The sequence below is a fragment of the Bubalus bubalis genome, chromosome 23, assembly GCF_019923935.1.
Source record: "Bubalus bubalis isolate 160015118507 breed Murrah chromosome 23, NDDB_SH_1, whole genome shotgun sequence".
NCBI classification, from domain to species: Eukaryota; Metazoa; Chordata; class Mammalia; order Artiodactyla; family Bovidae; genus Bubalus; species Bubalus bubalis.
In genome coordinates this window covers 51,513,066-51,574,013 of record NC_059179.1, presented here as the reverse complement: position 1 = coordinate 51,574,013, position 60,948 = coordinate 51,513,066, and the positions used below count along the sequence as shown (strand labels likewise).

The 60,948-nt window shown below is 62.6% G+C and overlaps 1 protein-coding gene across 2 annotated transcripts; it reads right to left on the bottom strand.

Annotated features, from left to right (window-relative positions):
- Window positions 1-297: 297 nt before the first annotated feature.
- Window positions 298-35,948, bottom strand: ADGRA1 (adhesion G protein-coupled receptor A1). Of its 2 annotated transcripts, none has more exons than XM_025273971.3 (7): window positions 35,496-35,948; window positions 34,626-34,811; window positions 27,291-27,381; window positions 26,179-26,302; window positions 21,798-21,943; window positions 2,866-2,964; window positions 298-2,171 (listed from the first exon to the last, which is right to left on the bottom strand). In XM_025273971.3, exons 3-7 carry the CDS (start codon window positions 27,338-27,340, stop codon window positions 962-964), a joined length of 1,629 nt encoding a protein of 542 aa, XP_025129756.2. In that variant the 5' UTR covers window positions 27,341-27,381; window positions 34,626-34,811; window positions 35,496-35,948; the 3' UTR covers window positions 298-961. The 2 variants fall into 2 exon arrangements, with proteins under 2 accessions (XP_025129756.2, XP_006071060.2); XM_006070998.4 differs by having other exon boundaries at window positions 27,291-27,418; window positions 35,496-35,947.
- Between the last annotated feature and the right edge of the window lie 25,000 nt (window positions 35,949-60,948).

Here is a 60,948-nt window from a genome sequence, read left to right as displayed (position 1 = left end):
TGTGTGTGCCCATGGTGTACTGTGCACACGTGTGGCGTGTGCATGTGGCAGTGCACACATGTATGGCACGTGCACCAACACACACGTGTGGGTGTGGGTGTGGGTTCACACATGCACAGACCCGGGGGGAGGGATCCAGGCTGCAGAGGCGCACACACTCTCCCCTCGGGCTGTCTGGGCTTCTGCCTCTGCAGGGACCCAGAGCCCCTCCCGTGGGACACGCAGCTGCCATCGCAGAAGGACTTCGGTCATTGACGCCTGTCCTCTGAGTTGGGGCTTTGTGCCCACATGTTCATGGAAATGCCAGACCCTCTCTCTTTGTGGCAGGGACTTTATTGTTCCCAAACGCCATGGTGGGCAGGCCCCGGTCCCAACGGTGCCCGGCCTCAGAAGCCGAGTGGACATTAGAGGATGTGTGGTGGGAGTTTCCAGGACACTGACCCCTCAGAGACCCTGCCGGCCCTGGGGGAGGCTGAGGGTCCCCAGAATGAGGCAGCTGCACAGGGGCCTGTGATGCTCTCCGGCTCGGGGTGAACAGAGAGCCGGCCTGGGCCAAGGAGTGGGCTGAGTCCTCTGATGCTCCAGACCGACAGGCAGGCTGCCCGCCTCTAAGAACAAACCTTAACAGAATGCACACGTGAGCCACTGGGAGACGTTGGTGGTGCCTCCTGCCGCGGCCAGGGCCATCGAGGCAGCAGGGATCAGATGGGTGCACGTGGGCACGCAGGGCGGGTCCTCCACCTGGCTGCCGGGGACGGGGCGCTGTGGGTTTGAAGCAGATGACTGTGGGCAGGTCTTGCTCCTGAGCGTGGGCTCCGTGGAGGCAATCGTGTCCCAGAGCACCTTCCCTCTCACGTCCTTCCTGGGCAGGGGTGAGTGGTGTGTCTGCCAAGGCTGGGTTGAGAGGTGACCCCCACCCACCCCAGGGGCAGAGGGCTCTGCTTTGGGGTAGTCCCGGCCGCTACACCGTTGTCTCGTTCCTCCAGGGCCCCGTGCGGATGTTGCCTGTGCTGTCTGAGCCGAAGGGGGCGGCATCCCGCACATCGCCCTTGAGCAGCCCGTTCTGGCCAGGGCCACCAAAGGGCAGCGACTGTGTCCGGCGGAGCATCTCCAGGCGCGCCGGGCCGCGGGCCGCCTCCCTGCTGGGCCTTGGCGGACAGCTGTAGAGCACGGGGCTGGGGGCGCTGCCCTCGGGCTGGCTGACCAGGGGGAAGGGGTCGCCCTGGGCACAGCAGGCCAGCGCGTGAGGGCCCACGGGGCCCTCGAGCGAGCTGGGCGGGCTTTCCGAGCGCGAGCTGTGTGGGCTGCCATCCAGGCTGGACGGGATGTGGTAGGCGTACTCCTGCTCGGCCGCGGCTGCCCGGTGCCGGCTGAAGTAGTGCGGCTTAGTTCTGCCCTGGACGCACGTGTGCAGGTGTGTGTCGTGCTCGAAGGCGTCCCCCTCGTGCACGTGGGCTGCATCCTCCATGAGCTGCTCGCAGTGCATCTGGGCACAGCAGGGCGTGGCTGGTGACAGGCAGCTGACGTGGCCTTGGGTGGCCTGCAGGTTGGTCATCTTGCAGTGGCTGGCGGATGGGTGGCCGAAGCCCAACGCCTTACCGGGACATGGTGAGTCCTGCAGGCAGGCCACCTGGCCCAGCGCGTCCCCGTTGGCATCGAGGGCGGGGCGGGCGCTGAGCTTCGCAGGGTGGGGGTCCCGGCGGGCAGGGCAGCAAGACCACCAGCAGTGCCACACGTCGTCGCGCTTGGCACAGTGGTGGATGAGCACGAAGAGCCCCAGGGTCACGCAGAAGGCGCCGTACAGGCAGCTGAAGACCATGTCCAGGACGTGGCCCTGCGACACAGCCAGCGCCCCGAAGGCCCACGTGGCCACGAACAGGAGGAGCGTGAAGGCGGCCGCCCGCAGCTGGGCCTTGAACGAGTGCTCGTTCTGCAGCAGCGAGGCGGCCAGGCCGTCGGGGGCGGCTGGTGTGCCCCCCGGGGTCCCAGGGCCGCCCTCTGGGCCCGCCAGCCGCTGCTGCTCCTCCGTCCGCTCCCTGAGCTCGTACCTGCGCTCCGGGTGGCGCCGGAGCTGGATGTAGGTGCCAAGGAAGTACACGCAGGTGACCAGGGCAATGAAGGCCACCGGCCCATAGAAGGCGCCCAGGCTGGGCTCCCAGGCCATCCAGCAGCTGCAGGGGAGAGGGGGGTCAGCAAGGGGTCGCTCCGGGCAGCCTGCTGGGTTGAGTAGGGCTCACTGCCTCCCTGGGGTCACGTGATAAGGAGACGCCCGACCTGAGACAGCATGGCTGGGCTGGGGCGGGGGGCGCAGGCAGGACAGAGTGGGGCCCCAGGGAGGTCCCAGGAGGCGCTGGGCCCCGAGCAGGACTTGGGGCTTCGCCTCCCAGGGCAGCTGTGGGAGGAGCACGGGGGTCGGGGGCGTGCTGGCTCCCCAGGAGGCTCTGCTGAGGAGAGCGGAGGGACTGCTGGGGCAGCCCAGGGGACCAGCCCCACAGCCTTCGACCCACAGAGGTCACCGCCGGGTGGAGCTGACAGGCGGCCCCACAGTGCAAGGCCACCGAGGCGAAGGGCCCCACCCCGCCCGCCGGCCAGAGGAGCCTCGGGCGGGCCGGGGGCGCTGGAGGGGGCGGGAGTAGGGGAGGGGCAGATAGCCGGCGCGGAGGGCAGCTCTGTCGGCCATCTGGGCCCCGGAACGCGGCTGGGACCGCTCAGCCGTCCTGGGCCGTCCTTTGCGCCCCTCCAGGCCCTCCCTGTGCGGCCAAACCAGTCCGTAGCGCGGGCGGGGTTGTGGGGGCGCCCGAGCTGGGGAAGGCGGCTCTGGGCCCCTGCGAGGCGCGCGGGGGACTGGGGGCGCCCGGTACTCACTACGCGGCATCCTCGGCCTCCATCCCGTAGTTCCTGATGTTCGTGGCGGCCGTGACGCCGCAGATGACCAGAGGGGCCCCGCCGCCGACGAGGTAGAACCTGCAGGGGAGGGGGCGCTCACTGCCCTCGGGGCCCCCGCACCCCAGCGCAGCCCCGTAGCCCCGCTCCCTGCGCCGCCCGCGGGCAAGGCAGGGGGAGGCCCTGCTGTCCGCTGCCCATGCGCAGCAGCCCGACCTGACTGAAGAGCGCTGCCGGTGTCCTGCCGGACCTGGCCTCCCCCGCGCCCCAGCCCCTACATCCCCACCCCAGGTTCCCCATGCCCCCTCCCCCACGCCCCTCCCCCATTCCCCACGCCCCTCCCCCATGTCCCCATGTCCCCTCCCCACGCCCCTCCCCCACCCCATGTCCCCACTCCCCTCCGCCATGTCTCCACGCCCCTCATGTCCCCCATGTCCCCTCCCCACGCCCCTCCCCCACCCCATGCCCCTCCCCATGTCCCCTATGTCCCCTCCCCACGCCCCTCCCCCATGTCCCTCCCCCACCCCATGCCCCTCCCCATGTCCCCCATGTCCCCTCCCCACGCCCCTCCCCCACCCCACGCCCCTCCCCATGTCCCCCATGTCCCCTCCCCACGCCCCTCCCCCACGTTCCCCATGCCCCCACGCCCCTCCCCCACCCCACGCCCCTCCCCCATGTCCCCCATGTCCCCCATATCCCCTCCCCCGTGCCCCCGCTTTTCCCACACACCCCGTCCACGTGTCCTCCCCTCGCCTCTCTGCCTGCACAGAGATGACCCTGGCCGGGCCCAGCGCGTGTGTCTGGGGGCGGGCGGCGCCTTGGTTCAGGAAGAACAGAACGAGGTGAAGGCCCTGGGCGGGGGTGGGCCGCGGTGGGCGGGGCGGGGCCCGCTGTGGACACGGCGGGGCCGCGCACCCCCAGGGGACAGCCTGGCGCTGCGGTGGGTGCCTGCTCAGCCGCCCCGCCTCGGGCGCAGGTGTTGCTGGGCGGCGCTGGAGGCTCTCAGCAGGTGCCCGCCGAGTCGCCCTCAGGGGGGCCCAGGCCACACCTGTTGGCGGTGTCAGTGACTGACCGGTGCCTGCGCGGGCCGGACGCCTGGGTGGGGGAAGCGCTCAGAGCTGCAGTTCCTTGAGCCTGGCAGCCGAGTTTTCCGTGGCCTGGGGCAGGTTCTGGCGTGTGACCCTCCTGGAGGCAGGGACTCATCCGGGTGGGGTCGGCTCGACCCCCAGACGGAGCTGACTCTCCCGTCTGCGGGCCTTGGCCAACAGCTCCACCCAAGGGTGCTGCCCCACGTGGGATCCTGGGGGTGTGAGCGTGGGCGCCTGGCCACAAGCACGTGACTGTCACACACGCGGAGGCGGCAGCCTTGGGGGATCCAGCGCGGGACGACCCCCACAGGAAGATGTCATTCTCAGGATGCCACAAGCAACCACATCACTTCGACGGCGCCAGGCCCCCAGTGACAGGAACGATTCCAGGTCCACGGGGAAGAGCCGGGAGACCTGCACGCAGTTACCCCAGTGACGGCCGGGGCCTCTGCGCCCCCAAAAGTCTACCAGAAGGAAGGTCAAAGGAAAACACGTCCCAGACAAAGATGAAGCCCGGAAGGGTCCTTGTCAGCTGACCTACGCTTCAGGAAATGCCAGATGAAAGCTTTCAGGCTGAAGGTGTACTGCACAAATAGAAACTTGGAGGAATGAAGACCATAAGAAGCCCTGAATATTTGGGTAAAGAGAAAACATTCTGTTTCCTCTTAGTTTCTTTACAATATATATTACTGATTAAAGAAAGAATTTAACACTGCCCTATGGAGTTTGCAGGACTTCTCTGATGGCTCAGATGGTAAAGCATCTGCCTACAATGCTGGAGACCAGGGTTCAATCCCTGGGTGGGGAAGATCCCTTGGAGGAGGAAATGGCAACCCAAGTATTCTTGCCTGGAAAATCCCATGAACAGAGAAGCCTGACAGGCTACAGTCCATGGGATGGCAAAGAGTTGGTCACGACTGAGCAACTTCACTTTCACTTGTGGAATTTATAATATATATGGGGCAACATTGACGTCTGTAGTGGAAAGAGAGGGGGGGCACAGGGTCGCAAAGTTTCTAATTCTAATGGTTTTTACATGGAATAGTGTGACTTTCAAACTAAAGAGATGTGAAAAGGCTGTGGATTTTAACCCCTAAAGCAGCCATGAAAAGTAATAAGCAAAAAACTAATAGATAAATTAAAAAGAAATATTAAAATAACTCAAAAGAAGAAAATAAAAAAGGAAAGGAGGAATAGAAGAAAACAAGGAGAAAAAAGTAAAAACAGAAAACAGAGAAATGGAGACAAAATCAAAATGCCACTAAATTTTAATGGATTAAGCATTTCAGATCAAAGGCAGAGATCATCAGAATACATCAATAACAGCAAAAAAGCAAGACCCTGTTTTATGCTGTATACAATAGGAGAAAACATTTTAAATAAAAAGATATACAGTGGTTGAAAATTAATGGATGGATAAAGCTATCCACATGAACTGAGTCTAAGAGGCCAGAGTGGCTGCATTAATACAGGACAAAATAAACTTTAAGAAAAGAGAGAAAGAAGGGCATTTCGTAATGATATCCATGTTAGTTCGTGGGAAGACATTTAAACTGTAAATGTGAGGGGGCCAGAGGGAAGATTCAAAATACGTGAAGCAAAAATGGACAGAAATAATTAAAGGGAGAAATAATTCCAAAATCACAGCTGGTGTTTTGAACTCCCCTCTCTTAGCAACTGATGGGATAAGCAGGCAAAAAGTTAATAAACAGAAGATCTGAACAATAACATTAGTCATGTTTCCCTAATGTTCTTTCTAGAAAATCACACCCAATAATTGCACAGCACGAATTCTTTTCAAGTGCACACGATCTATTAATCATTGCAGATGATAAAACAAGTGCTTCATAAAACAAGTGCTGATAAGTTTAAAAGCATTTAAATCACACAGAGTATATTCTCTGAGATCAAAATGAGACTAAATTAGAAATTAATAGCAATAAGATAATTAGGAAAATCACACATATCTGAAAAATGAAATGATATACTGCTAAATAATTCATGGATGAAAGAAGAAATTATAAGGAAATCTGGAAAATATTTTAACCAAAGTGAGAAAGAAAATTCAGTATAATATTTCTGGGATGCAGCTAAAGCTGGGCTTAGAGGGACACTCGTAGCTGTGTACTTCCATGAGAAAAAAAGAAAGGTTTAAAGTTCAATGACCAAAGATTCCACCTCAACAGGGCAGAAAAATAAAACAGCAAAGTGAACTCAGAGTAACCAGGAGGAAGGAGATGACAAAAACAGGGGCAGAAATAAATGAAAAAAGAAAAAAAAAAAGTCCAACAAGAACCTCCTGCATAGCACAGGAAGCTGCTCAGTGTGGTGTGGCAGCCTGGGTGGGAGAGGAGTTTGGGGGAGGATGGATACGTGTGTGTGCAGACAGTGTCAAAAATCAAGGTCAGCTGGACGTGGTCAAGCAGGAGATGGCACGAGTGAATATCGGCCTTTTAGGAATCAGTGAACTAAAATGGACGAGAATGGGTGAATTTAATTCAGATGACCACTCTCGAGGGGCTTCCCAGGCGGCGCTAGTGGTAAGGAACCTGCCTGTCAAAGCAGGAGATGCAAGAGATGTGGGTTTGATCCCTGGGTGGGGAAGACCTTCTGGAGTAGGAAATGGCAACCCACTCTAGTATTCTTGCCTGCAGAATCTCATGGCCAGAGGAACCTAGGGGCTACAGTCCATAGGGTCACAAAGAGTCGGACACACTGAAGTGACTTAGCACTCTCTGTGGGCAAGAATCCCTTAGAAGAAATGGAATAGCCCTCATAGTCAACAAAAGGGTCCAAAATACAATACTTCAGTGCAATCTCAAAAACAACAGAATGATCTCTGTTCGTTTCCAAGGCAAACCATTCAGCATCACAGTGATCCAAGTCTATGCCTCAACCACTAACGCAGAAGAAGCTGAAGTTGAACGGTTCTGTGAAGACCTACAAGACCTTCTAGAGCTAACACCAAAAAAAACCCCACAAAGATGTAATTTTCATCATAGGAGGTTGGAATGCAAAAGTAGGAAGTAACAGGCAAGTTTGGCCTTGGAGTACAGAATGAAGCAGGGCAAAGGCTAAGAGAGTTTTGCCAAGAGAATGCACTGGTCATAGCAAACACCCTCTTCCAACAACACAAGAGAAGACTCTACACATGGACATCACCAGATGGTCAACACCGAAATCAGATTGATTATATTCTTTGCAGCTGAAGATGGAAAAGCTCTATACAGTCATTAGAAACAGTAGAAACAAGACTGGGAGCTGACTGTGGCTGAGATCATGAATTCCTTATTGCCAAAGTCAGACTTATATTGAAGAAAGTAGGGAAAACCACTAGACCATTCAGGTATGACCTAAATCAAATCCCTTATGATTATACATGCTTATACAGTGAAGGTGACAAATAGGTTCAGGGATTAGATCTGTGTAGACAACGTGCCTGAAGAACTATGGACACAGGTTTGTGAAATTGTGTAGCAGACGGTGACCAAGACCACCCCAAAGAAAAAGAAATTCAAGAAGGTAAGTGGTTGTCTGAGGAGACCTTACACATGCCTGAGAAAAGAAGAGAAGCGAAAGGCAAGGGAGAAAGGGAAACTGCACGCAGAGTTCCAGAGAATAGCAAGGAGAGACAAGAAAGCCTTCTTAAGTGAACAATGCAAAGAAATAGAGGAAAACAGTAGAATGGGAAAGACTAGAGATATCTTCAAGAAAATTAGAGATACCAAGGGAACATTTCATGCAAAGATGGGCTCAATAAAGGACAGAAATGGTGTGGACCTAACAGAAGCAGAAAATACTAAGAAGAGGTGGCCAGAATACAGCAAAGAACTGTTCAAGAAAGGTCTTAATGACCCGGATAACTGCAATGGTGTGACCACTCACCTAGAGCCAGACATCCTGGAATGTGAAGTCAAGTGGGTCTTAGGAAGCATCACTATAAACAAAGCTAGTGGAAGTGATGGAATTCCAGTTGAGCTATTTCAAATCCTAAAAGATGCTGTAGTTAAAGTGCTGCACTCAATATGCCAGCAAATTTGAAAAACTCAGCAGTGGCCACAGGACTGGAAAAGGTGTTTTCATCCCAGTCCCAAACAAAGGCAATGCCAAAAAATGTTCAAAGTGAAAGTGAAGTCGCTCAGTCGTGTCCGACTCTTTGCAACCCCATGGACTGTAGCCTATGAGGCTCCTCCATCCATGAAATTTTCTAGGCAAGAGTACTGGAGTGAGTTGTCATTTCCTTCTCCAAAAGGACATTCAAACTACTGTACAATTACACTCATTCCATATGTTAGCAAGATTACGCTCAAAATCCTTCAAGCTAGGCTTCAACAGTATATGAACTGAGAACTTTCTGATGTACAAGCTGGATTTAGAAAATGAACCTGTATGCAGGTCAAGAAACAACAGTTAGAACTGGACAGGGAACAAAGCACTAGTTCAAAATCTGGAAAACAGGGTGTCAAAGCTCCACATTATCACCTGCTGATTTAATTACATGCAGCACATGCTATGCAAAACGCTGGGCTGGAGGAAGCACAAGCTGGAATCAGTACTGCAGGGAGAAACATTGACAGCCTGAGATACGCGGACGGCACCACTCTAATGGCAGAAAGTGAAGAGGCACTAAAGAGCCTCTTGATGAGGGTGAAAGAAGAGGGTGAACAAGTTGGCTTAAAACTCAATACAAAAAACTAAGATCATGGCATCTGGTCCCAACTGTGGTGTTGGAGAATACTCTTGAGAATCCCTTGGACTGCACGGAGATCAAACCAGTCAATCCTAAAGGAAATCAGTCCTGAATATTCATTGGAAGGACTGATGCTGAAGAAGCTCTAATCCTTTGTCTACCTGATGCAAAGAACTGACTCATTGGAAAAGACCCTGATGCTGGGAAAGATTGAAGGCGGGAGGAGAAGAGGGCGACAGAGGATGAGATGGTTGGATGGCATCACCGACTCAATGGACACATTGCTGTTCAGTCACTCAGTCCTGTCTGACTCTTTGCAACCTCTTGGACTGCTGCATTCCAGGCTTACCTGTCCTTCACTATCTCCTGGAGTTTGCTCAGACAATGGACATGAGTTTGAGCAAACTCTGGGCTTTCCTGGTGGCTCAGATGTAAAGAATCTGTCTGCAATGAGGGAGACCCAGCTTCGATCCCTGGGTCAGGAAGATCCCCTGGAGAAGGGCATGACTACCCACTCCTGTATTCTTGCCTGGAGAATCCCATGGACAGAGGAGCCTGGCGGGCTACAGTCCATGGGGTCGCAGAGTCAGACGTGACTGAGTGACTGAACAACAAGAAGCCCGTGTGTCCCCGGATGGTGAGGTGGGGAAGGCCCCCCAGGTTCAGGCAGGGGCAAGGTGACCGTGCCTCTGGTCCCTCTGAGCATCTCCTGGATGCCGGCACCGTGACGAGGCAGCAGAGAAGCAAAGGTACCAGTGAGAATGGAGTCGATGCCCTTCCGTCTGCAGGTGCCCCGACCAGTTCCCTGAAAAACGCTGTGGCGGCTCCAAGACTTCTGCTGGGAATAAGGGGCGGGTCTAGATGGCTGGCAGCTTATCGCACAGAGATCAGTCACCAGCTTATCACAGAGATCAGTCACCAGCTTATCACAGAGATCAGTCACCAGCTTATCGCAGAGATCAGTCACCAGCTTATCGCAGAGATCAGCTACCAGCTTATCGCAGAGATCAGCTACCAGCTTATCGCAGAGATCAGTCACCAGCTTATCACACAGATCAGTCACCAGCTTATCGCAGAGATCAGCTACCAGCTTATCACAGAGATCAGTCACTAGCTTATCGCAGAGATCAGCTACCAGCTTATCACAGAGATCAGCTACCAGCTTATCACAGAGATCAGTCACCAGCTTATCGCAGAGATCAGCTACCAGCTTATCGCAGAGATCAGTCACCAGCTTATCGCAGAGATCAGTCACCAGCTTATCGCAGAGATCAGCTACCAGCTTATCGCAGAGATCAGTCACCAGCTTATCGCAGAGATCAGTCACCAGCTTATCGCAGAGATCAGTCACCAGCTTATCGCAGAGATCAGCTACCAGCTTATCGCAGAGATCAGCTACCAGCTTATCGCAGAGATCAGTCACCAGCTTATCACAGTCACGCTTCATACACTGCACGGGGAAAGCACGCGGAGACAAAAGTGCTGTTTGCAGTGACATCAGGTCAAAACCCTGGAGGCCCTTTTTTCTAAATTGAAAATTTATATGGGGGCTTCCCTGGTGGTCTAGTGGGTAAGAGTCTGCCTGTCAATGCAGGGGACATGTGTTCAGTACCTGGTCTGGACGATCCCGTGTGCTGCAGAGCAAAGAAGCCCCCACACGGCGGCTGAGCCTGCCCGCCTGGAGCCCACACCCCGCAACAAGAGGTCACTGCACCTGCCCGCCCGCCACAGCTAGGGAAAGGCTGTGTGCACAGTGGTGAAGACCCACTGGAGCCAAAAATACGATAAAATAAAAAATAAATAAATTTTAAAAATAACTTATATGGAAACATTAAGGGCCTGGGCTATCTGAAAAGCAGGCAGTGTACCACGCCCCCGACTGCAGGGACGGACCCTGATGCCCAGCATCGGGCCGGGAGGGAAGGCTGACAGCAGGCAGGGCTGCTCAGCTCCGCCCCATCAGGCTGGCGAGGGGTCTCCCGTGGAGACAGCAGTTGAGCGCAGCCCCTCTGCTGGGAGCCTCCCTTCCTGGGGCGAGGCTGGGGCTCCTTATGAGAAGACAGACCACCTGGCAGGGGCCTGTGGAGGCAGCACTTTCGGCCTGGTGACAAGCAGTGACGGGAGATGAGCCCCCCAGCCCCGGCCTGGACTGGGCCCCCCATCGTTGCCTATAGCCCCTCCGGGCCTGCTCCCACGTGGACGTCCCCCTGTTCCTCTCCCGAGCATGGGCCCTCCCGTTGCTCTGTTGCCTGCAGCTCCAGGTTCAGCCTCACCCCTTCCCGCTGTAGCTCAGTACCTGCCTCACCATCGCGTGGTGCCCCCCAAACCGCTGCCTGCCTGGCACGACTGTGTGCCATCTGCAGGTGAAGGTGCCGCGGTGGGGCAGGGCCCACTCTGGCCCAAGCTCCTCCGGCCATGAGCTCCGAGGGCTTCCTCTGGGGCCCTGGGTGTGAGCACGGGCCATGAGACCAGCCTGGAGGGAAGGGAAAGGCAGCGACGGGCCCTGAACAGGCTGGATTCGCAGGATTTGCTGCAGGCCACCGGGGCCCAGGCGAATGGGTGGGGCTGCGCAAAGGAGGGGCCTCTGCAGACCCCTCGGGTACAGCGAACAGCCTCCAGGGCTCCAGCTCGGCACCCACAGAGGCCACGCCAGGCCAGACGGAGCTCCAGGGACAACGGGTGGGCGGCCTCAGGGCATGGGGAGACCTCGGGAGCCAGTTCTGCTCTGGGCTCACAGCAAGGGGACCCGCCTCCTGGACCCCCACCCCCTCCCATGCCCCCCGCCACGCCCCCCGATGCCACACTGGGCCCACCACGCTGACAGGTCCAAGGAGAGAAGCCCTGGGCTTCGATCAAGAGGCTCCTTCAGCACGTGGTGAGGTGGCGTGGCAAGCGGGCAAGGGGCCTCTGCTCAGGTCTGCAACCCGCGGCGGGCGCAGGACCCAGAGCCCCTCAGAGGCACCCAGCCACCCAGGGACAGCTCACCAGGAGATCCTGCTGCCGGCCTCACCCTGGGCAGGTAGGTGACCCCTCCTTTTCTTTCCCCGGCACTGCCCATGGGTCCAGATGGGTCCCCCAGCCCGCCCAGGAGGAGACCCAACCCAGCGGGGGTCCGGAGCGCTGGGTGGGCTCAGCCCCCGCTTCCCCCAAGGCGGACAGTCCCCCCAGCCCCCTGGGAGGGGCTGCCGCCTGGGCCAGACTGTGCCCTCGCCCTGGAGTCCTGTAGGTGGGCTCTGACGGCCTCTCCGCCGCGCCTGGTCGGGCCCCTGCAGCCCGCCGCCTCCCCCTCTGCGGGGAGCCTCGCCCTCCTCCGGCCGTTCGGCTCCGCGTCCAGCACCTGCGGGACCGCGGCCGGCAGAGGGCGCTGGAGGCCCGGGGCGCTGTCTGCGCGGCAGCCGCAGGGCGACCGGGCCCGTGCGAGGCCGTCCAGAGCCCTGCCCGGCCCCCGCCGCCCCCGTGGACCCTCCTGCTCAGCGTCAGCTCCCACCCGCAGCGGACCCCCGCCACGGCCGCTCCAGTGAGGTCGTGACCCCAGTGCCGAGGCGGCCGCTGCAAGAAGCGGGAGCGTGGAAGCCCCGGTCAACCCTGGGGGCTCCGGAAGGGCCCGCCCCGCGCGCCTGGGTTAGCCCGCGGCCTGGTTTCGGATTCCAGCGCCAGGACTGTGTATGATAAATTTGCTTGCTGCTAAGTTGCTCCGTCGTGTCTGACTCTTTGCGAGCCCACCGACAGCAGCCCGCCAGGCTCCTCTGTCCACGGGATTCTCCAGGCAAGAATACTGCCATGCCCTCCTCCAGGGCATCTTCCTGAGCAGGGGTCAAACCCGAGTCTCTTCTCCTGTGTTGGTAGGGGGAGTTCTTAACCACCAGCACCACCCGGGAAGCCCCGACGATAAATTCATGTAGTTTTAATTTATTCCAATAGGAGCAGGAAACTAACCTGGTCCCCAAGCTCACACTACCCAGAAAGTCACATCCCAGCAGAAAGCACAGAACTGTAAGTGAATCGCAGAGCTGAACCTGCGAGGCCTGTCACCGAGAAGGGTGGGTTTGTAAGGGGGTGCAGCGTTGGTGCCCAGGCTCCTGCTTCCGGCTGGGGGAGTCGGAAAGACACCGGTGACAGATGCGGGGGACGTGCCTACCTAGTCCTACAGCAGCGGAAGGATGGACGGATGGACAGACGGCCCAGAGGGGGACGGGAGGAGGCTGGGTGCTCAGCAGGGAGTGCAGATGGGACCCCAGAGCCCCCGCTCCCAGGAAAGATGAGCAAAACCTGGGGGGATGGTGGGCTCACAGACACCCCCCCTCCACCAGGAGCAGCGTGACTACAGAGGCTGGCCACTCATCCGCATCTCGCGGCCAGATGGTGACACAGTTTCAGACACGGGTCTGGAAAGCACGCTGGGCAGTGAAATAAACCTGGTAAAAATATAAAATGAGCGAGTCCATGTGTATACGGCTCAAAATCAGTGCAGACAAATTTGGGTGGTAAAACTATAAAAAAAGGCGATAAAAGTCATGAGTCAGGATGGGGGTGGGGCATGGCCGAGTTTCCTGCAGAGGAGGCTCCTGTTTCTTCCTTTGAAGGGCACAGGACTGTTTCATAAACCTGCATTGATGTTTTAGGCTTTTTGGGGGTATAAATGTTCTATTTCTTAAAAAATAAAAAAGTTTTTTAAAAACGAGGAAGGACCAGCCCTCCCCCCAGAGCCTGGGGTGCCTCCGAGTGGAGGGTGAAGGTTCCGGCAGCTCTGACCCCGGCTGACCCTGCTGCCTGCCCACCCACCCAGGCACTTGCCCGTCCTCTGTCCTGTCTTCAGGGCCTGGGACCTGTTTTGCACACTCCCCTGGCTGCTGACTGGAGCCCACGTGCAGTCAGAGTACACCATTCCCAGGACAGGGAGCCCTGGTCGGTGGGCGCAAGGCCCAGGTGAAGGGTGTTGTCCCTGCTGAGGCCCATGGGCCCTGCGTGGGCACGCGTGGTGCCCGCTGGGGAGTCTGGCTGGCTCCACGAGCCCCAGCTGCCCTGGAGGCCTTGCAGAGGGGCTCCAGCGACTGTTTGGCAGACAGTGACCTCAGAGTGCTGGAGTTTTCTGACTCTGACCCACGGACCCCTTCTGCTCCAGCTTCAGTGTTCAAGTGGGGCGTCTGTTTACCGACCCCGCGTCCTGAGTTTAGGGGCCCTGGGAAACCTGACTTGTAAATCCCAGCAACCGCCCCCGGTGCTTGTCTTCCGTCAGCTGAGCCAGGCAGGCCCTCTTTCCAGGTCACGGGGCCCACGCTTCCCTGAGTGTCCGAGGGGCCGCAGGAGAGGACAGAGGACTGCAGAGGCCAGATTCTCCCGCCACGGCCCAGCGACCGGAAGGGACCAGCAGGGGAAGAGGCCCGCAGCAAGGACGAGGGAGGAGCAGCCGCGTCAGGCCGTGAGGAAGGCCTGAGGGCCTGCCGGCCGCTCCGTGCACTGTCCAGGGGCAGGCCGCCCCCAGGAGGCCCGAGGGCCTGCCGGCCGCTCCGTCCACTGTACAGGGGCAGGCCGCCCCCAGGCCCCCCGAGGAGCTGCCACCAGCTGAGGCACCGGCTGGCCCATGCCCTTGTGGGTCCTGGGTCTCTGTGGATGAGATCCGCTGACATGAACAGAGGGGTCACTGCTCCTGGGCCCCCCATATCCTCGAGGAAGGGGGGTGCACTTAGAGGAGGGGTGGGCTGGAGACCTGGAGCAGCCCAGGGCAGTGGGCAGCAGCTGGAGTCCAGATGAGGATGAGCGCCCGGGCGCAGGCCTTCAGCCCAGAGTCTGTCGGAGGGGCACCCCCCTCCAGGTCCAGTTAGCGCTCCTGGTGTCGGTCAGGACTTCGAAACCCGAGAGATCAAGTCAGTGATTTCAGCGCGGATGAAAGAGCCACCCATGTACAGCGCCCGAGGGTGCGGCTTTGAGAGCCACCGACGTTGCCTCTGAGATGCAGATCCTCACGTCCAGCTCGCATTGACCGGCGGTGGGCAGAGGAGGGTGAAACCCTCAGGAACTTGACGCCTGGAGAAGAGCTGGTGGATGAAGGCCTGGGGCCATGTGAGGCGCGGAGGACGCCTGCCCGAGCCCCGACCATGCCGTGAAGGTGCTCCAGGACAGGCTCCTGTTCAGAACGTGGTACTGACTTAGTCGCTCAGTTGTGTCCGAATGACTCTTGGGAGCGCAGTCTGCCAGGCTCCTCTGTCCGTGGGACTTCCCAGGCAAGAACACCGGAGTGTGAACACTGCAGTGTGAACACCAGAGTGGTCTCCTATGGAGACCAGGAGGCACGGAAACCCAGCAGCCCGGCGTGTCCTGATTCTTGGGGGTAGGTCCCAGCACGCAAGGCTGTCCGCTCGCGTTTAGCTGACAAAAGCCCCCGTGTTCCTGGGCCAGGCCTGTGAGCCGGGCCGGGGTCCCAGGTGCGGCCTCACAGGGTCCTGCTCGGCTCTGAGCCCAGAGTCCTCTGCTCCCAAGGCCGCACACGGGGCTGTGTGGCTCCACCCGGCCCGGCGCTGGGTCAAGCACGTCCCAAGCTCCCAGCCGGCTTCAGCCTCTGCCCTGAGAAGGGGTCCCGGGCAGCGGGAGCCCCAGGGACCCCTCCCTCCCCTGGGCAGGGCCATCCAGAGTCTGGGCCGACTGCCTGCGGACCATGGATGAACCAGGCTGTGGGCACCACCAAGTGGGCTTTTCAGACCTTGAGACAGAAAACTACTTGGGGGCGCTGTATCGGGAGGCAGGGCAGGCTGCAGAGTCAGGACGTGGCTGCACGCAGCTGAATCAGTCCAGAACGCCAGCGGCCCCAGCCAGAAGGTATCTGATGCTGAGGTTTCGGTGGAGGCCCTGGGCCCGGGATCCCCTATCAAACGCTCCCCCCGCCGAGATGGCGGTCTCGGGAGGAGGTCTTGGTTGTAGGGTGGAGCCCTCCGGAAGCGCTTTTCCAGAGATCGCGGAGAGCCTCCTCGCCCCTGTGCTGTGTGAGAACACAGCCAGAGATGGGCCTTGAGGCCCAGGAGGCCGGTCCCGCCTCGTCTGCAGCTGGTTCCCACTGCTCGGTTGCTCTCAGATCTAGTTTCCAAAGGTCCCTGTGCGATGCCCTTGAGTGCGCCCCTGCCCTGCCAGGCCCCCCACGTGCGGCCCGCACGGCCCCCTTGTGAGTGCGTCTGCATTTCCTCCCGGGCTGTGCCGACCACTCACCCGGCAGCATCTGCACTCCTGGGACCCCTTCCCCTCCTTGCGAGCCTGCACAGACTGTCCCAGACTCAGCCTGAGGGTCTCCTCCCCCTGCGGCCCCCAGAGGTCCTCCTGCAGAGCCAGCCACCACCTCCGCGCTGAGCACTGGGATGGGGGGGACCCTGGGGTCCTGTGACAACAGCTGAGCCTGGGGTCCACAGCCATACAACTACCGCCTCTATGCTGAGCAGTGGGGCGGATGGGGTGGCCCGGGGGGCCCGAGATGACGGCTCAGCCTCTGGGCCTCACGTCAGAACACAGAGTCAGCCTGCTTTCCGCCAACAGCAGCTCAGATCAGCGTGGACGTTGTGCACTCCAGGCCCAATTAAACTATTTACTGACTTGCCATCACCTCTCGATCGTGGTTTCCACATTTAATGAGAAGGAGCTGTGAGCCCAGGTCTGAGGACACGGGCAGGGCAGCCCCCCAGGTCCCACGGGAGGACGCAGCAAAGCCTTCCTTGGATGAGCTGCGGAGGCTGCTGACAGTGTCCCCCGGGTGGGAGAGCAGGGAGCCCCTCCTGCAGGAGCAGAGGGAAGGCCCAACTTCCCAGAGGGAAGGCTGAGGGGCGGCACCTCTTCATCCCAGGTAGTGATGCCCCAAAAGAAAGCCCTGGGCTGGGACTGACGGGCCAGGAACCCAACTCAGACTCAGTTCACAGCCGTCTGGGACCCACGAAGGCCTCGACTCTGCCTGGTGACCCCTGGGAGGCCTGGGGCCCGAATTGAGATGCTTCCTGGGGGCCCCCCGGGGCCATGCCCACCCACTCTGCTGCCCTGTCCGCCACAGAGAAAGCAGATGCTGACTCGGTCCTGCGCCCACAGCAGAGCCTGCGGGGCCGCCTGCCCCGGCCCGGACCCTTGCCGAGCCCCGGCCTTGCCCTCGGAGCTTTCTAAACATGGGAGGGATGAAGTGGCTCATTCCCACCCCTGGGATCAGGGTCTCACCCTCAGCCACGTGGCCCTCCACTCAGGCGGAGCTTCCCTGTCTCTACGGTTCTCAGCACGGCTCTAGAGCAGACATCCCCTCCCTCCACCGCCTCCTGCCGAAAGCCTGATGATCTGGGGGAAACAGCACGATCATAAATGATAAGCGGGTGGAAGAAAAGGCCTCGCGATGAATGAAGCAAGCCCTCAGCACGCAGACCTCTGGGTCAGCAGCAGCAGCGCCTGGGGGAAAGTCACGCCGTGGGCTCTACAGTCAGAACAGACAGATCTCCAGTTGGGAATCTGACTTGATTCTGTAAAGAACCGGGGGAAAAAAGAGCGGACTGAATTCAGATCAGCAGAAGGAAGGGACTAATAGAGACTATGGCAGAGATAAATGCAATGAGGCGATCATTAGTTAGCAGCTGACGACGCACCGGGACAGCCCTGAAATCTCTTTGTGCCCCCGTGTCCTTATTTTGTAAAACGGAAAGTCATCTTCCCTCTGAAGTGTGTGAAAGCACTTTGTAAACTATGAGATCTTATTAAACTTACTTTACGTCAGACACATTTTCTGTTCTAAACAAACTGCCAAATAACTGTAAAGCCCATACCGGCCCCTGGGCAGAGAGCCTGACAGAGTATGTGCTCAATCAAGTCCCTGATTTCAAAGAAGAAAAAAAAAACAGAGAAAGTCAATGAAATCAAAGTTAGTCCTTTACAAAGCTTAACACAATTGGGCAACTGTTGGCCAGACTAAGAGAAAAAGAGAAGGGCTAACGCAGTCCTGCAAACCCTCGCCAGGGCATCGAGGCAAGAAGAGAAAGAAGAACGTCCAGACTGAACGCGAAGCAGTAAAACTCCCAACGTGGAGACGAAACCGTGCGTGTGATCCCAAAGGGCCTGCTGAGAGTCCCTGGGGCTAGCAAGCAATGTGAGCCGCCTCGCAGGACACACACCAGCAAACAAGCTCAGCTGTGTTTCTGTACACAAGGGGGCTTCCCTGGGGGCTCAGATGGTAAAACAATCTTTCTGTAGTGCAGGAGACCCAGGTTCAATCCCTGGTCAGGAAGATCCCCTGGAGGAGGGCATGGCAACCCACTCCACTGTTCTTGCCTGGAGAATCCCATGGACAGAGGAGCCTGGTGGACTGCAGTCCATGGGGTCGTGAAGAGTCGGACATGACTGAGTGACTGGTGCACATACATAAGCAATGAACAGCCTGAATGCAAGATTAAAGAAACAATCCCGTTTACAACAGCATAAGAATACTAAGGAAATAATTTAACCACGAAGCACGAGATGTGCGCACTGACAGCTGTAAACTCTCCCAGGAGGAGCGAAAGGCCGTCGTGAGCGCAGCCACACCCTGCGTTCATGGACTGAAGACCATCAGTAACGTTAAAATCCGCTGGGTCACAGAAAAAGCTAAAGAATTCCAGAAAAAATCCACTTCTGCTTTATTGACTATGCCAAAGCCTTGGACTGTGTAGATCACAACAAACTGTGGAAAATTCTTCCAGAGATGGGAATACCAGACCACCTGACCTGCCTCCCGAGAAATCTGTATGCAGGTCAAGAAGCAACAGTTAGAACTGGACATGGAACAACAGACTGGTTCCAAATAGGGAAAGGACTATCTCAAGACTGTATATTGTTACCTGCTTATTTAACTTATATGCAGAGTACATCATGCGAAATGTTGGGTTGAATGAAGCACAATCTGGAATTAAGATTGCTGGAAGAAATATCAATAACTTCAGATACGCAGATGATACCACCCTAAGGGCAGAAAGTGAAGAAGAACTAAAGAGCCTGTTGATGAAAGTGAAAGAAGAGAGTGAAAAAATCTGACTTAAAGCTCAACATTCAGAAAACTAAGATCATGGCATCTGGTCCCATCACTTCATGGCAAATAGATGGGGAAACAATGGAAACAGTGACAGACTTTATTTTGGGGGGCTCCAAAAGCACTGCAGATGGTGATTGCAGCCATGAAATTCAAAGATGCTTGCTCCTTGGAAGAAAATCTATGACCAACCTACACAGCACATTCAAAAGCAGAAACAGTACTTTGCCAACAAAGGTCCATCTAGTCAAGGCTATGGTTTTTCCAGTAGTCATGCATGGATGTGAGAGTTAGACTATAAAGAAAGCTGAGTGCCAAAGAATTGATGGTTTTGAACTGTGGCGTTGGAGAAGACTCTTGAGAGTCCCTTGGACTGTGAGGAGATCCAACCAGTCCATCCTAAAGGAAATTAGTCCTGAATATTCATTGGAAGGATTGATGCTGAAGCTGAAGCTCTAATCCTTTGTCTACCTGATGTGAAGAACTGACTCATTGGAAAAGACCCTGATGCTGGGAAAGGTTGAAGGCGGGAGGGGAAGGGGACAACAGAGGATGAGATGGTTGGATGGCATCAGCGACTCGATGGCCATGAATTTGAGTAAACTCTGGGAGCTGGTGATGGACAGGGAGGCCTGGTGTGCTGCAGTCCATGGGGTCACAAAGAGTTGGACACAACTGAGCGACTAAACTGAACTGAATAATGCTAAAATGCTAACGCTTCTTAACGTGCTCTCCAGATTCAGCCCAATCTCTACCCAAAGTCCAATGGCTGTTCATGCAAAAATGGAGAAAACTATTTTAATGTTAGTGTGAACCAGTGAAGTTGCTCAGTCGTGTCTGACTCTTTGCGATCCCATGGACTGTAGCCCCCCAGGCTCCTCTGTCCATGGAATTTTCCAGGCCAGAATACTGAAGTGGGTGGCCATTTCCTTCTCCAGGGGGTCTTCCTAACCTAGGAATCGAACCCAGGTCTCCCGCACTGCAGGCAGACGCTTTACCATCTGAGCCACCAGGGAAGCATAAGGTTAGTGTGGGATTTCACAAATGTTTTTAGTTCTCATCAGAAAGCCGCGGAACTGAGTTGGGAGGACTCGGGGCTCTGCCCAGCCACGGGGCCTTCCCTGAGGCCCAGCAGGATGTGGTGTGCTCTGTCTGCAAGGGGCCTCGCAGCACGCTCCTCCCGGGAGGTCCCAGGAGCTAAAGTCTTGCTGCAGTTGGTGAAACACAGGTGACTTTCCCATCCTGGGGGCTCAGGATGTAGTGAAGCAATGCCCCCGGCGGCCCGGCGGGAAAGCCCCCTGACAAGGATGCTTCTGGGTGGAGGAGAGGAGGGTGGAGGCTCCAGGGTAGAGTTCAAGCCCCAGCGGCCCTGGAGGGAACGTCTCCAGCCCCTGACAGTTCCTCCTGGTCTCTGGGGTCCCCGTCATCAGCCTCTGTTCTCTGGAGAAGGTCCAGGCCCATCGCACCTGCTGCCAGCCCCAGGCCAGGCTGGGCCAGAGAGAGCAGCTGGGCAGGGGGGAGGCAAGTCGGAAGCAGACGCCCCCTCTCTGACAGCCACACCCGTGGGGGTGTGTGCCGGTGACCGAGGGACCCTCAGGGCCACTGCACTGGGTGGGTGGCCTTCAGCACCAGGCTTCTTGTCCCAGGGGCAGCAGATGCAGGCGGGTGGGTGGCAGTGGCCCCCCAGGAGGCACTGGGGGGAGTGAGCTGTGGGTATGACCGTGCAGCTGGGCTGGGCCCCTGCCCCCAGGACACAGACCCACAGGGCCAGCCGGGTTACGTGCATTCAGAAGCCACCGTGTAAAACCACAGCTTGCTCCATCACCAGGCAGCCACCAGGCAGTTCTGCAATCAGTTTCAGCTCCGGAAACGGAAACACATTTTGAGAGTGATTTTTAAACCCGGGGGCCTCCCTGGCAGGAGATAAGAGGAAGAAATCTCGCTTCCCTGGCCCAAGCTGCAGCAGAAGCCACCAGCCCTGGTTGCCACGTGGCAACGTGTCTGCTCCACGTGAAAACCAGACAGTGTTGGGAACGGGGGTGGGGGCTGGGTCACGATACTCACTTAAACAACAGCATTTTTATCTGCCTCACTGGACGCCTCTGTGGGGCAGGCACTCACGAGGATAGGCCAGCGGCCCCTCAGGTGCGGAGCCCGCTCCGGGGGGGTGGGCCCCAAGCACCCGCCACCCCTGCCCCACCCGGGCCACGACCCCAGGAGCTGCTGCCCCTTACGGAACCACTTGGGCACGGCTGTGCCCGGGATCCCCGGCCAGGGCCCCAGACACCCAGCACCGTCCCGCTCAGGAGCTCAGGCAGCCCCTGGTGGCTGAGCGCCTCACGGCGGTCACCAGGGCTTCCAAGGCTCTCTGAGCTCAGGCGATGGCCTAGAGACCGGCCAGGTGACGGCGCTGGGCAGCGGGCACCCAGGCTCCGGCCACGCAGGCTGATCTGGGCCTGGCTCGTGCCAACAGCCGATTTGGATTCAGTCTTGGTTCGGGAAATCGGAGGGCATAGGCCAGCAAAACACCGATTGCCGTGGACAGCTACCTAGGGGCAGGTGGGCCCGTCCTTTCCTTAAAGAGCTGAGACCATGCCATGGCGTCTCCTGAGAGGCACTCCTGCTGCAGCCCAGACGGATGCTTCCAGGGCGTCCCAGCCGCATTCTGGGAGGATGTCTGGGGGTGCCACTGGCCCCAGGCCTGGTCCCACCACGTCCACCCCGAACCCTCCCGGTCTGAGGAGGAAACGGGGACGACCAGCTGGAGAAGGAGCCCCATTCAAATCCACTTCCAGGCCGCATGGTCACCTTGAGGTTAGGTTCCCTCTCTGCTCACTGAGACCCGTGAATAAACCAAAGCCGAGACCAGGACCCTGGCCCAGCACAGAGCCATGTCCATGCCTGCCCACCCACGGCGGGCACCGGGGGCCTCCCCACACTGACTCAGCGGCACCAGAGGCCACGAACCCCACACCTGGGCGTCGACCCTGTCCCAGCCCCGCCCTGCCCCGGCCCCCCAGCCCTGGCCACCTGGGCCTTCGATCATCCCTGGGCCCAGGCTTCCCCATGGCCAGCTTGCTGAGAACCCCCAGGAAGCCCAGGGCTGGGGGTCAGACGCGCTCGGTACCTGAGCAGGGGCTGCTTGGGGTACGGCGGCTGGCCTGCCCCCGGGCACAGAGGGGCCTTCTTGGTCACCTGCTTGTAGATGTTCCTGGCGGTCACCCCGATCCACAGCAAAGTAGAGAGTGTGGAGTAGTGCAGCACGATGCCCACCTGGGGGAAGAGCCAGTGAGAGCCCGCCCGCCTGCCAGCGCCCCCGCCCTGAGTCTGAGCCCCGACCTTCACCCTCTCCCCCAGCGCCCCTTCCCCGAGTCTGAGCCCCCTCCCGTCTCCCCTGCCAGAACCCCTGCCCCTGGTCTGAGCCCCTCCTCGTCCCCCAGCGCCCCTCCCCGTCTCCCCAGCGCCCCTCCCCGTCCCTCCAGAGCCCCTTCCCCGAGTCTGAGCCCTGCACCTCGTCCTGCTACCCCCTCCCACATCCTCAGGAAACAGCTCAACAGCGACAGGAAGTGGGCCTGGCAGGGGCCCTGGGGTCCTCGGGGCGGACACCACCCTTCACAGGGACTCAGAGCTCAGGGAAGATGCGTGGGTGGCCGGGACCCTGAGCCAGCTCGGCCTCCTGCAGGGAGCTGTGGGCACGCCCCCTCCTCCTGGCCCCGCCCCACCCCGTCCTAGCCGGGAGACTCCTCTTGCACCGGGGCGCGCGGTGTGGTCAGCTTGGCTCAGCTCCCGCGGAGCCAGCCAGAAGGGAGGGGCGGAGGCGCGGGGGTCTCCGGGATGCTGTGCCTCGGGGATCATAAGCTGAAGTTCACTCCTTGCCTGTCACTCCTTGCCTGGCCGAGTCTCTCGTTACTATGGAAACAGCCCCATGCCCGTGGCGGCTCCGCTTTAGCTAATTGGGCGTTCATTCCACACCCCATCATCGCCATCCAATTCTGTAGAATGAGGCTACCTTTGAAGTAATGACCTGACGTTTTGCGATGACAGGTAAAATATGGTTGTGATTGTAAGGACGCCAGTGTTTAAGGAATACAGAGATTCCCTAAACAAAGGTAACATCGCACCATTGTAAGGATTTATCACATGCAGAGTTCAGCTTCAACTTGTGAGAAAGCCCCGTAAGGACAGGTGGGACTGTTGTGAGAACGCTGGGCTGTTTCAGTCGCTGCCTGCGCGGAGGGGAGCGTCCAGGCCTTCTCTGTGCCCTGTCTGGGCCTCGTGCCTGGGAGCCTGGAGCCTGTGACCCCCGCGGCCTGGCCGAGAGAAGGGGGTGGACGGGAGACGCGTCCTCGGGGTGGGGCCTTGGCCGGCCCTGGCCCCGCCCCCGCCCGTCTTCCCCGAGCGCCGGACCGTGCTAGCCTGTGGGTGACGGGAAGCAGGACCCCCCGACGCCAGCCTCAGGTGGACACGTGCAGAGGTCGCCGCAGGGCCGTCACGCTGGCGTCCACACGGCCCTTGAGCCGCCCCTGCCGAGCCGGGCTTCCGCGGGGCCGTGGGGCCGCTGGTGTGCGTGGTGCCGCAGGCTCCGCGCACCGCCAGGCTCTGGTCCCATAACGACCACCTCTCCTCTCCAGCCCCCAGCTCTGGACCCGAGCGCCCATCACGGCCCTAGGGCGCGTTTCCCTGTGACGCCCGCCGGGATGGGGGAGCTGCTGGCTGTGGGCACCGCTGTTGAGCCCAGGTGGTGGGGCACAGGGGTTGGGCACAGTGGGCCAGTCTGGCTGCTGGCCAGGGCAAAACCGTACTGGCGCTGACGAATCGTCCCCTGTGACGGGGGCGGTGGGGTGCCCGGAGTCTGCAGCCGGCAGGACGGCCAGCTGTGCGGGTTCAGTCTAGCGGGTCCAGAGGCAGGAAGTCCCCGCCCAGGACACTCAGGGCTCTCCCTGCGCAGACCAGACGTCTGTCCGTCCGGTGCAGGCTCTCGGGGATGGACAAGGCCGACATTGGGAGGACAGTCCGCTCTCCTTGGGCCACCGCTTGAACATTCATATCACTAGAAGCACCCTAACAGATGCCCTAGAAGGATGTATGACAATGTCTGGGCACCAGGGCCGGTCAGCTTGACACTGGACAGTGAGCTTCACACCTTCCAACCAACCCGGCTTTGAGCTGTGCCCTGGGGTCCCTCTCCTCCAGCGAGTGTGGGGTCCATGGTCATGGCCTCCTGGCCCCGCACCTGCTCTCTCTCCTGACTGTTTCTCCTGATGAGCCTGGCCTGTGTGCCAGGGGCCCTCTGCTGGAATCTTGTCCTCTCTGCCCCACGCCCGGGCCGATGCTTGTCTTCAAGTGAGCGAGTGAAGCTGCAGCTCCTTCTGGAAGGGTGGACTCAGAGCTGAGGGGACGTTGTCACCACGAGGTGACCAGCAGGACTTCTGAGGCCCTCCAGGCTTGTCTGCCCCCGCCCATGACACACTCAGGGGTCCAGCCTGCTGGCCTGGCCTGGTCTTGGCTGCCACAGGGACGCCTGGCCCCTGAGCCTCTGTCTGGGCAGGAGGCTTGGGGACAGTTCCTGGGTTGGGGGCTCCTGGCCGGGCTCCCGGGGCTGTAGGGGTCGTGATGACCGGAGGTGCTGAGGGGCGGCGGCCCCAGGTCCCAGGGCTCCCCGTGCAGGGTCCCCACACACGGGGCGCCAGTGCAAATGTGGACATAAAGGTAACAGTCCATTTTACTGCTTCCAGACGGCTCTGCGTCTCAGCAGGTGTTCAGAGGCGGATGGCAAATTGGATTTCCCGGGGCTCCCCCGGGGGTGTTTCTGCGCTATCGAGAGACCTCCAGGAGCGTGTCTGCCCCGCGTGTGGTGCAGGGATGTGCTGGTGACTTTTCTGCCCGAGTCGGCCTCCCGGTGGGACGGTTGGCATCCACACGCTTTTGTGGAAAGCTGACCTCTCTTCTGTGCTTAGAAGCCTGGGGGCACTGGAAACCGAGCCCTTAACATCCTGCCACACAGGCCTGGCACCTTGTTTGCAGGGGGAGCGTGTGGGGGCAGGAGCTCACAGCCAGTTCTCCGAGGCACCCCTGCCCAGTGGGAGCAGACTCTTGCCCTCTGACGCCCAGGAGTTGCCAGCAGCTGCCGTTGGTGCAGAAGGACAGGTCAGTTCGTGTGGACAGAGGAGCTGAGGTCAGCGGGCACACACGGGAGCCAGGGAATTGGGCTGAAGCAGCCCCCCTGGCTGTCAACATACTCTTGTTGAATTCACACAACCAGGGCCACAAGGGGAGCCTGTGAGGTCGTGGTGGGTGCTGGCCAGGACACTTTCTCCATGTGGTCCCGGCAGATGGACACCCACCAAATGAGTCCTTGGTGAGATGCCTGTGGTCCATGGGGAAGCCCCCACCTGGCCCCTGATCAGTGCTGGAGGTGTCTGCCCGCCAGGAGGGGACTGTCCACCTGGCAGGTACTGTCCACCTAGAGGGGACTGTCCACCTAGAGGGTCTGCCCGCCAGGAGGGGACTGTCCCCCTGGAGGTGTCTGCCCACTGGGAGGGGACTGTCCACCTAGAGGGGACTGTCCACTTGGAGGTGAATGTCCACCTAGAGGGGACTGTGCCCCTGGAGGTATCTGCCCACCAGGAGGGGACTGTCCGCCAGGCTGAGCCGAGGCCACATGTAGGTGGGCTGTTGAGAGGCTGGGGGGAGAGAGCAGAGGGCCCTCAGTGTCCAGCTGCATGGACCCTGGGCCTTTGTCCTTGACTCGTGGCTGACGGAGGGGCCTCTCTGGCTCTGTCAGGACCAGGGGGTACTTCATACGCCCCCCCTTTCTTTTTTGGCTTCGCTGCAAGGTTTGTGGGATCATTTCCCAACCAGGGATCAAACGCACAACCTCTGCAGTGGAAGCTTTGGAGTCTCACCCACTGGACCACCAAGGAAACCCCTTTCCCCCCCTTCTAAGAAAGGCCAGGCGGGGCCATGGGGTGGGAAGAAGACCCCCCCAAGACTTCTCCCAAAGGCCCCTGCTCACCCAAGAGGGCCAGACCTTCCAGTCCATGTGAGAGCACTGGGTGCCACGTGGGGGTGGGCGCCCCCAATCCCTGGTGACCCAACGGTGAGGGCGCTGTCTCCCTGATGAGGACTCCTACCTGGGCCGAGGGAGCAGGCCCCGCCCCTGAACTCCTGCCCACCTATTTGCAGGAGAGGCAGCTCGAGTCCCTACTGTGATCAGCCAGTTTGTTGGAAATTGTCTCATTAACATGTCACCAGGGGCTTGGAGAAAACTGGTCCAATTGGAAAATAAACTAAATAACGTAATCAGGCGCTGAGCAGATCGGTCAGACTCACACAGGGGAGAAACTGTGATACAGATGTACTGGGTGCTAAAGAGTCCCTGTCATGAGAAACCCCTGCACAGATGCTCGCGTGTTATTTCACACTCGGGACGATCATCACAAATCTCCCCCTTGGCCGGAGAGTCGATAAACACTTCAGACCTGGCAGCAAATGAAGACAGCACTCACCGCCTGGCACAGGGTCGGGGACCTGGTGCGGTTGATGCCGCCCGCGAAGGCAGAGAAGGTCAGGGCCGCGTGGAGACAGAAGTTCAGGAGGGTGTGCCGGCCCGGGCGGCTGATCCGGATGGCGCTGTGGGGTTGAGACCACGGTTAGCAGCCGTCTCCCCGGCCGGGGCGCGAGGCGGGGCGCGGGGCGGCCTCAGCCGCAGAGGCCGCGCTCCGTCCTGCCGGGACTGGGCTGGAGGCCTCGGGTGGACGGGGACAGGCTGGGAACAGCACACCAGGGAGACCAGGCCGGGGGTGGATGGACGGACTTGCCGTCCACTCTAGCTTGTGGCCTCAGGTGCTTGGTGTAAAGTCACCCTGGGATGCTGGGCCTGGACATCTCCGGTCGTCAGGCAAACGAGAACCTAGGGGCCCTGGGACCTCACGACTTGTCCAAGGTCACGGGGGAAGGTCGAGGGGGAAGCCGGTCTGGCTTCCTCATTCCCCAGGCGGGGTTCTTCGCATCTGATCGAGTCTGTACCTTGGGAGAAGGCTGTGGCTGACTGACGACCCCACAGCCATGCCTGCCGCAGGGGATGCTGCTTGGGGTGGGGCCCACGCCAGGGCCAGCCCGGCAGCGCTCACGCTAGGCCCCTCAGCCCGTGTCTGCAGCTGTGACTGCGGGCACAGCTTCCCTGCGGCCTCGCCACACTCAGGCCTCTGCCTGGGCCCCGGCCCACGATGTGCCCAAGCTCCTCCCCTGACCACAGCTATGACCGTGGTCTAGGCTCTGCCCACGGCTCTGCCCATGGTCTGGACCCTGATGGTGGCCAGGACCCCTCCTCACTTTTCCCGGGTCATCTTTGAGGGACGTAGAGAACCCACTGGACTCCCCTGTGGCTGGCCGGCCCAGGGCAGGGCTGCTCTGAGGCTTGTGCGGCTACTCTGACCTCTTTGGGGCGTGGGCTGTGGGGGCCCTTGGAGGAAGAGCACGTGTCACCGACAGGATGAGAACTTGAGGGCCTGGGATGTCTGTCCCCCAGCACTCAGCCACCCGCGGCCGCCAGGGCCACCCGGGCCTGCGAGGCGCCTGCCAGGGACTCCTTTCTACACGAGCACAGGGAGGGGCTCACCTCTGGTGGACAATGTAGGTGGCGGCGGAGGCCAGCAGACACAGCAGCATCACGGCCGTGCAGGCGTACACCACGGGGTGCAGGAGCTCCCCTGGGGGCGGGGGCAGGGAGAGGACAGTCCTCAGATCCTGGAAAGGACACGGAGCGCACCGCATGACCAGCGTGGCCGGGCTCTCCCAGGACCAGCGTCCGCCCCGCAAGCTCCCGGAGGCCATTCCTGCACCAGGAGACTTGCTGGGAACGCCTGGGGCAGGGGCAGGGCCCCCAACGCGGGGAGCGCTCAGGGCAGAGGTGCCCAGCACTCGGCCCAGCCGCGGGTGTCCCTGTGGGCTCTGACGGCCGCCTCCCCAGGGGCAGCGCCCTGCTGGGCTGGGGGTCGGCCTGCCAGCCTCCCTCCATCCCGGGGGCGTGGGTCGCCCGGAGCCCACTGCCGTCAGAGGCGCCTGTGTGCCCCGGGAGGCTCCTGTCGGGTTGCCCCCAGGTCCCTCTGTGGCCGCACACCCAGTGACGCGCTGCTGGGAAGGTCTCACAGGAGAGTCTGTGCCCAGTCTCGGTGGTCCTGCCGGGTGTGAAGCCACCCCAGACCCCTGCGGCATCCCGCCTCCACTGCACGTCACACGAGAGCCCTGCTGCAGGCGGCGTCCCCACAGTCCAGGGGCTCTGGGCTTCAGAGACCCGGCTCAGGTCAGACACTGTCCCGGGGCGGCCCTGACCCGAAGGGGCCAGAGCCTTTGTGAGAAGGAGGACAGCAGGATAGGCCGCAGCAGCATGTGGGGGGCGTCTACACGGCAGGGACCGGCCCTGGGACGCCAGCCTCCTGGGCTGTGGTTTGAGCCTCCTGCTCTTGGGGCTTTGCCACAGCCGCCCGGGGATAGCCTCTGCCTGTGGAGCGGGCACTCTGGTGCCCACTACCCAGGTCAAGGGCGGGATCTGTGCTCCATGCTCTGAACCCGCTGTTCTGCTGGCGCAGCCCCAGGGGATGCGCTGGGCTCTGGAGGGCATGCTGGGGGCCAGGCTGGGCCTGTGGAGTGCGGCCCAGTGGCCCCGTGAGACCGCCTGAGTTGCCCTGGCTGTGCCCGCAAGGCTGGTGCTCAGGGTTGGGCTCTGCTCTGCTCCCCAGACCACAGAGAGTCCGTGCTGAGGCGCCTGCCCCTGGCCGAGCGGCAGCGGAGGCAGCTGATGGTGTCTCCAGGCTGCAGTGGTGGGGGATGGAGGGGCACCCCGAGAAGGCCTGGGCCTGTCCACAGCGGGAGGCAGGAAACTGCTGTCCTCGGGCTCAGGCTGCTTGTCTCCTGATGGACGTTTCTCAGCCCAGAGGACACGAGGCCTGGCCTGCCAAGGGCGAGCTCAGAGACGCCACTCCAGGCCCAGCCTGGCCCCTGCTCCCTGACTTTGCTCTGATGCAGACTTGGGTGAGAAGGTGTCTGTCGCCGTGGCAACAGTGGATGGAATTCAGTCCCCTGGGAATAGGCACTGCATGACCTGGACACCAAGGGGACCTCGGCGTCTGGCTGCCCAGGGGCCCAGTGGACGAGTGAGGCAGGAACAGTGCCCATCCCAGAGTGAGTGGGCGGCCAAGGAAGGCACCATGCTGCTTGCAGACCCCAGGCTGGACACGCGCTGTCCACCAGCCCCAGTCCTGACCATCCACAGGCCCCGAAGGCCCCTGTCTGACGTGCACGGTCTCAGCAGGACGTGGGCCAGGCTCGGGAGAGAGTCAGGCAGGGGACACGGGCCTCAGGATGACGGGGGAGCTGGCTGTGTGTTCCGGGGACCCACTCCAGCACCGGGAAGGTGGTGCCCCTAGGGACTGCGGTTAGACCCCGGCAGGACTCGTGTCGCACCCCGAGGAGCCGCTTCTGCATGCATGGAGGCCATTGGGCCTGTCCTGCGCCTAGGAGTCTGTACCCCAGTGACGGGGCCTCCCGACAAGGGCAGGACGGGCTCCTGGTGGAGAGCGGATGTCTCATGAGGGGGTGGCGGGGCAGATGCCAGCGCTGGGGTCTCACTTTCAGGGTGTTGGGCTCCCATAGCCCACCCTCGGGGCCCTGTGCATCCCGAACTCTGAGTGTCTCCGCCGGGCCAGGGCGGGAAGGGGCCTGGTGCCCAGGAGTCCTGCGGCGTTTCTGCACCTGCCAGGCTCCACGGGCACTGGCCTCCTGCCAGACACAGCTCACCGCGAACGTCGAGAAGAGACAGGTCTTCTCGGTCGAGTCCTGGTACCAAAGGGCCTTTTCTTCCCGGAGTCCTTGGCTGTGATGGTCTGGACTCAGGTCTGATGGGGCTCTGGGGGCATCCCGGGCCTGTGCATGAGGCTCCTCTCACGGGAGACGACAGTTTGCCCCTCCATGACATTCTCACGGGCTGAGGCTGCCTGCCTCACCACGGAGGCACGCTGGGGCCTCTGTTTCTGGTTTCACATCCGCACGTGAGAGCTGCCGCAGGTCCGGCCCAGCCCGTTCTCCCAGGGACCCAGTCGGGACCCACACCCTCACGTCTCGCCCGGAGCTGAAGGGCCCAGGTGGGGCCAGCCTCCCCGGGGGCTCACAGTCCATTCCCCACCTTCTCCGGGCACCGTCACTACCCCTCAAGACTGAGGTCAGACCTCCAACTCTTGTCTGGGGAGGCAGGGACGTGGGGGCGGGGGCGGTTGAGCAAAGCAAGTGTGTGCTTCCGGGTGCAGCGTCCGCGGGGCGGCCTGATGACTGCATCTGTGGAACGCTGGCCTAGTTGGGCTGTGACAGGGGAGCCTGTGCAGGGCTTGGACCCGTGGTGGAGAGCTCCCCTCCAGCGCGCGTGAGCTGCCAGGTTCTGTCCACACGGGGAGACCCCTTTCTGCTGCGCATAGGAAGAGCCAGGAGTGTGTCTCCTGCAGCAGGAACCCAGCTGAGAGTGTCGGTTCTGGACACAAAGGCGTTTCCTGGGCACAATGCCCACGCGGCCTTGGAGCGCGTGGGGTCACCCACCTTTGCACCCCCTCCTTTCCATCCGTGGGCCCAGTTTTGAGGCTTCGTGTGGTGGTGTGGGGTCTTTGACCGCCAGCAGCAGCACCCACAGTATATGCTTCGGGAGAGACAGAGATTGGATTCCGCTCAGCCTCCTGTTTCCGTTTCCTTCTCCAAATCAGACTTGTCAACAGCGCTTTCTACATTTTTAGAGGTGACATTTAAAATTCAAACTAGGTAATGCAAACGGCGATGCATTTTATATTTTAAAGTTCACACATGTACAAGTGCCTCTCGGAAGAATCCACTCTGCAAGCATTCCACCAGCAAAACCCTTATGACAGTCCAGTATCTGGTCAGATGGTACCCGATGGGTAAGGCCCGTGGAGGCTGTGGGGCCAGCCATGTGCTGGGACCAGTGACCGCAGATGGAGTGTGGGCCTCTGGGCCGAGAGGCATCCGGAGAACCTAGGGAGGAAGGGAGGTGAAGCAACCCTGGCCTTCTCGCGGATGAGGCAGCCCACCAACTGCTGAGAGCCGTGGGCCTACCCCAGCTCCAGGACCAGGGCTAATGATCCCGCTCACGTCTTCACCCACAGGATGGCCAGTCGAGACCACAGTGGTGTGTGTAGAGGCCACGGCGGGATGTATAGAGGCCACGGCAGAGTGTGTAGAGGACACGGGGGTGTGTAGAGGCCACGGTGGGGTGTGTCGAGGCCACAGAGGGGTGTGTCGAGGCCACAGAAGGGTGTGTAGAGGCCACGGCGGGGTATGTACAGGCCTTGGTGGGGTGTGTTGAGGTCACAGTGGGGTGTGTTGAGGCAATGGCGGGGTGTGTGAAGGCCATGGGGGTGTGTACAGGCCTCGTCAGGGTGTGTAGAGGCCATGGGGGCGTGTCGAGGCCACGGTGGGGTGTGTCGAGGCCACGGTGGGGTGTGTTGAGGCAACGGGAGGGTATGTACAGGCCTTGGTGGGGTGTGTCGAGGCCACGGCGGGGTGTGTAGAGGCCTCAGTGGGGTGTGTAGAGGCCACGGCGGGGTGTGTTGAGGCTACAGGGGTGTGTAGAGGCCACGGGGGTGTGTCGAGGCCACGGCGGGGTGTGTCGAGGCCACAGCGGGGTGTGTTGAGGCCACGGCGGGGTGTGTACAGGCCTCAGCGGGTGTGTCAAGGCCACGCGGGGTGTGTCTTGTCCTGAGCACCTGGGCTCCGCTGCCCCGTGGCACCCACAGGCTCTGAGCGGTGGTCCCGGGGCAGCTGTGCCTGCGGTCTGGCTTGCATTTCCCTTTCATTTACGTCTTATTGTGATTTTCTTGGATGTGTCCTCTCTGTTACGTTCTGTGATCACACACATCAGGATGTGGAGAAAGACAAAAACACAGGAGGAAGCCGTCAGGTCAGGCGTCGCCTGTCTGATCACATGAGGCGAAGTGGCCTCTCCAGGCTGTGGGTCGGACTGTCTCTGGGCGTCCATCCTGTGCACTCAGACATCTAGGCTGGGCCCGTGGGCAGCTGGAGGCAGACAGGACAGGCCCTTCCGCCCGGGGTCGTCCCGACCCAGACACTCCCGTGGGCCCTGGGGCCCCTCGTCTGCCGACCTGTCCCTCCTCCCCAAGGAGTCCGGGAGGGCAGGCGCATAAGGGCAGGAGTCTGCCCGTTCGGGGCACGTGCCATCTTGACGGGGGGATGCTGAGGGGTGTGCGGCGTCAGCTTTTGAGGGTATGCGGGCTGGCTGCACGACGAGGAACTCGGAAGAAAATACACTGAGAACTACCACAGGCTTCCTTCCAGACCAAGGGTCACGTGCGTGAAACGGTCCCCACCAAGGGGAAGCAGCAGGGGGACACACTCTGAGAGATGCAGGCAAGTGCCTAGGCTGTTGCAAGGTGAAATACTGGCCCGAAGGGGACGTGGCAGGTGGGAGGGGCCCGCTGGTGCTCCAGGGAGCTGCAGGCGTGGCGGGCGGGTCAGCTGAGCCAGGGCCCGAGCCCCTCAGGTCTGGCCGGGTCCCCCCGGCCCGGGTGGAGCCCCTGGATGCCCTGCGGGCCCCCTATCTCCCGCTGCCCCTCGGCTCCGGCTTCTTGGCCCCTGCCCTGCTGGTCTTTCTGGGGTTTTACTTCCATCCTTCTCGGGGGAACGTCGGTGCTCCTGTGTGGACCGGGGCCCCCGCGCAGGGTCTGGCCTTGGGGGGCCTCTCACCCTGTCCCGGCCCCGCGGGACCCAGCAAAGGTCAACCCTGCTCAGAGCCAGTGGGGCTCCACTGGGCTCTCCTTGGGCCAGGCCAGGCCAGGTGCCGCCGCTGAGCGGGTCCCCGAGGTGCTCGGGCCCCAGGGTCAGTGAGCTCACCCTCCGGGCCACGCTCGAGGCCACGGGGCTGTGGAAAGCACACGTTCTAGTCCTGCCGCCTAGCCAGTCCCTGGCGACAGGTGTGGCCAGCGAGCCACGCCTGCGGGACTGCCGGACGCCGTGCGCAGGAAGGACAGAGCACCCGGCCAGGACAGCTTTCATTCTCCTTCCAGACCTGTCACTGTGTTCCCTGGGAGACCTCGTTCTCTGTGGTTTCGGTGAGAATCATGGGGCTGCTCGAAGGGGAGTGTGGACGGGGCCATCGCAGCAGCAGCGGTGCAGGTGGACGCTGTTAGCCTCGGGACGGGGGTCAGGGCCCCGAGGGCGGTCGATGGGACCCGGCTTGGCCCGAGGAGGCCGGGCTGTTGGGTGCAGACCCCTGCCCCCAGGGTGTCAGCCCCGAGGGCGCACAGGAAGCTTGCTCAGAGGCGTCACCGGCTCCAGCAGGCCTGCCCGAAGATGCTCAGGGCTCAGCAAGGTTCAGACGTGGCCATGGCCTCACTCAGGGCCTGGAGTCGGGGCAGCCGACTGCCGGGGCCAGGGCCGAGCAGGTGGCTGGAGGGGGCAGCCTGGACATGGGGCCAGAGCCACCGGCCAGCCGGCTTTCCTCCTCACTGCCCCCAGGGCCCTCGAGCAGCTGCCCCACGGGCTCCCAGACACGTGCGGGAACATGCTCGCGCCAGACCCGCAGGCGTGGGCTTGGGTGCAGCAGCTCCTTTCAGAAACGCTCCCCAGTGTGAATGTGATTTCTTAGGGCTGGAACCAGTGAGCCACTAGGTCCAAGCTCTCTGGACAAAGGCGCCTCAGCTCTTTCCTCCTGTCGTAGACGCCCACGTGGTGTGGGTGGGAGCTGGGGGCCGGATGTGGATGGACTTGCGGCGAGGAAGGCGCTTGACAGGTCAGAGGGTCAGAGACGGAGGTGAAGACGGGCCTGACGTTGGGGCACCTGGACCGGCAGCTGTAGGGCCCACCCCCAGGCAGCTCAGTCCAACCTTTGTCTGCCGACAAGGGGACCCAGATTGCGAATAAGGATCTAAATTCGAGGAGGCAGACCTACAAACACGGCCAGACTGAGGCCCTGGCTGTGTTGGGGTGCACCCATGGGGCAACAGGTGCCTGGTTCAGAGCTGGGGCCCCGGCCGGGGGCCCCAGGGCGCACACCGCCGGACGCTGGAGAGGCAGGTGCAGTCTGCTCCCTGCCTCTGAGCCCTCGAGATGACGCTGACCTTCAGCAAAAGGCATCGCTCTTTGGACATTTCAGATCCAACGGGAAGGGAACCAACAAGAAGCTTGGACGGCCCCTGTTTGTGGAGGCTCGGGTCTGCATCTTCAGACTTGGGGTCCGAGCTCTGGCCGTGGGGGTGCCATCCTCAGCCATCGGCATTCTCTGCACGTGCCTGCCGCTGCCCGTCACAAGTGGGCACAGTGTATCCTTTACTGGAATCCAAACCGGCTGCGACCGCAGGGAAGGGCCCCGGGCCTGCAGGCCGAGCCCCCGCACGTCGGCCGCGCCCCCGCAAGCCGGGCGCGCCCCCTGTGCTGGAGAGGGGCCTTCATGCCCGCTGCGTGTGCCGCTGAAGCCCACCCACATCCCCTGCCTTGCTTAGCCAACTTTCCGATGGGAAGGGCCGCAGTGGGAGGGAGGACCGTGCGCAGGGCCTGGGGCCAGGAGAGGGCGGTACCCCAGCGCCCCCCAGGGGCCCCCAAGCCTGGGGTCAGAGAGGTTTGCACAGGTGGAGGGCGAGGCCGGGGCAGGCCGCCGCCTCCCCTGACTCAGTGATTCAACATTGCAGCACGCCGCTAATTAGTATGATCTCCGTGAGCCGCGGAAGAGCCGCCGCGGAGCAGCAGCCCGCGGCCGGCCCCCCCCCCCCATCCCCCGCGCCCCGGCACGGCCCCGCCCCCCCCACGGCCCCGCCCCCCGGGCGCCTAGCTGCAGGACCCGCAGGCGCCCCCCACCCAGCTGAGCACACAGCGGCTCGCGTGCCTGCGTGTGGTGACAGGGTGGGGGGGGGCCGTCCCCTGAGCCCCGCCGCCGTGTACTCACCATGGGCACAGCGAAGTTACTGAAGTGTGAGCAGGGGTGGAACGGCCCGGCCGCCTATGTCGCTCCCTGCTCCCCGCCAGCCTCCATGGCCGTCCGGAAGGTCAAGCTACCACGCAGGGGCCGCGGGGTCGAGCCCTGGGCGACCGCGGCGATGGGGTGGGTGCAGGGGGGAGAGACCGCCCCCATCTGTGAAGGCAGGGAAGGCCAGGTGGTGGGGGTCCTCCCCGCATCTTGCACCCCCTCTCTCCATCCCCCCCCTTCCCGCGCAGCAGCAGCAGCGCCCCCCACAGTCTGCCCTGCTCTGGGCTTCTCACGCCCCAGCCAGCCTGTTGGAGTGTCCGGCTCCAGGCGTCTGGGTCCGGCAGAGGCTCCGGGACGACCCGGGGCCTCAGGGGCCTTGGAGGGATGGTGCCCCGGGGAGCGCTTCCTTCTCCATATTTAAAAATCGGCCTCCGCTTGCCATCCAGCGCAGGACTCTCAGCCCAGTCTCAGGCTGCAGGAGTCACGTACAGCATGTCTGTCAGCTCAGCCAAGAATCCCCCACGAGCAGCCAGACCCGGGCCGGTGAAGCTTCTGCCTGGATGTGGCCAGACCTTAGGGGCCGGCCTCTCCCCACACAGCTCGGTTTCCCCGGTGGATGGGGTTCCGTCAGCGGAACCCAAAGTTGTTCAGAATCTGCATTTGCAAGAGCAGGCACAGCCGGCCCCTGGCCGGCGCTGATGCCCCGGGGGGCGGCCTGGGGAGTGGACGCTGCTGCCGGAGGGCTCCGACCTGCCCGCACCGCCCCCCCCCAAGCTGTGTCCTGCTGCCTCCTTGGGGAGGGGAGGCACCTACGTGCAGACCCTGGAGAAACGCAGCCCAACTTCTCACCTATTTTGGCGAAACGAGCTGGAGTGGCCGCAATCCTGTGCTTCCCGCTGGCGGAGAAGTGGGGCGCGTTCCCGGGTCTGGGGAGCCGTTGTCCATCCCAGGGGCAGCGCGCCGGCTAGAGAGGAGAGTTATCAACAGATTGCAAGACCGCAGCCCGGCCAGCCCGGCCTGCCGGGGGTGAGCCGGAGCCAGGAGCGCACGCTAGCTGCCGTTCTCAGCGGGCGGCTTCCCGAACTCCGCGCGAGGATCGCCGGCGGCCGCTTTGCCTGCCCCCGCGGGCGGGCGACGGCCGGGGACAGGCCGGTCGGAGGCTGAGCCGTAACCATGGGGACGGGGGAGGCGCTGACGCGCACGCGGCGGCTCCCTGCGGCAGCGGCGATGGTTCTTCCCAGCCAGCCCGCCGGCCCAGACTCCGCAGAGCCGATTTAAAGAGACAACCGGTGGTTTCGCCTTCGCTGCCAACAGAAGCGGACTGCTCCCATCAAAACACCCCCTGGGGGAGGCGGGGAGCGGGGTGGGAGCTCTGTGTTATTCTGGCAGGAAGCCCCTGTCCCTCTAGGGCTCTGGGAACACAAATAGGAACAAGGAAATTAATTTCGGAGGAGTTTTCACAGTTCTTGTCTTAAAATATTCTCAAATCCAAAGATGGCCACAGTGAGGTCAGCCTACAGTGCATCCCAGCGTGAGTCAGCAGGTGGTCCTGCCCTGTCGACGGGCCTCAGCTGTGCAGAAAGAGCTCCCGACCCCGTCCCCAGACCCCTGCCCAGTCCAGGGTCCCGGACCCTGCCCGGAGCTAGAGCTGGTGACAGGGCTCCCAGAAGAAAGCTGAGCAGGTGGGGGAAGGATCACAGGGGTCCTGCCTGCAGGGCGTGGGGGCGCCGCTGGCCAGAGGGTCTCTGAATGGGGTACTCCTACCCTCCTGTCCTTGGTCCCACCAACATCCCCAATGCTTCTGTACCCAGGGTGCCCGCTGTTCCCGTTGCCCCTCTGTAACGGGTCCTGAACTTCAGCCGAGGGACAGAGACTCCTGAGGGGTGAGGGGTCATCCAGCCATCCAGTGAGGGCTGTCAGTGCTGACTGGAGGCCCTCCTGCCCACCTCTGGCCCACCTAGCGTCCTGGGGCGGCTCCCTCAGGCGCTGGAGGGCACAGCAGAGGTCCCCAGGCCAGGTTGATGGTCCTGGACAAGGGGGACAGGGGGTGGTGGGAAGACAATCCTGGACTGGGGGCATGTTCTACTCAGACTCCACAGGGCTGAGGTGGACCCCACGGGGCGTGTGTCCACCTGCCTCTCCGTCCACAGACTGTGCCAGGAAGGGGCTGGTGGACACAGGTCAGCTCACTACCACCCCTGGGCCCCCAGCCCAGAGATGACAGAAAGATCACGGGGCCAGGAGTCCAGGAGGCCGCCAGGGCACCAGGAGGAGGCCCCGGGGCTGACCCTCTGTCCCTGGGCCCTGGCCACAGCGTGGAGACCCACCCTGGCCTCGTAAGCAGAGGTCGCTTCTCGGCAATGCTGGAGGGACACAGAGGGTGGGGGCCGGCCTGGAGGATCCCCTCCAAGCCCAGGCCTCAGCCCCGCCCCAGGGCCCATGGGCTTCAAGGCAAAGGCTGGTCGAGCCCAGACTCCCCAGGGGTGCAGGTGGATGCACGGAGTGCTCTGGGGGCTCTTTGGGCAGACGGGCCTGGCTGGCTGCTAACATCCTGACCCTGCACTTGCGGCTGGACACAGTGCAGCTGGCTCTGAACCCCAGCGTCGTCCTGGGTGAGGGCCAGAGGCTCCTCTGGATGAAGCCACCCTGAGAGCCGCGTCTGAGGGCTTCTGGCTTAGTGAGGGTCGGGGAGCTGGGCCCCCCCACTGCTGCCCCACCGTCCCTCCTCGGGCTTGGGCTACCAATGCCCTGGCCCCCAAGCTGCCCACAGAGGGTCGTGAGGCAGCAACCCCCACACCCAGCAGCTGGGTTCCGTGCTGACCCAGGTCAGAGCGGAGAGCCAGAGCCATGCCCGCAGCAGCCACAGGAGCCTCAGGCCCTCTCCCTGACACGGTGGCCTCTGCTCAGAGGACCCTGAGGATGGGTCATGAGCGCGAGCTTTGTGACGGGGCCTCTGGCCACGAGGCTGGGCCACCTCGGGCCCCTCCGTACCCTGAGCGTCTCTGCCGTCCATGAGCGGAGCCGATGCTTCCTGGGGTTTGCAGCTGCCGTGAGCCAGGCTTGGCGGACTCTTGAGCCCTTCCAGTTTCTAAAGCACCAAGACTGTCTTCTGAGCAGACAAGCACCTGCTCAGGCCTCCCTCAGGCACTGAGAGCTCACTCCTGAAACCTGCGTGGCTTCTTCACAGGAAAGCAAGACTCTCTGGCAGGGCGGGCTCTGGCCCGCCTCACAGCACTGCGTCTTTGCCTCCCTTCGCGAAGGCGCGTGTCTGGCACATTCTGTGAGCTCAGGACTCCCCAGCAGGAAGATCTTCCAGTTGCCAACAGGGAGGGCAGCCCCGAGCCCCTTCCAGCAGCCCCTCAGCCCTTTATCCGGCCCCCCAGAGAGAAAGTCACTTCCGATGAAGGGGTGACCACAGCTCTCCGTGCGGGGCTGGGATGGGGTGGGGGCGGGCAGGGAGGGGAACCGGGGTGGAGGGCAGGCCGGTGGGAGGGCTGGGGCCCTGGCCCCCATGGCCAGAGGACATCAGGAGCCTACTTGTGTGAAGCCAGGAGACAGCCTGCTGCTGCTGCTGCTCCAGACAGCCGCAGGGTGGACAGGGTCACAGGTCAGCGGGGGCAGGGGTCAGCTTGAGATGGCGCCCCACCCCACCTCCCTGGGCCTGAGTTGGGCCTAGGGCCGTGGAGCCTCAGGCTGGACCTGCCTCCAGGGTGAGCGCTGCAGGGAGCCTCAGGCTGCCAGCTTCCTGGACGCGGCGTGGGGGCCACGTGTGGGATGGGGGTGGCGTTGGTGGCATTTCCGGGCTGGCCCCCGAGGCGGGACGCACGGCCGACCGTGTGCTCAAATCCACTGAGCCGGGTGAAAACCCGCGCTCCAGTTGCCGTGGCAACCAGCAATCTCCCCCAACAGCGTCAGTTTGAATTTGTGCAGAACATTTCTAACAAAGATTTACGTCAACAAACTCACTCGGCCCTGAGGTCAAGCTGAGTCTGAGAATAAAAGCAAACGCACTGTGTTCCTGTGGCTGCCCTTCCTCTCCCGAAGGCTCTCAGAGCCCCCAGAGAGCAGGCCATGCCAGGGGCAACCTCCTGCTGGCCACCAGTGACCCCTGGGTAGCCTTGGGGGTTTCACGCTGAGAGCCTTGTGGGGTCCGTGTCCACGCACGCACACCCCTACAGGGCTTCAGCGTGTCCAAGGGTACAGGGCCCCCCTACGGGGCTTCAGCACGTCCAGGGGTACAGGGCCCCCCTACAGGGCTTTAGCACATCCAGAGATACAGAGTACCCACGACCCACCTGAGCGGGTACACCTCGGGCCCCACAGGCCGCGGTCAGCCTAGATGTGGGGCTGCTGCCAGGCAAGCAGAGTCCGGGACGCTGCCCGCCTCTCTGAGCACCCCATGCTGGCAGCGGGGCCAGTCCTCTCCACCCCCGGAGCTCTCAGCCCCCCTCACCCGCTGCATCCTTCAGGCCCATCAGAAGGGTCCCTGATAAGACCCTTGAAGGAAGAGGAAGGGTGAGCGGCGGGTACTCGGAGCAGACAGCGCTTCAGTGTCACAGATGCAGCCCGTTTCTCTGTTTTCTTTTCTGGCAATCCCTAACTCACCCCATTTTCCATTTCCTTCTGCCTCTCAAATCACATCTGCTTTCCTCCGTCACAGCTTCAGACCCTCCCGGAGCCCAGACCCTCCCTCCTTCAGGAGCGAGTCCTGGAGCCACCGTGGGGTGCGGGGTTGGGGGTGAACTCAGTCCCTTCCGTGCTGGGGGCTCCCAAGGCACCGTTTGCCTGGAGGATGTTCTTGGAGGAAGAACAGAGGCCTCTGGGGACCAGGGAGCAGCTAGAGCCTGAGGATCCCCTGCTGGTTCTGCCGCACGAGGGTGGGGGGGTTGGTCCAGGCTGGTGTCAGGGAGGCAGTGGACAGGGAGGGCTTGCCCTTAGCTTCACAGTGAGGCTGGATGAGCTGCGACTGCGCTGGGGCTACTGGGTCAGCCTCCCCGTCTCAGTCTACCTCTCCTGATCCCCACTTCCTCCTGAGGCCACAGCCCCCTCGTCCAGGACACGGCCTTCTTCCCGAGGTCTTGGGTTAGCCCGTCAACGGGACAGCCGTGGTGACCAGACTCTCAGCAACACGTGAGGGGTGTGGGAGCGCTCCTTGAGCACAGCCACGTGGGAAGGCCCCTCTGGAGGGTCCACGCCCCGCAGTGCACCCCAGAGGCAGCGGGGACCCGCAGCTCCACCCCAGCCTGTTTGAGCTTCCCTCGCAAACTGTGAAAACAGATTTACTAGAGACAGTCTGGCGGCAAGGACACACCTGCCCTCTGCCCTCCAGACGCAGTCCGGGACCCACGACCCTGAGCTGTAAACCAGCCTGTGTCCACCATCACCTCGGGGGCTCAGGCTAGACACCCACACGAGCAGGCTGGACACACATGACGGCCCCAGAGACACCTGGTCCCTCCACACGGGGTTGGGGTCCAAAAGACCCGGGGGCTCCCCCGCAACGCCTGGTGGGGAGCAGACATCAGCACATGTTCGGGCATCCTGATCCCCCTTCCGTGGAGGCTGGCAGGGCTGACCACGGGCGGGGCAGCCAAGGGTCTGCCGGGAGCACGAGCCCTGAGCGGGCTCTGCAGGCGTGAGGAGCAGGGCAGAGGCTGCGCTCTCAGGAGGAAGCTGGGTCCAGGCTCCTCTGCTCACCCCTCCTCCGGAGGGCCGCAGGGCCGCCCACGCCAATCTCAGACCCGGGGTCAGGACAGATGCAGGAGCCGCCGGCGGTCGGACAGCTTCATGCTTGAGGCCTCGTCCAGTTTCCAGACCTCGGTCACCAATCACACTTACTGTTTCACGGGAACCTTCGGCCTCCTGCTGGGGCCAGTGTCTGGGGCGCCTGGGGGTCTCTGCAGGGCTGAGGTTGCCTGTGGGGTCCCTGCAGGGCGGGAGGGTCTCGGGGAAACCCCTTCCAGGAGGTCCTGTCCCTGCTGATCCCCTGTGGCCTCTGATCCTGGGGCTGTGGACTGCTACAGGGGTGTGGCAGGGTGGCAGCTGAGCCGTCCTGGGTGCCGGCCTGGCTTGGCCCACCGCCCTCACCCACCCCGGGGATGTGCCCTCCTCCCTGCTGGAGCCCCTGTCCCCTCTGACCCTCCCGTAGCGTGCGCCCGGCTCCAACCAGCCTCCCTGGCCTCCACTCTCCTCCCCGGGTGCCTGCTGCCTGCTGTCCAGTCCCTGCTCCTGCCACTGGGGCCAAAGCAATTTTATCAAATTAGATGTGGTCAAATGTGACAATTTTGCTAAAATAATGATTTGTTTGAGAGTTAATCTTCCCTAGTCTCCAGTTTTCTGCTTTGGTGCCTGGCAGGACAGATGCCAGTGCCTAGTGTCTTGAAACATCTCTCCTCCTTTCAAAATATCCCTAAAAGGACTCTTTACATTTTGATATCTAGTCACTTCCAGCCAGTTAATCTTGCTTTGAGCTGCTGGAATAGCAGAGGTCTGGAACAATCTGAGAGTCTGACGGGCTGGGTTGGAGTAACCGACACCTGCCGGCTGGTGGCTGGTCGGCAGGCCTTGGAGGGGAGTCCTGCGGATGTGTGCGAAGCTGGTGTTCACAGACGTGTGAGCGGGCGTGTGTGATGGCACGAGTGTGATGGCGCGAGTGTGCACCTGTGCCTGTGTGCTGGCGCCATCTGGGGGCCCGGGGGGTGGTGGTGGTGCCCACAGCTTGGCAGGATGCTGACCATTGGTCAGCTTGCTCTTCTGCATCCCTCTTTCAGATATTGCTTTCTTGACTATGGGTGGCTTTATTTTTTTTGGTAAAGAAAAACCCCAATAAAATCAGTTTAAACACTAAAAAATATGAAGTATTACTAGTAGTGACTTTGAAGTCTTTTGATTAACTCCTTAGCTGTAGTCGTTTGGCTTGCTCAACGGTTTGCTTACGTTACAAAGCAGGCCGAGCAAAATAACTAAAATCAGGTACAAGTGAAAAAAAATCAAGAAATGAGGAAAAAGCAAGCATTGTGACAAAGAGAAACAAAAGTATAAAATCCTTCAATTTTGAAAAAGGATCACAGTTTGTGAATATAAGAAAACATTTTCAAATTTCCCCTTTACCCAAGCTGGGATCTTGTGGAAATAGTGGGCTGATGTCCTGGCGTGCGCACCTGTTGGGGGGCAGGGACGCTGTGACTATGAGGCCCGCTGGGGTGGGTGTGGGGTGGGGGAGGCACCCAGGCCTGGGTCACGTGACAGCCCCCCATCAAATTGGGGCGCCCTGGGCCCCGCCACGCCTGCAGGACAGCAGTCAGTCCACCAGGTGCTGACCTCATCAGCTCCAGTCCTTTTCTCCAAAGTTTGTGAAAGATCCTCATTATTTCCAAACAGCGCTCGTAGACCTAACCTTGAGCAGGAAGGCCACCTGCACCACGAACTCTCTGCAGGAGCAGCAGGGGCTGGGCGGGACGAGAGGAGGGCTTGCGGGCAGTGGGCAGGGGGCCGGCGGAGCCCAGACGGGAAAGTCCGCCAGGCCTACCCGCCCTGTCCTGCTGGCCCAGCCTGCCACCTGGAGGCTGGTCCAGGGGCCAGGGGAGCAGACCCTCCCAGCTCCCGCCCGGCCCCCCAGAGGCCTCGGGGCAGCTCGGGCTCGGGTCACAGCGCCCCTTCTCCCCTCTCCAGAGCTTGCGCTTCCTCTGGGGACTGAGGTCCCACTGGCCGCAGGGTCCTCCCCCCGGGGGCTCACAAGCCCTCCTCACCTCCTCTGCCCGTGCCCTGGGGCTTCCCCGTGGCCCCTGACAGCTGTCTAAACCTGCCTGGCGCCCTGTGCACCTGAGGGCTCACAGCTCCACCCCTAGCCCAGCCTTCCTGGAGCTGCCCAGAGACCACAGCATTGGGCAGAGGCTCCTGGCCCCGGGGGCAGCCCCATGGGCCTTGCTGGCAACCACGTGGGCTGCCATCAGCTCCTCTCTGCTCACCTCCTTCCAGGCGGGCAGAAGTTGTCCCTGTGGTGGTCTCCAGCCTGAACACTGGCTTCATCCCTGTTCCGCGCACGAGCGGGGAGGAGAGGGTCCTGGTGGGAAGAAGGGGCGTGTGGTCCTCCCTTGGGACAGCCCCTGGCACCCCCTTGCTGCAGCCTCAGCTGGGCACCCCAGCTCCTGCAGCTTGTGGGGGCAGCTGCGGAGACCAACTAGGGGGCTGGCCTGGGGTCGGGGGTGGGCGGCAGCGATAGAACCAGAACCCAGGAGGGAGGGTCAGGGCCAGGGTCCCAGCAATTGGAGCGGCGTCTCCCTGGGCCTAAGCGAGCCTGCCCAGTGCCTCTAATTAGAGACACAGGGACAGAGACCTGCTGCTCAGGGACAGACCTGGGCCGAGCTGGACTTGGCCCACGCTGACACTGAGCCCAGACTTGGCCTCTGTCTGCTCATCACCCCACAGGCCACCAGAGACACAACAGGGGGACAGCGTGCAAGAAGACCCCGTTTCCACAGGGACCCCCTTGGCCGTGCGTCTCAGTCCGAGTCCCTCCTAAACCACTGACAAGATTCCGGGTGAAGCACGTCCTCCGAATGCAGCCCGTACACGGCCGGATCCACGCTTGCACACCCTCCTGGGAACGTCCGCTTCCCTTCTCCTCCCTGGAGGAGTCGGCGGCTCCGGTGCTGCAGGGGACTCGCCAGTGGCCCGTGTGGCAGGGTGGAAGCCAGCCCTGCCTCGTGTCGGGACTGTTTCTGTGACTTGCTTTTCATTGCTTTTGTTATAATCGTACAGAAAGGTTTGCCCTGGAGAATCCTGCCCCGCTGCCTGACTGCTAAACCACAGGCCTTCGTTCAGAACCCTGTCAGCCTGTGGATGGCAGGAAGGAAGAAATGAACACATGCCCGGCCTCAGGCTTGCCTTTCTAGATGTTTGCAAGGTTAACGGCCTCTTTACTTTGCCTCCTCACCTCCCCTCATCTCCGATCTGTAAAACGACCTGGCCCCCAGACGGTGCTGGCCTGCCATCTTCTCAGTCTGCCGGCTCCCCAGTAAGTCTCTTCCTCACCTCAACACCTCGTCTCTCTGGTTCTTTGGCCTATCGTGTGGCAAGCAGAGAGAGCTTGGACTCGGTGACACCTGCCCCCGAGGGCCCAGGACCGGGGGTCTGGTGTGTGCAGAGCCAGGAGGACAAGCCAGCCCAGGCCAGTCCCCAGGGTGCCCTGAGGGCTGTGTCCCCTGGGCGCCCTGCGGGCTGTGTCTCTGGACAGACCCTGTGGAGTGGAGGTCCAGGCCGGGGGGAGGGGCTTGCTCGGGGGTCACCTGGGGGCCCCCTGTCCTCAGCCCCGCCTGTGCCTGTGGGCAGGTCCCGGGACAGCACTGCACCCCCCGCCCTGCTGCGAGGCCCCTGTGCTGCTGGCGGGGCACCCGAGGAGTGTGGGCTCGGGGTGCTGGGGGTGGCCCCTGGCCACCTCCCACCTCGGCGAGCAGGCCCCTGGCTGCGGGCAAGGCCTGGGGAGCAGAGGCCCCGTAGGGCCACAGGGGTGGCCCTGTGACGATGCAGGCCCGGGCCCTGGGCCCTGCGGTCCCCCTGCCCCCGCTGAGCTTCAGCATACACCCTGGAGGCCCGCAGCCTCCCGAGGGACGGCTCTGGACGGGCCCCAGGGGCCTACCCACAGGTCAACCCTGTTCTCACGGAGCTCAGACAGAGCCGTAGACACAGGTCACTGGAGGCGTCTGCCCTGGGAGGCCTCGGTGTGACTGGTGGCCGCCTGGCAGCCTGGGCCTCGGCAGCCAGGCTGGGTGCTGGTCCCTCCAGAGCGTCTGGGGAGCTGCGGCGGTTGAGCTCAGATGGCGCCCAGGCCCTGGCCTCCCCGGCCCGGGGCTGCCCTCCCGCAGGGCCTTGGGGGCATCTGCCAGCTAGTGCCTGCCTTGTGGCCTTCGCCCGCTCTGTGCCCCAGGGGAGGCGGGCAGTGCCCCGCCATGTGGATGGGCCCGCCTGCTGACTGCTGCCCGGACACCATGGCCCTGTTGCCCCCCTTGACCCCCTCGTGGCCCCCAGGCCTCAGGGCCTGACATCCCCTGATAGCCGAGGGCTACGTCTCCCGCTGGGCCCCCTCAGGGTGGGGAGGCAGGCGGGGGAACAGGATGGGGACACCCACAGCCTCTCCCAGGTCAGGGGAGGCCGGGAGGCTACCGCAGAGGGACTGAGAGCTTCAGCAGGCTGAGTGGGGCTCCTCCTCAGGTCACAGGTCAGGACAGGACATGTCAGTCATGACTGGAGAATTCCAGGGGACAAACACGTGATTGTGAAAACGAGTCCACAAAGGGGGCTCCCGGCCTGCCTTCCTGTGAGTGTGCCCTGGGGAGGCCACGGAGACAGCGGGCGTGAGCACGCCCTCAGGGAGCGTGCAGGCGAAAGGAGGACAGGGGCCGATGTGTCCTGCAACCCCGGGGCCCGGGTGATGTAGGCGCGACCTTCACAGGGAGGGCGGCCACACACTTCCCGGCCGCACCCGCCGCGGGACCCGGCCGCCTGGGGTCGGGAGTGTCACGTGCAGACACACGAGCGCGCCGGGCTCCACCGCAAGGCCAGACGCAGAAACAAAGGAGCTCGTCTCTCCACAAAAGTGAGCGAAGAGAGAGACGTAGACGGTCACAGCTCGGGGACCTCAGACCCGATCTAAAGAGAAGCTAAAAACTGTGCGACGGTCTGGAAGATGGGAACACGGCATCCGATTACAATCCGGACTTCTCTGTTTCACAGGGGCTGGTGGAGGCCTTCCTGGCCACCTGCGCCTGGTGGGGTCAGAGCTGCAGTGACCCCCCTGTCGTCTTGGGGGCTGAGTGACTGCCCTTCACCCTGGCCCGCACAGTGGGGTGTGCGCACGTGTTTACAAAGAGCCGCCGTCTGTCTGGACCCCAGCTCTGTGAGTGGGGCCCCTGTGAGACCAGGCACTGACCTCCACATCTCCTTGAATCTGTGCGGTCCTCTGCCACCTGCTGGAATGGCTCAGCAGCTGGGCGAAGCCTCTAGTGCCGTCTGTCCCACAGTCTGCAGCGGGACCAGCCTCTGGCCACTGACCTCTGCTCAGCAGCCGCAGCCCTGGCCCCAGACACGCGCCTGCGTCCCCATGGCCTCGGGTCAGCCCCAGGCCTGACTTAGTGATTGATGTGCCTGAGTGCGGGGTGTGGGGGCAGGGATGCGGCGAGCTGGATCCAAGACAGAAGTAAAAATAACGCTGTTCCCAGAATCAGTCTCCGCAAGTGAGTCTGCAGCCCAGGTTATCTGTTGCCGAGGAGATTCAGGGAAACAAAGATGCCTGTGTCTGAACAGCTGCGTTTCCGCGTGCAGGGCCGCACGCTGCCGCACAGCGACAGCCGTGTCCCGGCCGCGTGTGCTCAGGGTGGGCACCAAGCTGGCGGCGCCCGAGACTGCGCTGGGAGAAGCACGCTAGATGGATGACGTGAAACCAGAGTGAAGGTGAAAAGCTTGACACACCATGCTTTTAAATGAGGTCTTTGTGGTTCTTAATTCTCAGTGAGGTATGAAAAATGTACGTCAGTTCAACGCTTTGCATAGACCCCTGGGCAGCCCCTTGCGGACAGCAGCGGGGAGCCCTGGCACCCTGAGCTTCTCCCCCGAGGAGGCTCCCTCCATGTCCTGGGTCCCAGCCTGTGGTCGGTGGCCCGTGATCGCCATCATCCCTGGGGCCAGGGCCCAGCTTGCCCCACACAGTACAGGGAGACAGGGATGCAGAGGTCAGCAACCCCACTGTCCCTGGAGGGGCACTGAGTGGCCCTGCGGGCCTCCCAGGAGCAAACCCTGGGCTGGGTGGTCGAAGGGAGTTGTGGGGAGGGCCCACGAGGCCCGAGTCTGCACTGACCCCCTCCCGTCCCATCAGCTGCTGCCCATGTCCACGTGCGGTTAGACCTCTGAAGGCCTGGGTGCTTAGGCCCCTGCACTTGGCCTCCCAGAAACGTTTGCTCTGGGGGAGCTGAGGTCGCTGCCCGGGGCTGGGAGGGTCTCAGGCCGCTTGGTCTGCGTGTCTGTTCCTGCACTCCCACCGTCCAGGAAACCACCGAGCCATGGGTCCTCAGGGTCATGAACTCCTGTGTGACCTCTCTGCTTGGTGGTGACAGATGCCACCATAAGTGGTTTCCATGGTGATGCATTCATCCCAGCAGGGGGCCTCTCTTTTTGAAAGGGCCGGTTCCCCCTGGAGACTGGGGAGGGGGGCGGTCTCCTCTTGGATCTGCAGAGCTGATGCAGGACGCTTTTCTCCTAAGCTGCTCCGAAGGCCGCGCTGTCCTCCTGCTGGGCCTGGAAGCCCACTCAGAGCCTGCAACAGGTCCCACTGAGGATGTAGAGCCCTGCCTCTGGGGAAGAGACAGAGTGGAGAAGACTGCTGTCTGAGGCAGGACAGGGGTAAGCCTGGGCACAGGGCTGCCCATTCTGATGGGGAGGAGCAAGCCGGGAGAGTTTCTAGGAAGGGGCAACCAGCAGCCTTGGAACTGAGCCTGAAAGGTGATGGGGAGCTCACTGCGTGGGAGACTGTGGGGCCAGGGCACGGAGCAGGCAGGGCTGGGGTCTCTGCAAACGAGCCTGGCCCACTGGGGCTGTGAGCACGTCATGGTAGAGGGCAGGCTGGCTCCCCAGATGCCTCGGAGGCCAGTGGGAAGGAAATCTCCTAGGGTTGCTGCCTGACACCCCAGTGCAGGAGCGGCCGTCAGAGCTGGTCGACTGCAGGCAGCCCGGGGCCGGGACTGGCGTGAGGGGGACGCTGCCGGGCGGCCAGCAGCCTTGCCTGGAGCCCTGTGGGGGTCGTGGGCCTGGAGGGGGCCCTGAGGCTCTGATAGCCCTGGCCCCGACCCGGAAATAAGCCCAGCCCAGGCCTCCTTCCCTCCGCACCTCTGCACTCCTTCCCGGGCTGCACTCCATAACCCCCAATGCACCCCAATGCCCCAACCCCCTCAACTCCCCTTAAGCCCCCGCAATCCCCCCAATCCCCCAACATCCCTCAAGCCCCCCTTGACCCCCCAACCCCCTCTCAACCCCACTCAATCTCTACCCTCAGCCCCCCAAACCCCCAGCCCCCCTCAACCCCACTCAACCCCCTTCAACCCCCACCCTTAACGCCCCCTCAAATCCCCCTCAACTCCCCCAACTCCACCGCTCCCAAAGCCCAGGCCTGCGCCCCCGACGCTGGGTGACCCCAGCCCAGAGGTGCCCCAACTGGCAGCAAGAGCCCCAAGAGGGGGGTCCTCCACTGTGGCCAGGACTGGTGCTCGCACGGCCGGGCGGCCTGTCTGCACAGGGTCTCCGGGCGCACAGCCAGCCACCCACAGAGCTGGGAGCCTCCTGGCGGCCTTCACGGAAGGCGCTCCAGCAGGCCCTGGGGGCAGGCTGCCTCCCTCCCGCTCCTGGGTCCCCGGGACGAGGCCCCGGGCCTGGATGGTCCCCGGGGTGGGGGGGCGGGCGGGGCCACAGCGGGTCTGGACACTCGAGACCCCAGCCGTGGCTGCTGGGCCTGGACCCACCGGGCAGGCTTCCCTACGTTGCTTCGGGGAGATTTCAACAGCCGTTGGAAAACGCAATTACAATCATCAGGTCCATTTCTCAGTTGTGGGAAAACCTCAGCCCGGTTTCCAGCCCTCTCATGCTCAGCACACGACTGCTGACGGTGCTTGTGGTCGGCGGGGGACACTTCAGAGTCCGCCCTCAGACCCCCGGCACGGCTGACTGGCGACCTGTCCACCCTGCTCCCTGGCCACAAGGGCAGCCGTGGGGCCCGGAGCAGTCCCGGGCCTGGTGGAGGTCACCTTCTCCGCTCCAGGCGGCGACCCTGCCTGGCTCTGGGGCTGAAGGACAGTTTGAACCTCCCGAGACCCTGGGGCTTCGGGTCACATCACTCAGATGTAGACGGACGAGTTTATTGGTTCCCGTCAGAGGCAGACAAGAAGCACCCTGGGGTTCTACAGTAATTAAAAACCGGTGGTGCTGGCTGCTGGTGTGATGGAGAGGAAACATCTCTTCTATCTCCCGATGGGCCCCAGGCCTGTTTTCAGAAAAGAGACTGGAAGGTTGCCGTTGGCACGACAATTAAAAGAATAGAGTGCCCGGAGCTCGGGGCATCTGGGAGCCCAGGGGATGGGCTGGCTGGGGGTGAGTGCCACACTGCGCGTCAGGAGGACGGCTCCTCTGAGCATCTGACCCTGCAGGGCTGCGTGTCAGGGGTGACCTGGGGCCAGGAGGTCACCTCATGGGGGGCCCAGGTGGTCCCAGACCCCACGCAGGGTCCGAGGCTGCCTGCGTTCCCCCAAGGAGCACACCATGACCTCCAACCTCTGTGGTCAGCTCTCCTTCACGTCCTGATCTGGAGCTCGTAGGGGCCGAGTGTGCAAAGTGGATCTGAAGGCCGTGGGGTGCCCCTGTGGGGTCCTCGAGCTCTGGAGCTGGACACGAGTGGATGGCCAGCTCTCCGGTGACCCTGAGAAAGGCCACACTTATCCCCTCTGGGTCTCACAGGGGGCAGCTACCCCCGAGCAGTGAGGGGGGCTGGAGGCCCATCCCCAGGGGGACACCGGGCCCACAGCCACGTCCCTGGTCAGAGGCACAGGCTGGAGCTGAGCCCAGCCTAAGTCCGAGGACCTCCTGGCTGTTTCCTAGCTGACCCTCACTAAGAGCCCCAGCCCCTCACAGGGGTGGGGAGTGATGTTCTGGAAGGCCTGGCGGTCAGGCGGGCCCTTCCTACTGTGGGTGCCTGTTGGAACGGGGTGGTGTGCATGGGGCTCAGGGTAGGGGGTGATGGTGTGCCCACGGTGCCCTTCTCGTGGCCTTTTGGGCCCGCAGGCTCCTGAGCCCTTCAGAGGAACTGCTGCCCGGGACCCCCTGACCCACACGGTGCCTGCTCTCGAGGCTCAATGTCCGTCAGGACAGCGGGGTGGGCTCGGGGCTGCCGCAGCCCCCCTCCACGCCACCCTCCTGCCCCAGGCATCATTGCTGCGCCAGCAGGGACAGGCCAGGGACACGGAGGGGGCCCGCCCCCCGAGTCTGGAGGACCCTCCATCCTAGGAGGCGGGGGCTTGGTCACCACACGGCAGGGGGCTGGCAGGGTGGGCAGGGGAGGAGGGTCTGGGGGGGATGAGGGGAGAGGGTGGTGGCGGGCCCACGTGACTGTGAGGGCGGACGCCGGGGCTGGACTCGCGCCCAGAGTCAGGGGTCTAGCCTGCCAGCACCAGCTCTCTGGAGCCACCTCCAACCAGAGGGCCAAGTGCTGGGCACACCTGCTCCCCAAGGAGCTCGAGGCACGTGGTCCGCAGGGCAAGGCCGTGACCAGCTGAGCTCTGCCCTGCCTGCCGTGGTCACTGCAGGCCCGGCCTGGATGGCAGAGACCAGTGGTGGGAGGGCCGGGGGTGGGAGGGCTGATGTGCATCCCGGGGGGTGAGGGCTGGGGCGTGAGGGGAGTAGATGGGCAGGAGGCCCCCTGAGGGTGCCCGCGGCCCCGCGGCCCCCCACCGGCCGGCACCCTCTGCTGTGCTGTGACGGCCGTGCTCCCCGTCCTACCGCGAGGACTGTCCCCTGTGTCCGCGGGGACCGGCTCTCGCGCACACCGCCTGCCACCAGCCCCGGCACCAGAGCCCGCCCTTTACCTGTTGGCCCGTCTGCATCTGCGTACAGACCATTTTTAGAACCAGCATGAAACCTGTAATTTCTCCGTATAAAGCCAGAGTGGTCTTCACGCGGTGGCTGAGGAACTCCCGAACGCGCATGGTTCTGTAAAGTTGATTTGTATATTTGGACACTTGACGTTGCTCAAGAAGGGCTTCCCGATGTCACGCTGTCTGCTGTGCGCCGGGCCTCAGGCTGCCCTCTCCCAGCGGCTTCCACGGAAGACGTGTGGCCCGGCGTCTGTGTTCCCTAGTCTGCGAGGCAGATGCTGCCTCCAACCCGCAGCCCCTCAGAAAACTGATTCTCCGGAGTCAGATTCGGCACCTGGCTGAGAGGAGGGTGTAAGTGATACATTTATGTCCTGTAATTTATCATTGCTCAGGAGCTACTCTTCTTCCGTTGGGGATTGAAACATGATTTCCTTCATTATATTTCACCCAACATTTGAATTTTTAAAGGACAGTTTCCCTGTGAAGCAGATCGATAAAGGCCCTCCCGTGTGTTGCCAGTGCCCACAAAGCTGTAATAAGTCCCAGGAGGTGGCTGGCTCATGCGGAGATGCTGGTCTCTGGAGAAGGCCCCTCTGCTGGAAAGTGAAGCCTCCTGGGCTCCTGGCCGTGGCCGCAGGGTCCTTGTTCCGTCCTCTCTTGTCCAGGCCCGGCTTGCACCCCAGCCCGTGCATCCACCTCCTTGTCCGTGTGTCCACGTGCTCCTCACCCACCCGCCCGCCCGTCCACGCGTGCTGCAGTGTCCCAGGGCCGCCGAGCTGCAGGGCCTGGTTGTGGGCCTGGCTCCTGGTTCCTGACGCCCTGGGCGCCGAGAGGCCCTGGGGCCTGAGGCCGGGTGCCTCCCTCTCTGTCCTGGGGTCCGGCCTCCCACAGGGGCTGAGGCGGGGATGCCAGCTCTGGGAGCCGCCCTGGAGCATCGTCGGGGCCCTCTTGACCTGGCCAGCTTGCTTGCTCTGCAGGCCACGTGACCAGCTGCTTAGCAGCAGGAGGTTAAAGCAAACCAGTGTAAATGAAACAGGTCTGAAGACGCGTGAACTGGTGGAGTGGACTTCAAAGGAGAGCCGCTCCTCCTTCGGCGTGAGATTGGCTGCTCACCGAAGTCTGCTCCCATTCCAGCCTCAGCCCGCGCGCGGAGCCGGCCCCTCTCGGGGCAGGGAGAGCAGGGCCTGTTGGGCTGAGTCAGCACGGCCGCCCCCTCCCTGCGCTGAGACAGGCCTCGCAAGGGCCACAGGCGCGCGGGAGGGGAGAGGAGGCCACAGGCGCGCGGGAGGGGAGCGGAGGCCACAGGCGCGCGGGAGGGGAGCGGAGGCCACAGGTGTGTGTGTGAGGGGAGCGGAGGCCACAGGTGTGTGTGTGAGGGGCACGGAGGTCACAGGTGTGCAGGAGGGGAGCGGAGGTCACAGGTGTGTGTGTGAGGGGAGCGGAGGCCACAGGTGTGTGTGTGAGGGGCACGGAGGTCACAGGTGTGTGTGTGTGATGGGAGCAGAGGTCACAGCTGTGTGTGTGAGGGCCACGGAGGTCACAGGTGTGTGTGTGAGGGGCACAGAGGTCACAGGTGTGTGTGCCCAGGGGTACAGAGATCACAGGGGCATCCCCAGTGGCTGTGCCTGTTTCTCCTTGTCTGTGACTGAGCAGGTAACACAGTCCCAGCCAGGCTCTGCACACCTGCCCAACCTCCTGTGAGGATCACACCTGTCCTGACCACCCACTGTGAGGATCACACCTGTCCTGACCTCCCTGTGACCACACCTGTCCTGACTTCCCCCGTGAGGACCTGAACTTGGGACCTTGAGGAGGGACCCAGATGCCTTCCATCTGGAGTGAAAGCCCCCTCTCCCCCCGCCCGCGCTGGTGGACGGCAGGGCTACATCATGCCGACCCCCACTCCACGAGAAGGGGGCCACCTGCCGTCCTGTCCCAAGACCCAGGCTGTCAGCGGCCTGTCCTTGTGGTGGGCTCCTCGTCAACCCGGGGGTCCACTCGGGTCCTCACTCCTGCTCCCGCCCACACCCGCACCGTATCTGTGCCTTGACTGGAAGCCCTGCTCCCTCAGCTCGGCGGGCCTGGGTCTACACGCCCACCCCTGCAAGCAGCTCCATGTGGGGCCACGGACCCTCAGCGCCACCAGCAGGCCTCAGGTTGGAGGGGCCGGGTGGCCAAGTGGGCGGAGGGCTGCCCCTTGCAGGTCTGCAGTCTGAGGGGCATCCACCCCATTCCGGGTCTCCCAGGCCCCAGCGACAGGCACCAGGAGAGAAGAAGGCATTTCAGACAAGGCTTTGGCCAAGGTTGATGCATTTATTAGATCTTCTCTAAATCAGCTGTCGGCCGGAGGCTCTGGGAGGATGCCTGGGACTCGGACAGGACTGGCATGCCTGCATTGCCTGCTCCTCCCCCGCCCCCAGGGCCTCTGCTCCATCGCAGACCAGCCTGGAGGGGGGCAGGGGGCACATGTGACCCCTGTGTGGACAGCATGTCCCCTGACCTTGGCCCCTGGGCCTGTGTCCTCAACCACTGCCCACCCCCGGCTCCTAGACGGGTCTCCAGGTCGGCAGGGCCATCTGATGGCCTGGGCTCGGCGTGAGCGGCCTCTGCTCTCGGACTCAGAGGAAGCTGGGCGGGAACACAGCTTGCTGGTCAGCCCGCGAGTATGTGCCCGAGCCCGAGGCCAAGGCCGGGCCTGCCCTGCTCCTGACCTCTCCCGAGGCTCTTCACCCCCACAGGACTCGGTGTTTGACCCCAGCCTGAGGCCCTGCAGGTCGGGAAGGCCTGGAAACCAGTCCCCCTCGCCCCCGGGTAGGGTAGCCCTCCCACACCTTGGGCGGCCAGGTCACCACCCGCGCTGACCCTGCGGTGAGCAGACACCTGCCTGCCCAGTAGCATGTGCCCAGTACTCAGGCACGCCTTGGCCTACTGGCAGGCCCAGGCACGGCCGCGGCCGCGGGCACACCACCACTTCTCAGCCATTACAGGCAACCACGCGGCCACCACCCCGGCCTCATCTGCAGCCCGCCCCTGCCCTGTCCTGCCCACACCTCTGCGGCGGGAGCGCTGACCTTGGTGGCACTGCCTGGCTCCCTCCTGCCCCCTGCTGGTGGGCACGGGCACTCTGGCCGCGGGTCCTGGGGCGCAGGAGGGCGGGGTGACGGTGCGTGTGGACAGACAGGACTGCTGGTGCCATCACGGGCTGGCCGGGTGGCCTGCAGAGTGAGGCCCAGTCACAGGGCGCAGGCCCCATCATCCAGATCCAGGAAGGGGGGACCCTGACCCCTCCTCTCCCCACCTTGAGCCCCCCAGAAACCCAACACATCTGAGACCATCATCCAGAGAGCCCGGCCAGCCACCACAGGCCGCAGGCCCTCCATTGTCTGAAGGACCATCCAGCCCGTTCATCTCGGAAGCAGGAAGCCCGGCTCCTCCTGGATGTGGAGCCTGGGCCTGTCTGAGGGCTGCTCTGAAGGAGCCCCATGGCCTCTGACAGCAGGAGCTCGTGGAAGCCACGGCCCCAGGTGGGAGTGGAGGCCTAGTCTGCAGTGAGTCCAGGTGCAGGGGCTGCAGCCCCCGAGCCGCCCTCCGTCCGTGAGCCTAAGGCCGCCGGTGCCTGGCCCCAGGCCCACTCCCAGGGCCCACGGTGGGCAGGGGCAGGGGTGCCCAGCTCAGCTGGGAGCCTCAACCCAACGTCTCCAGGACTGGCCGCCCGCCCCGTCTGCACCCACCTGCTCCTGAGCCGCACGTCCGCCATGGGCCCTCGCGGCTGCTCTGGGGGCGGGGTGGCCGTTTTGTCGCAGGACCATCAGGCAGACTCAGGGGCCTTGCTCCACTTCAGCCTCGAGTCCAGCATCCCGCAGCCCGCTGCAGGGCGGGCTGGGGTGCTCCTCAGCTCCCTTCGGAGACCAGGGTGCCTACAGTGCCTCCCAAGTAACAGGGAATAACTCTGCCATCATTCCGTGTACTCGGGGACACTGGCAGTGTCTTAAGAGGAAAATAACTTGGCTCCCCTCCCCGAGTCTGCACTTGAATGGAGATACACCTCCCCTTGCCCCAGGGCTGCAGTCAGCACTCAGGCAGAGCCGAGCGGGCCAGGCCAGGGTCTCCAGGCTCACCCACCTCCCAGAGGAGACACGTCTGCATCTGGCCCTGCCTCTGTGCCCACCAGGGTCGTGTGAAGATAGAACGCACCGTGTGACCTCCAGTGACACAGGAGGAACTCCTTGTAAAAGGGCCTGGAATGGGTGCTTCAGGGCGGGGCCCGACCACTCTCCACCTCAGCCACGGAGCCGCGGAGGCCAGGCCAGGGAGCCCAGGGACCCAGGGAACAACGGAGACAAAGAGCCCAGACAAGGGAGCTCAGGGACCCAGGGACCCACGTGGCTGTGGAGCCCAGGCCGGGCCGCCCAGGGACTTAGGGACCCACAGAGCCACGGAGCCCAGGCCAGGGGGCCCAGGGACCTAGGGACCCAGGGACCCACGGAGCCGTGGAGCCCAGCCATGGTGCCCAGGGACCCATGGAGCCACAGAGCCCAGCCATGGCGACAATGGATCCAGGGACCCACAGAGCCATGGTGCCCAGCCATGGCGCCCAGGGACCCAGGGACCCACGGAGCCGCGGAGCCCAGCCATGGCACCCAGGGACGCAGGGACCCACGGAGCCGTGGAGCCCAGGCCAGGGCGCCCAGGGACCCAGGGAACCACGGAGCCACAGAGCCCAGGCCAGCACGCCCAGGGATTAGGGACCCACGGAGCCACAGAGCCCAGGCCAGCACGCTCAGGGATTAGGGACCCACAGAGCCACAGAGCCCAGGCCAGGGTACCCAGGGACCCAGGGGCCGAGGGACCCACGGAGCCACAGAGCCCAGGCCAGGGCGCCCAGGGACTTAGGGACCCACGGAGAAGCGGAACCCAGGCCAGGGCGCCCAGGGACCCAGGGACCCACAGAGCTGTGGAGCCCAGGCCAGGGCGCTCAGGGACCCAGGGACCCAGGGACCCATGGAGCCACAGAGCCCAGGCTAGGGCGCCCAGGGACCCAGGGACCCACGTAGCCGCGGAGCCCAGGCCAGGGCACCCAGGGACCCAGGGAACCAGTGACCCACGGAGCCACAGAGCCCAGGCCAGAGAACCCAGGGACCCAGGGACCCACGAGCTGCGGAGCCCAGGCCATGGCGGCCAGGGACCCAGGGAACCAGTGACCCACGGAGCCACACAGCCTAGGCCAGGGTACCCAGGGACCCAGGGACCCATGGAGCCACAGAGCCCAGGTAGGGCATCCAGGGACCCAGGGACCCACGGAGCTGCGGAGCCCAGGCCGGGGCGCCCAGGCACCCAGGGACCCACGGAGCCGTGGAGCCCAGGTCAGGGTGCTCAGGGACCCACGGAACAGCGGAACCCGGCCAGGGCGCCCAGGGACCCAGGGACCCATGGAGACGCGGAGCCCAGGCCAGGGCGCTGAGGGACCTAGGGACCCATTGACCCATGGAGCCATGGAGCCCAGGCCAGGGTGCCCAGGGACCCAGGGACCCATGGAGCCACACAGCCTAGGCCAGGGTACCCAGGGACCCAGGGACCCACGGAGCCGCAGAGCCCAGGCCAGGTCGCCCACAGACCCAGGGACCCACGGAGCAGCGGATCCCAGGCCAGAGCGCCCAGGGACCCATGGAGCCGCGGAGCCCAGGCGAGGGCACCCAGGGACAGAGGGACCCACGGAGCCGTGGAGCCCAGGCCATGGCGCCCATGCACCCAGGGACCCACGGAGCTGTGGAGCCCAGGCCAGGGTGCCCAGGGACCCAGGGACCCACGGAGCTGTGGAGCCCAGGCCAGGGTGCCCAGGGACCCAGGGACCCAAGGACCCATGGAGCCGCGGTGCCCAGGCCAGGGCGCCCAGTGACCCTGGGACCCACGGAGCCACAGAGCCCAGGCCGGGGTACCCAGGGATCCAGGGACCCAAGGAGCTGCGGAGCCCAGGCCGGGGCGCCCAGGGACCCACGGAACAGCGGAACCCGGCCAGGGCGCCCAGGGACCCAGGGACCCATGGAGACGCGGAGCCCAGGCCAGGCCGTCCAGGGACCCAGGGACCCACGGAGCCACGGAGCCCAGGCTAGGGCGCCCAGGGACCCACGGAGCTTTGGAGCCCAGTCCAGTGTGCCCAGGGACCCAGGGACTCAGGGACCCATGGAGCCGCGGAGCCCAGGCCAGGGCTCCCAGGGACCCAGGGATCCATGGAGCTGCGGAGCCCAGGCCAAGGCGCTCAGGGACCCAGGGACCCACGAAGCCGCGGAGCCCAGGTCAAGGCGCCCAGGGACCCAGGGACCCACGGAGCCACGGAGCCCAGGCCAGGGCACCCAGGGACCCACGGAGCCATGGAGCCCAGGCCAGGGCACCCAGGGACCCAGGGACCCACGGAGCTGTGGAGCCCTGGCCAGGGCGCCCAGCGACCCAGGGACTCAGGGACCCACAGAGCCGCAGAGCCCAGGCCAGGGCGCCAAGTGACCCAGGGACCCACGTTGCTGCGGAGCCCAGGCCAGGGCTCCCAGGGACCCAGGGATCCACGGAGCCGCGGAGCCCAGGCCAGGGGGCCCCACTGAGCCACAGAGCCCATGCCAGCGTGGTCCTGGGACCCACGGACACAGGACGATGTGAAGCCAACCAGGCCACCGGAGATCACCTGGCTTCAAGACACCGGCACTGCGCAGCCCTCAGCAGCAGCGTTCAAGCTTCCAGACGGGCAGGTGGGGGACCGCATGACGCTGGCTGTATGGGGCTGGGCTGGGGATGTGGGGGTGGCAGCTCTCCCCATGGTGACCCCACAGTCTCCTGAACCCTCTCCCCGGGAGGGCCCTTGCCTGTGGGCAGGGGCAGGCTTTGCACCAAGCCCTTGCTGATGACCAACTAGAAAGCACAGACATCACTTTGCCGATAAAGGTCCGTCTAGTCAAGGCTATGGTTTTTCCAGTGGTCATGTATGGATGTGAGAGTTGGACTATAAAGAAAGCTGAGTGCAGAAGAATTGATGCTTTTGATCTGTGGTATTAGAGAAGACTCTTGAGAGACCCTTGGCCTGCAAGGAGATCCATCTTAAAGGAAATCAGTCCTGAATATTCATTGGAAGGACTGATGCTGAAGGTGAAACTCCAATACTTTGGCCATCTGGTGTGATGAACTGACTCACTGGAAAAGACCCTGTTGCTGGGAAAGATTGAAGGCAGGAGGAGAAGGGGACGACAGAGGATGAGATGGTTGGATGGCATTACCTACTTGATGGACATGAGTTTGAACAAGCTTCGGGAGTTGGTGATGGACAGGGAGGCCTGGCGTGCTGCAGTCCATGGGGTTGCAAAGAGTCGGACACGACTGAGAGACTAAACTGAACTTGCACCCACCCACAGCCCTTGTCACACTCCTTCTGCCTTTCAGCCGGACATGGGGGCTGGGGGTGAGACTGGTCAGCCCCCAGGCGGCATGGTCCTCAGGGGTGAGGGGGTGGCCCTGAGCTAAGGGGGCCCAAGTGGGTCTTGTCCTGACTGGGGCTCAGCCTCCTGTGGTGCCAGCCCCTCCCTGTGAGGCCTCAGGTGACCCATGGGTGACCTGGGCAGGCAGAAAGCTGTCAGCGTCCCCCACGCCCGGCACCCAGTGACCAGACAGAGGCTCCCCCCAACCCTGGCCCTGAGCCTGACTTCAAGGTGTCTACAGAGGACAAAGGGTGGCCTGGACTCTTCCTGGGCTTTTCTGAGAGGAGTCACCTGGAGTTGGGGAGTTGGGGGCTGGTACCCCCGTCCTGGCACTGAGGCGGGAGGGGGCTGAGTCCCCGAAGCTCAGAGGGTGGGCGGGACTTGACACCTCCTCTTGCAAACAGCAAGCAGAGGGAACCACTGACCCCGGTGCTGGGGCTGCACCCTCTCCCCGGGAGGGCCCTTGCCTGTGGGCAGGGGCAGGCTTTGCACGGCCACGCTGCTGTCCAGCCTGTGAGGAGCACTGGGAGGTGAGCGCTGATCTGGTGGTGTCACCCGAGGGCGTCGCAGGGCTGTGGGTGCTGGACGCCTCCGGGCCCACAGTCCGGGCCCACAGTGGTGCCGGCTCCGTGCTGTCTCTGGGGGGGCCAGGCCTTCCAGGGCTCCGGCCTCTCATGGGGGGCGGGTGTCCTCAGGAAAACTAGGGCGAGCACTCCTTCCCCAGCCCAGGCTCTGCCCTTGGAGACCTAGACCAGATTTAGAAGGAATGCCGGTCACTCTCCTCCTCCATCCACAGGTCTCGGCCCGGCTGGCAGGAATTTAGGTATCTGGTCAGGCAATCCCGTTTCTCACATGGAGTCACCTGGCCTGGCCCTGGGCAGCCTGAGGAGGCTGAGCCGAGGGGTGTTCACAGGCATAGCCTCTGAGGGCCTGGAGGAACACGTGCCCCGAGGCCAGAGTCACGCTGCCTGGAGGCTCAGCCTGTCCACCCACGTGAGGGCCACACCCTGCAAGCTCCATCTCGTCCTCCACCGGCTTCTGCCAGTGGCTCTGTGGCCGAGGACCTGGGAGAGGTGGGAGTGTTGTCTTTCTGTTGTGGCGTCCTTGGTGGGGGAGTGCCCACGGGCAGGGTTTCTGGGTGGCCTCCGAGAGGAACACCTGGAGGAAGACGCCTGGAGGGCATGCCTGGAGGAAGACACCTGGAGGGCACGCCTAGAGAGCACGCCTGGAGGGCATGCCTGGAGGAAGACACCTGGAGGACACGCCTGGAGGGAGACACCTGGAGGAAGACACCTGGAGGGCACACCTGGAAGGAGACTTCAGAGGGTGACCAGCTACTCCCCAGGCACAGCCCCGCTCTGCCCTGAGGGCCTGGGTCACTCTCTGGAGCGACCTCCCCCCTTCCCCGAGAAAACCTGCCCCGAGTGTCTGCCATAGACCTCCAGCCTCCGCAGAGAGCCTGACCAGGTCCCACTTTGCCTCCCTGAGCTGGCCGACCTGCCTTCCGCCAGGAGCACCAATCAGAGTCCTGAGGACACGGCTGCAATCCCATTGGTCTGGGCATCAAACAGTAACACACAGATGACATAAGGAAAATTAATTTCCAGTTTTCTTCCTTGATTTGGACTCAATTTGCTAAGGCCATTTTCATTTGAAGAGGCTCTCTTCTCATCAGAAAAGCAAAACCAAGGGGGAAAAAAGGCTAAATTTGTCTGTGTGACGTGAATACATCTGTGAAGCGGGCAGTGCGCCCAGCTGGTGAAGTGGTGGTGGGGGGCGTCCGGCACCACGCATGTGGCCGGGGCCCCGGGGCCACAGTTGGGTCTCCACAGTGGGGTCTTTGCAGCCACACAGGTTTAATTAACTGCAGTTTCAGAGCAGACCCACTTCACTGCCCACCTCAGTCCTGTGGTGTCTCCCCGCCTGGCAGGATGCCCCATAGTACCGGTAAGGGAGTGTTTCCTTCTGCCGGGCCCGGGACCACCGGGCACAGAGCTGTGATCGGGGTCAGGTGTGCCGGCCAGCAGGTCGTGGCGCATCCACGCAGCCTGGTGTGTGCACACCCACAGGCCCAGGACTGCGTACACGGTGGACAGCACAGGCGGCCCGGTGTGCGCACTGCGTCCACACTCCCTCCCCGCTCGACACCCTCTGACTCAGTGTGCCAGGCAGCAGCAAGGAGTGGGTCTGGGACCAGCGGTGGCCCCGAGACTCTGAGTCCTGTGGTCCTGTCGTCTTGACACCTGCAAGGCCCCCAGTGTGGGGAAAACGTGTTGATGTTTTTTCACTCATCAGAGAAGAGCGACTCTCTTCTGCTCGGGAATGGTGACCCCAACTCTGGGCCACAAAAGGGGTGATGTTCCCTGGGGACCTGCTGTGGGAGCCACTTGGCGTGGTGGAGACGCCTCCTCAGCAGCTCAGAGCAGGAAAGTCGGAGCAAGGGTTTCACTCCCTGAGGGACGCAGAGGGACCCCACATAGGTCATCCGGGTGGGGCTCAGAAGACGGATGACCCCCGTGAACCACAGCACCACAGACAGGACGGCCCCGTGTCCAGACACACGGGGTCACCTGCCAGGCACTGGTGGACACGCGGGTGGACGACGTGTCCCCCCTCTCTGCTCTGAGAGTGTGATCATTTCATCATTTTGGATCCAGCCCTCCATGAGCTTGTGGGGGGTCCGGGGGAAGACACCCTGACCACCAGGGAGCAGAGACCCATCAGACCTGTGCCCTGGATGGCGGTGGGCTGGGGTCACGGCTGGGGCCCTGATCTGGTTACCGTGGAGACCAAGGGCTGAGCTCATGGGAGGCTTGCCGGGGACACCTCTGAGCTCACCTGGCTCCCGTCTGGTCAAGGTGACCCTGCCCAGGTCACAGCCCTGTGCTGAGGGACGAGTCTGCCATGCCATACAGCAGTTACTGAGGCTGCGGGCTGGCCGAGTGGGGGCCGTCATGCAGCAGTAGATGGAGGTGCAACAATGTGGGGAGGGGATGGTTCTGCTGCCTGAGACCCAAGAAGGGGGGGGTAGGGGAGGGGAGGGGGAGGGGGGTAGGGGAAAGGGAGGGGAGGGGGAGGGGGAGGGGAGGGGGAGAGGAGAGTAGGGGCAGAGTGAGGGAGAGGAGAATGGGGGAGGAAAGTCTGGGGGAAGGGAGAGTCGGGGAGGGGGAAGTGGGGGAAGGAGGGTTGGGGAGGGGAGCCTGGGGAAGGATCCTGGGG

Bases quoted from the DNA above. Each gene is read 5' to 3' on its own strand.
- ADGRA1 (XM_006070998.4), bottom strand. The intron at 21,944-26,178 runs GTGAGTGCTGTC...CTCTTCCCCCAG, and splicing joins CCCCGACCCTGTGCCAGGCG to GTGGGCATCGTGCTGCACTA. The intron at 2,172-2,865 runs GTGAGTACCGGG...TCTCCCCTGCAG, and splicing joins GAGGCCGAGGATGCCGCGTA to CTGCTGGATGGCCTGGGAGC.